The sequence below is a fragment of the Struthio camelus genome, chromosome 3 (genome assembly GCF_040807025.1).
Source record: "Struthio camelus isolate bStrCam1 chromosome 3, bStrCam1.hap1, whole genome shotgun sequence".
NCBI classification, from domain to species: Eukaryota; Metazoa; Chordata; class Aves; order Struthioniformes; family Struthionidae; genus Struthio; species Struthio camelus.
This window is the reverse complement of record NC_090944.1, coordinates 106,778,817-106,850,905: the sequence shown is the minus strand read 5'-3', so window position 1 is coordinate 106,850,905 and position 72,089 is coordinate 106,778,817. Positions and strand designations below refer to the sequence as shown.

Genomic DNA, 72,089 nt, shown 5'->3' with positions numbered 1-72,089 from the left:
GTTCCAGGTCTTTACCCTTCACCTTCCACCAGAGAAAATTTCCACATTCAGGCATTGGACACTGCTGCAATAAGCCACATGAACTGAAAGAGAGGAAGCTAGGGCAAGCCAGTGAGAGTGAAATGTCTGCCCTTACCCCTCTCCTTGCCACAATGAAGCCTATTTTCCCATTGTTAACCCTTTATCTTAGAGCAGCAAAGACAGCTCCACACCTCCTTCACACACACACACACACACACACACGCATGTGCATACTCACGTCACAGGACAGGCTTAGGAAAAAGTGAGATGATGACTTTATTTATTGCTGCAATTGCCCTAAACTGCAAAAAAATTGTGCAATTTTGGTTGATTTCCAAAGTTGGCAATAAGCTCAAAGGGGGGATCTAGGACCCCTGCTTCCCTAGCCATCAAATGGTTGCAATCATTCTCAGTCACTCTGACAAGGGATTGATTTATAGCAAAAGCTTTACCATAATTTTAAACTGATGCAGTCCGACCTTCCTTTGTATCTGGAAAGTTGATTCTTCAAAGACGACACTTCTCAGCTCTGCCTGGTACCTGAGCCTGGGCTGTGGATGGGGGAAGCTGTTTGCATGTATTCTGAGAACAGATACTTGCTATAGCAAGGGCTATTTTAACAGAACAATCTTCACTAGAAGTTCATTAAAACTTCCTTATGAATAGAGTTCATTATTATAGAGTTCACTAGTCGAGTTACTTGTCTCCATTATGTTCAAGGCTGTGCATGACAGCAGTGATGTCACAGATAGCACAAGGGCACAAACTCTTCTGGCTTTGCACTAAGATCAGGCCCACTCTTTACATAAGTGGTATGAACACATGCAACCAGTTTGAAACAAAGGATGGTTCAGTTTGGAAGTGGCCCCTCGAGATCATCTAGTCCCACCTAGCTGTTCAAAGTGGAGTCAGCTACAACAGGTTGTTCAGGGCCGTGTCCAGCTGGGTTTTGAATACCTCCAAGGTGGAGACTCCACAGATCGTCTGGGTAACCTCTTCCAGTGCTCAACCACCATCACAGTAAAAAAAAAAAAAAAAAAAAAAAAAAAGTGTTATGTGTAGATGGAATTTTCGGTATTCCAATTTGTGTCTATTGCCTCTCATCCTGTCACTGGGAAGCACTGAAAAGAGTCTGACTCTGGCTTCTTTACTCCCCCCATACCCCCACTCCCCATCAGGTGATTATACACATTAATAAGATCACCCTGAACCTTCTCTTCTCCAGGCTCAACAGTCCCAGCTTCCTCAGACCCTCCTCATACGACAGATGGTCCAGTCTCTTAATCATCCTTATGGGCCTTCGTTGGGCTTGCTCTAGTATGTCCATGTCTCTCTTTTACTGGGAAGCCCAGACCTTGACCCAGCACTCCAGATGTGGTCTCACCAGTGCTGAGTAGAGAGGAAGGATCACTTCCATCAGCCTGGTGGCAACACTCTGCCTAATGCAGTCCAGGATGTTATTGGCCTTCTTTGCCACAAAGCACTTAGCTGGCTCATAGTCAACTTGGTGCCTCCAAGGACCCCAAGGACCTTCTCTACAAAGCAGCTTCCCAGCTGATTGGCCCTATCCTGTACTGGTGTATAGGGTTATTCCTCCCGAGGGATAGCACTTGGCATTTTCTTGTGTTGAACATCGTAAGATTCCCTCTCTGCCTATATCTCCAGCTGGTCAAGGTCTCTTCGAATGACAGCACAATCCTCTGGCCATTCCTCTCAGTTCTGTATTGTCTGTAAACTTGCTAGGGATACATTCTGCTCCATCATCCAGGCCATTAATGAAGATGTTAAACTGTATTGGACCCAGTATAAACCCCTGGGGTACATCATTATTGACTGGCCTACAGCTGGACTTCATCCACTTACTGCAACCCTCTGAGCCTGGAAGTTCAGCCAGTTTTCAGCTAACCTCACTGCCACTTATGTAGTCTGTATATCGTCAGTTTGTCCGTGAGGATGTTATGGGAGACTGTGTCAAAAGTCTCACTAAATCTGAGATAAACAGCACTCACTGCTCTCCTCTTATCCAGCAAGCTAGTCATCTCATTGTAGAAGGCTACTAGGTTGGTTCAGCACCACTTCCCCTACATAAATCCATGCTGCCTACTCTCAATCACCTTCTTGTCCTTCATGTGTTTGGAAACGGTTTTCAGGATTATTTACTTAACCTTCCCAGGGACTGAGGTGAGGCTGACTGGCCTTTAGTTCTCCAAATTCTTTCTTGCCCTTCTTGAAGACAGCAGTGACATTTACTTTCTTCTCGTCCTCATAAAATTCCCCTGATTGTCATGATCATCCAAAGATAATTGAGTGGCCTCACAAGGACATTAGCCAGCTTTTCAGCACTCTTGGGTGCATCCCACTAGGTCTCATAGACTTGTGCGTGTCCAGTTTATTTAAATGTTCCCTAACCTGATCCTACTCTATTAAGTTTTTATTGCTCCAGACTTTCTCACTGGTCTCAGGAACCTGGGGTTGCTGAAGGCAACTCTTGCCAGTAAGAGCCCCCCACATGCAGCAAACTTCCCTAGATAAACAGGTCAGGTGGACCTGTGGGTGCCCTCTATCCCTGCTGCATGAAGTCTCCCACTGCTATCACTATCTGCTTCCTCCTGGTGCTGCTGTGTGGCTCAGGCCCAGCTGACTGGGATGCTTCATCAGAGAGAGCTCCCAGTCCCCTGTCTGCTGCGAGGGCACTGAACCTATTCTGTAGCTGGAGAGCTGCAAGGGGAGCAGGGGGTCTTCCCCCTGTTGCAAGAAATCACAAGCTTCCAGCCTTTGCCATCACTGGCAACTCAATAAACACAGTTGCTGCCTGCCCCTCCTTCAGTATAGTTGAGGGTTCAGGCTGTAGTACGTAGCTGCAAGGTCTTGGAGAAGATCCAGTTGATCTCTTTCTCATAATCTCTGATGCTGCACAGCCTATTGACCTCCTCCTGCAACTCCATTACTTGCCGAGACAGATTCTCCAGCAGTGCACATCTCCTGCAGGCAGCAACCCCATCTCCCCTGGCCCCAGCTTCAGCAAGAGACTATTGGCACCCGTGCAACCCCAGACCTGTGAAGTCTCCCTTGGGAGCTCAGTCTGAGTCAAGACCTCCAATGTGCCGGAGTAGTTGCTCCAGTGGGTGATGGGGCCACACCCTGCCCTGCGTCACTGCTATTGCAGAGCACTAGGCAGATTCTGGACCCCTCTATGCACCTTTCTGTGTGAAGTGCTGCATCTACTGGCTGCCTTCGTTAGCTACACTCTTGGTACATGCTAGCAAAAATGTGGCTTGCAGTTGAATTAACTATGTAAGTATTAACGTATATTTGACATTTCCTATTCTGCTATCTTTGTTTTAGGTTCCAATACATCATCATCAAAGTGATGTTAATACCCTACACTGAATATTACTTTCTGAGGCTAAATACTGTATATTGGATAGTATTATAAGCCTATTCAACAGCACGGGAAAATAAGGCATAAAAGCAGACAGCAGCCAGACAAGATCACAAAATGAATTATCTGCAAAGGAGATCAAGTACCCTGCCCCTTAACCCAGTGTCTAGATTGCATTTCCCTTTGATTTGCTCCAGCTTAGTAATTGTTTCTTGTCACCAAGGAAATGAGAGACTCCTCAGTACCCAGCATGCCCATAGTGCATCCCTATTATGGATGAATAGGAAAGGGAACTCATGTTCCCTATGCTCCAGTGCATGTCAGAAATTGAGAAGGAAAGGCAAGCTGTTGAGGAGAGAGAAAAAGTAAAGAAAATTGTCTATGAGTCTGAGCAATCCCTTCATACGAGGTTTCACTGTTGTTATCATTTCAGACTATCCAGTCAGCTCAGAGATTTATGAAGATTCTTTGGACAAGTAAATGTAAAGAACTTACTGATGTCCTGGCAGTGACGTTCTGAAGAGGGCCTTCTACAGATGCTATGTTCACCATCCCTATTACCAGTGTTAGCAGGTACCACTGAGGCCCCCTGTTGCGGGGGAAAAGAGATGTTAGTGTGACCCAGCTCTCAGTCAACATGACTGTGTAGCTTGGACAGGAATTTGTGCCATTTCTGTGGCCCTTCCAAGGAACCTGTGGCTCAGAGATCCGTGTCTTGAATCCTTATTCACATTTTACTCAGGCAAACCTCCCATAGTTTTTTGTGAAGAACGGACGCTTCAGGACTTAACATGGAAAAAGGAGAGGACAGGTGAATAACCTCCTCCATAAACAAACTGGCACGAGGCACTCTGAGTGGGGGAAAAATTACTCAGGAGAAGCAACAACTGTTTACTGCAGGTTGGACCTTTCCCTCTCACTTGCTCCCATTTAGGTAACCATTATAGGGATGCACATGTGTTTACAGTCTTTGCTGGGAGTAAACTCAAGAGTGTTGAGAATGATTTGGGTGCGTGCGGCGGGGAGATGAGTCTTTTCAGGAGATTGGGTTGGGCTGGGATGTTACAAAATGCTTCTGAAACTGAAAGGTCTTAGGCTACGGTGCTGCTTCTTTGAGGAAAGAGACGTCATTTAGATGTCATTGGGTCATTTAAACACAGGTGAGAAGTGTAGGACAGTAGGATAGATAACCCAAAAGTTATTCTTTTATTTATGATTTATGATTCTTTGATTGTGTCTACCTACATTTTCTGTAGTTTCTCATACTGTGTAGTTATGAGTCCATAGACAACATGAGGGAGGTGAGGCTACTTTTCTCCTCTATTTAAAACTAAAAGTTCAACCCAAGCAAAAAATCTTCCGTTAACATGAATGGCAGTATCTTGCAATAGGTCTCTGCGTCAACTGCGAGGAAGAAGAAACAGTCAAGATCTCTCTGCCTGGATATCAGCACCTCTCACATTAAAGTCCAGGAGGCTGGCACCTCTTCTTTCACCATGGCACATATGCCATCCTAGTTTCAGCTTTCTGCTTTGGGGAAATGACAGTGTAGTCAGAAAGCAGCTCTGGTTTTCTCCAGAAGGCTCAGTTTTCTTCGACACCTCCTAGTCAGGGTCAGGCATAACACTTGTGCTGATCTTATTCAGGCTGATAACTTTGGCAGCAGGCAAGGATAACATGTTCGTGCTGGTCTACTCAGATCTGACATCATCCCTGGGTAGAACTGGACAAAGTGGATTGAGGCATCTTCAGATCCTGTCAAGCAGAGATAGAGCTGTATTTAATTAGCTCAGTCTAATTCTAAGGGACCTTTGCCACGCTTTGTGTTCATTGAACACACATAGCTTGGTGATACAGTGCCGTTACTGTACTGTTGTCAGTGAGCTCTGTGTTTCTTTGGCTGTCTGGCTAACCATAGACCCCGTGGAAGCAATGAATAGCAACAATCATCATGGCCTTTTTTTTTTTTTTTTTCCTTTTCTTCACTGCAAGATTGCAACTTTCCCTATCTGAGATAAAAAAATGAATCTGTTTTCCATAACTTTCTCTGCTGCAGATGGGATCGCTTCTAACTTATACTGCTCTATCAAAGAATGTAAATTTTTTCTCATACAGGGGAGTTTTTCACATATATCAAATCAGTATCTTATAAACAGCACTAGCTTCTATCCACTCAGGGTGGAGGGGTAGTGAAAACAGCCTGTATTTTGCTTGCAAATATTCTACAGGGCTCTTAATTTTTCTTGAGACCACACCTTTTGCTTGTCTATCTTAAAGCACAGAAGATCAACTTCAAACATCTGATTACTTCCACAATGAGGAAGATGTTAGGAAGAGATTTTAAAAAGTCCCACCGTGGTGAACTTCATTTTCATAACAACCTGACAATGCTTAAATATACAGACCTCTGGCTTGTCTTGCAATTTCCTGATAAATGTGCTGCATTCTTTGAGGATGCTTCTGAATGGTGAAGCAAGTAAGTGCTTCTGTGCTAGTATGAGAATACCTTTAATTGTTTTCCTCTTAGTTTTATGTTAATTCATCTAGACCTAAGGGCAGGGAAGAGTTTATTTTGTATCCACTGCAAATAAACTAGTGCAATTAACTGCTGATATATGCAAACTGACCTTGAGAACTAATACATGGCTGCTTCTAATGTCAGGAATCTAGTTTAGAATAGGCAGTACAGTGATCTGGCCCTGGATCAATGAAGGAAATGTCTCGAGCAAATTGGGACCACAGAGGTCAGTCTTCTGCAAAACATAATTAAATTGGGCCTGAACTGGAAGACTCACACATGAAAGAATTGCACTGATCAAATGATTAGGTGATGACGGAAGAGGGGGAGCAGCAAAAAGGGAGAAGGCAGCAGCAAAGAGCGTATGAAACTGCAGCTTTAGAAATGGTGTCTGAGAAGCAGGAAACGTTTAGAGTTATAAACAAGGATATTTAGTCAAAAGCAGATTAAGTAAAAAAAAAAAATTAACATTTGAAACAAATACTAGGATGTATTGGCACATAATAGAAAGCAGAGCATGTGAGGAAATGAGGAACAACAAAGCGTGCAGAAAGACGACATTAGGATTGCAACAAGAAAATCCCTGGGTAATGGAGCCTGGTTTTTTTTTGCAATATAAATTTAAATGTAGTATATAGCAGCTAGCTGCTCTTATCTGATAAGACTGTCATTCTATGAGTAGTTGGTGGGCAGAAACTGCGAAGTGAAGCAGAATATATATTTGAAATATTTGGGGCTTATATGTTTTATTTTATCACATGTTTTCCCTTCATTTTAATTTTAAGAGACTTGTTCTCTTTTGCTGCCTCAGTGCCAGGGAAAGGTGCTGTATGGAGAGCCCTGGGGACTGAAGGCTTTTATTTCTTCAAAAATAAACACAGTAGGTGTAGCAGAAAAGTAGCTATCTTTATCGTGCCTTCCACTCACCTCCCTTCACCCTCACCTGGAAGACTTCCTATCTTTCCTGGGACAGAGTCCCACAGACGAGTTAGTGTTTGATGGGGAAATAGTAGTAACTCATATAGTTTCACCAACGCCGAACATTCAAAACCTTGAGCCAGGCCACATCAACTCATCAGCGTGACTGAAATGTAATGATGTGTTTGTATCATTGTTATTTCTGCAGTAATAGATTTGAGATGCTTTTTGTTTACCTTCCATCTTCTTTCATGGTGCTGTTTTCTGGTGTACTGATTTGCTCTGCTCAAGTTTTCTCCACAGACAGGAGAGTTAAAAACATATTCTATTATTTATGGACTTACTACCAGTGAAAGCTGAGACCCTTAGCTATGGGTAAGTCACCAAAGTAGAAAAACATGAGATATCTGGAAAGCAGGCGACGTTTCTTTCAGGGACTTCCGTACTGCAAGAATTTACAGTAGCAGGCTGGGTACTAAGGACTGAAATCACTTAAGCCTTGCACAGACATCCGTGGCCTCTGACTTCTGTTCACTGCCAGATTTGGACTGATAATGAACGAGTGACCTAGCTACGAAAGAGGCTGTAAAAGCTGCCCCTTATCCTTGATCTCTCTTTCTGTGCCATGATGATAGTCTTCCACACAGACTGCCTTTACACACATACAAAGTCCAGGTACTTTGCAAGCAACTGATCAGTAGAAGTCAGCAGGTAGATTTAGCTTTATCTTACGGGGGAGAAAGAAAAGTTAAGTAAATCTTACTCAAGGCTACATGTCAAGACAGTGGTAAGGTCATCCAGGAGTCAGTGCTAAGGCTGGATTTCTTACCCAGACCCGTAGGCACCACAGTCTCCCCTTTTAGCCTAATTACACCAACACTATATATGAGCCCAGATTTGTATGAATAAATTATTCTGTGACATATCTTATGCAAGGAAACATCGATGTGCGATTAAAAGGACCGGGAGTCAAAAGAGCTGGGTTTTTCAGGAGTAACTTGCTGAGTAATCTTAGGTAAGATTTTTGAGTCAGATTATGGCTCTTCTTACTGATTTCTAAAAATGGGGTAATAATAGTCTTTTTTGTAAAGTGCACTGAGAATCTGATATGAAAAAATAGGTATTATTATCAGTAGTCCAGATTTCATTTCTCTCTCCTGTCCAGTGACATAGCAGTTTTGAAATATGTAACTACAGCATAACCAGATATGACATGACTTCCAACTTTGAGAAAACACCAGCCACACGGTAGAAATAATGGAGGTCTTAAGTCCTCCAAAGAAACAGCAAATTATCCTACTTCATGAGAATCAGGAGGTGAGAGTGTTACGAAAGAGAAGATATAATAAGCAAATCTAGTTCCATCCAAACTGAGTGAAAGGCAAGAAAATATTTTGAAAAGTTTGCCAGGTTGAAGAAAGACCTTGGAGGCTGTGCAGCCCGTGTGCTGGGTCATGCAACTGGATAGTAGGGGTTTTGTGTTCCCTTCTCAGGTGTCTACCTACTTCTTACCATACCATAAGCAAACCATTAGGGGTATAGTCCCTGAAACAGGGGGCCTCTGTTACTGGATAACCATGTTAATATGCTTTGCAATCCTAATTTGGGGCATTAGCAAAAATGAATGCAATAGCTTTTGAGCGTGGTCTTTTCCTGCCTTATGCTTCAGTTTGTCTTGCCAATACTTCATGGCACCTCAGAAACTTTGCGTGTAACAGTTTGTGCCCAACTGAATTTATAATAAACAGAAAAAATCTTTTTGTATATATGTCTTGTTTTTCCTAACAGTGCCTCTTTGAGCGTAGGCTATACATGAAAGGAAAATTGGAGTACGCACGGCAAATAAAGAATACTGCCTAAGGGCTACCGGATAGAGTTTGTTTCTAGAGCTTAATGAAGGGTCAAAAAAAAAAAGCTCAGAGAAAGGACAGCATCTCAATTTTAATTATCCCTCCTTTCCTTTGCTGTGGAAGGAAACAGGAGTATATAGATGTTTTTATAAGGATTAGAGTAAGCCTAGGATAAAGAGCCACCTGAGGACCTGCTGTTATGGCTTAGAGCAGAGGGGAATTTGGATTCAAATGATGATAACAGGCCTTGCACTGGATATGCAGAAAGAGACAAAGTCTATTGGTGGACAGTGTTACACACCATAGAGAATGTGTCGGAGAGAGCTGCTCCTTCCTGCCTTTGCTGCCTCCGTATGTGTTCAAAATGAGTAAGAGCCAGAATAACTGGTAAGTTCTCTATTGTGCTGATGAGGCAAAATTCAGGACCGCTGTAAAGAAACAGATAAATAAATGAACTAGATGATAGCTAAAAATAGAAAAGGGGCTCAGCTTAGCTGACTCATGAGTCTGTAGATGAAATCGGATGGAGACTGGCACACAGCATTAAAAATAGAAGGCAAAGATATATGTTGGAGGTGTTAAATGAATAGAAAATGAACAACCTGCAAATGGTCTAGGGCGAGACGGGGAGGAGAATGCTATTTCCAAGTACCGCTATTGAAAATTATGTTCTGCACTTCCTGTGCATCTTTCCCTGGAGAATCACCACCCTACACAGATGTGGCTGAGCTGGAAAGCTCTAGGAAACCATTTTGGCCTGTTGATGCAATGCACCACTGTGCTTGAGGGAATGGATTATTTTGTCTGCTGGCCAGAAGCAGTCAGGTAACTGCTTGGCTGCTCTGGCACTGCTGTTACTGTCACAGCTTCTGGTCAGTTAGTTCAGGCAATTCACAGACAGTGCCTTCTATGGGGAAAAAAAGGGACGCTGCATGCAGCTGATGTAAAAACAGGCGCACACACAGGTATCAGCTGGTGTTAACTCAATCTGCCTGTCTCTTCAGCAAGTGTCTGCACTTGGTGAATTTTTCTAAACAGCCTCTTCAGTTTCTTTTTATATGCTTACGAATAACTGCATATCTGAATTGTGTGCCTATTCAAAAATGACTCAGTTAGCAAAACAGTTTTTTGTCCCAACAAATCAGGCAGTTAAAGCCTCTGTTATAATAACGTAAGTGCTGTCATTTTCACAGGCAAAATCACATTTGTCAACAAAATCTGACTGTGATTGTTAAGGTTGCAATGTGCCACTCATGAGTTCTAGCTAGAGCTAGGTAACTTTTTTGTCTGACCAGAAGTTTCACCCTCTGATATGTATCAGTTCATGTTGGCCAAACCTATTTGTGAAATTGTTCTGGTTTCAACAGGCCATTTTAGAAAAGATATGAAATGAAGCATTCGAAATATTTGTTTTTGGTGTTTCTGAAACATAATGCTTTCATTTTGAAATAGTGTTTTTAGTGCAGGTATTTACTTAAAATAGCATACTTTTTGATAACTGTGTAAAACAAACCTGTTGTTAATGCACCTAATCCACTCAACAGGACTGAAATAATTTAGTCACTGCAAACAACATTCAGGAATTAAGAGCTGAACCACAGACTTCTGGATAGATACAACTGAAACTGGCCCTAGCATTGGAGGTAAACATCATTCTACAGTATAAATTTCCACCTTCTGCAGCACAAGAGATTTTGGCTAATTACTAAATGAAATTTTAAGCCTGTATTTCCTTCGCTGTGTTTTTGGTGTTTTCCCAGAACGAAAGCCTTTTAGTCCAAGTTTCAAGCTGTGAGACATCAGATCAAGCAAAGTCTAGAAAGTAGGCGTAATGAAGTAGTGGCACCCTTTGGGTGTAAACTCTCCCATTCTCTTAGCTATATTTCTAATTAATTTTCAGGTTTTCATGGTGTGCTTGCAGAAACTGCAGCCTCCACTATAACAGCAGTGCAGCTATTCTCACAGAATTATTTTACTGTCTAGTGCTAAGAAACCAACTCAGACACCTGGATCTGCAATGTCCATTGCTATGAATTGCAATTGGGCATTCAGTATTTACAAGCCTGAGTGGGCTGGCTGGAGCACACTTTTCTGTGGAAACTAGTGGAGAGTCTGGCTTCCAAAAGAAGTGTGTGTCTGACTGATCTGCTTTTTAACTGCAGAGCCAGCCTACCTCTTATTAGACGCCAGAGAACCCCCCCCCCCCACACACACACAGGCAACACCACCTTAACAGCAGAGTGAACTCTTTTCTTACCCAAAAAGGCCTGAATTCTAGTTAAAGCTTTTTCAGCAGCTATTTCATGCTATTAATAATGTCTCTCTTCCATGTGGATTCTCTGATGTCCCACAACAGAAGGACTCAGTACGCATTACTTCCCTTGCAGCGCGCTAATAAGGTCTCTCTTCCCTGCTTTCATGAAACTTACCCTGTATTCTTCAAAATTGTGAGTAGCAAATATTCCTTAGGCCTCTGCACTTCAATTTATACCTAAGATGATGAAAATATCTGAAATGTATTGCGGAGAAGCACCACACAGGCAGGTGCGCAGAAGTACACAGTATGTGTTCACTAAGTTTTATTTTCTCAGCAAAAGAATCTCAAAAGCTTGAGTGATTTTGCACATTTCTCAAAACTAAATGGCTTCTAATGATGTCTGCATTTCAACAAAGTGCTAGTGGAAGTGAGGTAGGACCTTACGGACTTGTGCCTGTTTTCCTCCGGACTTAAGCTCCTTTCCTAGACTTCTTAGGAACTGGAGATGTGAGGGCTCTAGGATTGCTAAAGCAGCTAGACACACAGGTTGTTCAGCAGCCAGGAGTCTGTATCTTTTGCAGAGAAGCAACAAATATTTTATGATTCTCCTGCATCAAAACCACTGTGAAACACTAAAATCCTCATGCACACACACACGAGCACACCTGTACACTTTTCTATTAGCCCTCAAAATGCTTTCCAGATGCCGTTCATACATCACAATAAAGTAACTCTAGGAAGAAAGCGAATTTGCTCTATGTAAGTTAATAGGTCACCTAAGCAGCCCTTAGTAGTTACTTAACTATATCTAATTGAAACTCCATGCTGGTGTTTTTGACTGACCCTGAAATAGGTTTGATAAGAGTTGGGGTTACTACTGTCTTTCAAATATTACATATTTTAATCCTTCACAGGAGCACCCAAGGTTCTCTTTTTGACCTAAGTAATCTGAAGTGTGAAGAGGTGACTAATTGCAGGGGCTAACTGTGTTAGAATTGTGTAAATGGATTTGTTCTTCTAGGGTATATGGAAAGGTATAGATGGAAAAAATGTGATACCTCAGTAGGCTGGCAGACATGAAAGGAAGAAACCACTTGCCTGCATTAAAACTGTAAGGGTTCCCTGCCAGATACCATTAATGTCACAGTCCTGTATTCCAGCAGAAAAGCTGCTGTGAGGTCACAGCTTCTTCTATGAAAATCCTGCAGTGAATAGAGGTTTACGGTATGTAAACACATGTTCTACCAAGCTCATAGGCTGGTGCTGCAGGGATGCTCAGTTTGTAACTGAATTACATCTGACCTATCCCTGTCCTTGATTACCTACATTGATAATTTGGGCTTTTGATAAACGTACTGCTTTAGTCTTGGGGATGGTAAAGGAATTGGGTGAAGTTAGTGCTTTAAAGAAAAAAAAAGAGGACACACGACTACAGGCAGGGAAAAATCAGGCAAGAGTTACGAAAAAGAAAGAGCCATGCCCCTCCTGGGTTGAAGCTGAGCTTCCCAAAAATGCACACAAATACATGCAAGTTCTGGCAATGCAAGACTGAAAGAGAAAACCATCTTCCCATGTAAGGCAGACCCACCTAATAAAATATTGGGTTATTTCCTCAGGGATCTTTTGAATCACAGAGTAAGCCCTCTTGAAAATTGCTTTTTATGCTTTATCCTTACCTCTATTCTGAATCGAACTAAAACTAGTGTTTTGAACACTGCAGTCATAACAAAAACCTTCTTACATTTCAGACAATTGTATGAGTTAATTTAATTTGGAGGCATATATCTCTTTAGCATACCTCTGCATAAATACTTCCAAAAAAGGATTGGTTCCAGGCCTGGGGAACACAGGGCAGGTAGGACTTCCAACTGCTGGGAAAGGTGAAAATAAGAGAACGGCACTCAGATGAAATAAAATGCATAAATGAGCCCTATGATGGTATTGGGATAGTAAAATATGTATTGTTGCAACCTTGTTATGGCTGTAGTATTGAAGAGCAAGCTGTACAAAGGGCAATAAACGTATTATAACTCAACCCATACACAACACAGCACATTTTGTTTACGTTACTTCTTTTCTTTTATTGAGTTTCAGTTGGACTTTCTTTTTTCTTCTGTTACTGCGGAAACAATATTAGTCAAATTAATATGGGTGGAATTTGGCAAAGACACCCAGAAATACTTGGAAAAGTGTGTAAATGTCCCCTCTCCATGATTTATAAAACGTAAGATGGCTGGAGAGAGAAAGTGCTTCAGAAAGAAAGCGCTTCACATCTTAATGCTATTCATTATTTTCAATAACATCAGCTCCTAAAAAGGTCTACCTGAAATCTAAGGTGACCTTTATGCATGTATGCATGGTGGTAAGCAGCCTAATTCCCAAGGAATGCATAAATCTAGGCAAACACAAAAGAGAAAAGCTAAACAAAAGAAGTGTTAAGTATCCTCAATTTGGAGATGGGGATTTGAACCATTAAAGCCTTAAAACTGTGAGCACTTAGGTACATACTTGACTTTAAAGGCCTAAGCAGTCTCACAGATGCCTACAAAATGAGGAATGGCTTAACGCAGAACTCGTGTTCCAGCATTTGTGGCACTGAGGACTGAGATCCAGATGCAGAGAGACATTTGCATTCCTTACTGACACAGTAAACATTGCAAGTTAGGCATAAACTACCTGTATGGATCAGGGAGTATATGACCTAGGTAAGTTTCCACACAGTTTCTGGCAATGCAAGGATTAAGAAGAAATCTTTGTCCTGACATTACCTTATCCCCTCTTACATCCCGCAGATTGAACGACGTCAGAGAATATCCATGCAACTTCTTCCATTCTTTCATTCTTCTTCCTTCAAGCCTTGCAGTTATGGGGTAGATTTTGTAGTCACAGCGTTTCAGGGAGAACACAGATAACATTAGAAAAGATTAAGAAAAGGTAAAAGGGTAGCTCCTAGAAAAAAATCTCCCACTCTTCCTCAGCAGCAGTAAAGCTGAAGAAAAGTGTCCAAACTCATTCGCAGAGTCCCTAGAAGGTGGGTCCCAGAGCACTAGGAGATAGTACAACAGGACCTGCTATCCATCTATCTTTTTTTTTTTTTGGTCTATATACTGCAGCTGTACTTTATTTGTCTGACAGTTACCTTGTACTTGGTGCCATAGTAGGCAAAGGTTATTGGAATTTATATGCAAAGCTCAATGAATATAGAATTAAAAAATGCCTCAGAGACATTCCTGAAATGAGATGCCAAATCTCAGAAGTTGTATCTCATGAGCAAAATTTAAATACAAAACACTAGGGTTTATGACTCTTGCTCATATTAATTCATACCAATCCATGTTATAAGAGGACCAAAGGGGCTATTTTTCATCTTGGGCTGAGACAGGAACTCTGCCAGATATACTGACTTGCTGTGAGAAATCTACTTTAGCTGGCTGATAGATATCTTTTAAATGTAAATGAGAAGAGCGAGCTTATCACAAGGCTACCATTAACAGCCTGTAAAATGTTTAGCACTGCAGGTCACAAGAGATTTGGGAACAAGGTGAGCAAAACGGTCAGCAAAAACAGACCCTAAGCTTTGCACTTTTTCTGTCTGCTATGAAAGTTACCAGATCTGAAATCATAACAATTCTTACTGTGCAGCCAGTGCCTCTGAAACTAGCAATTGTCAGGACTCTGTGGAAGGGACTCTAGAAGATAGTAGTGTCTCCTGTATATTTAAGTCTTCTGTGGCCTAGGTATTTTGTTTTCCTCTTGGGTAAAAGAAGAACAACAGCTCCCCTGTGAAAGTCCCAAATGTTCTCTCCTCAAAGTCCCCTCCCCACCTCTGTTCTCTCCAGTGTCTTATTTGTAGCCTCTGGGGTTTGTTTCAGCGTTGCAATGTTGCTGTGTAGTGAACCGATCACCTAAGGACTACGTTACAGAGCAAGTTATGGTTCCAGGCTCAGAAGCTTGAAATACCGATGCTGGCAACAGATCACAACGGCTGGAGATTTCCACAGCAGATAAACAATATTTACATTAATACTTTCACACGTGTTCAACAATCGGAATGACAGCTGCCATATTTCCATCCTATCAAAGATGTTACTGATCTGTCCTCCTGCTGGTAGAAAGCATGTAGCGCTCTCTCTGTGCCTTCTTCACACACACAGGCAAGCGCACACAGGCAGATGATGAGCTTTCAAGCTGCCCACAGATGGTTTCCCCATCAGGGTTTACTTTGCCATTTAGTCTCCTGCTTCACAGCCTCTTCTCTGTGTTGCAGTGCCTATTTTCTGTAATTAACTTCTGTTCCTCCCCCCATTTTTTTTACAAATGCTTTTCACTGATGCTTAGAGTCAACTGTCTCCCCAAAGCACTGTGATATTTAACAGCATCCGGAAAAAATGTGGTTAGAGAATTGGGACACTTAAAGAAGACACTGCTCTCGTAAGTGTGCATTCACATTTTTGAATAGATATTCAGAGGGTGGGAATGTAGATGAGGGAGAAGCTGTGAAAGGGCTTATTACTAATTAACTGTCTCTATTTCTCCCCCTTTTTAGCTGCTTTTTGTTTATCATTTCAGCTGGTAGGGTAATACACTAAATTAAAGCTTCAGAATGCAAATATAATTAAGATTCAAAAATCCAATTGCCTGTTAGTAAACCACCAATTGATAATAATGTAAGGGATACATACAGCACTTTGCTAAGTATGCCACAGATTTGCATCAATAACAGTTGTTAGTCTCCAAATGTTTTATCCAGTAGCCTTCTATTTACTATCTAAGGTAAGATTACTCTTCTCAAGGCATCTTTTTAAAAACTATCTCACTTTCATCTTGTTTGCAGAATTCAGCACAGATGCTTCAATCCTTTCTTCTCCTATAGAATAGTAATAATGCTATATATTTACTAGCATGTCAACATTCAGAAAACCTTGCCATAAAAAACATACTATATATAGTTCAGCAGTCAACATCTTGCATTTCTATAGTTCCTTCTTTCTCAGTTGTGTTACACGCTTTATAGGGAGGATACAAAACCACCTTACACACAAGAGGAACCAGCGACCTTTGGGCCAGAGCCCCAGACACAGATGCCCTCATTTTCATTCCTTTAACAGAAAACTGGAGCAAGCTCTATTTAAAGAGTTAAAAAGATCTTACTAAGGTGATAGATTTCGTTTCGTCCTTGATGTGTATTGCTGGGGGATTAATAACTAACCTTTATATTTTCTTTTAATTATTATAAAACATCTGAGCAACTGTCATTTCAGCTGTGTGCTGAAGTGTAAATAATTGCATGGTAACTTTTTCATGAAATGTGTTTCTTATGTCATATGTTTGTTGAAGTTTGAGCGGCCTCATAATGCTAATTACTGGAGCTATTTATAAGATACTGTTTATATCCTGTCACATGTACAGCACTAACTTCCTCCAGAATAAATTTAAACAACAATGACTCTCTACCATCCACAACATACGTATGGCTTTATTGCAACCTCACATCTTAGCATGAGAACTGCATTACAAGCTCCTTTACAACGGATAGTGTAGCAGATGGATAGTGGTTACTCAGCAGTGGATGGAGAGTTGTTACTCAGCAGAAATGGTAGCAAGCTGTGGGGGTATGAAGAACTATTGTATGTGCACACCAAGAGCCATCCTCTGGGTCCTATCCTCAGGCAACTCAGCTCTGGTGTCTTGGAAGAGTGCCACTGTAAGGGAAACAGATGAAGCACGAAGGCGTCTCATTTCTTCTTGTGCAATGACGCTCCTGAAGCAGTATTGCCAAAAACCACTGAGCGTATGATCACCTGCGTGATTAAGAAGGGATAGGATGTATACCAAGTGTTAAGAACAGTGATGCAATGTTATGTGGCAGGAGTGATGCAAGTTAAACAGAGTGAAAATGGTTGTGCCAGAAATTATAGCCTGAATTGTGTCTGTAGGTTCTGCCACAAGTGAGAGGAATAGAGTAAACCACACTATCTTGGCAGAAGAGTCTAGGTAAAACTGTAGCTCTTTGTCCCAAAACTGTAGCTCTTTGTCTACCTGTCCCTTGCCTCAGAGAGAGAACGAGGGGTAGAAATGAACGATCTGCCATTTCTCAGTCCTCACCAAAAGAAGGGCCTAGGCGAGGGAGAGACGGGAAGAAAGCAGGTTTACCTATGTCCTGTGTGTCTAGGAGGAAGGCCAGCAAAACGATGTGAGAGGATGGTCCCGCCCCTGAGGCAGGGTTGCAAGTTCTTCCAGACACAGCTGTCTCTCTGAATCAGCCTGTAAATATATTTTGTTTATTCTCCAAGGACACACTCCTTGCAGCTCAAGCTGAAAAAGCATGTGAGAGTTGAGAAAAACATGGGGTAATAGGGCAAAGAGAAGTGAGCAGGATGTGATGGAAGCCCATGGATGCGGAGGAGAGCTCAGCTGTCACTGCAACAGGAAGGACTGCAGCATAAGAACTAGAGGGTGTTGGAAGGCTTGCCAGAAGCCAAAAGCAGCACGGGTTTCCCCCCACATGTCTTCTGTTTGGAGCTAGACAATGTCATCTTTCCAATAGGGTAGCTGAGCACAGCATAAATCCAGGTGATGATTGTGCAAGTGATTTCTGCTTCCTATGCTTCCTCTCATGAATTTCATTATGGGTGGGCAAGTGAACTGACTTGCCCTAGGACTGGTCAGATAATTATACGGTCATTACCAAGCACATTACTGAAGGGTAGATATGCAGTTATTTTTGTCCATAAAATCAGCTCTTTGAACCCTAAGATTAATTCCACATTATTATGCAGCAATATGTAATTACTGTAAGGCAGCTTTTACCCTCAAAGAAGCAGGCACTATTCCAAATGCAGGGTTTTAAGTAAGCCATGCACTCTGATGGCAGGATTTGTCATCTTCCAGATACCCGATGTAAAATTATAAAATGGTAACTAGAGAATAGGTAGTTACAAGAACTTATTACCAGGCATAAGTGCAAAGAATTCCTATCTCATTAAAATTTGGAACCAAAATCACATCTTTTTAAAGAAAGAAGTGTATTATGTGGGGAAAAGTTGCTATAACATTTAATCTTCCCATCCCAGAATGATGGATGCTTTAGGTAAGAGTCCTGAGAGGATGCACTGGGAAGTTTTTCTGGACGTAGATGTTACCTAGATCAGGAGGAACGGTAGCTATATCATAACTGCTAATATCGCTTGTAACTCTTTTCATTTCCTGCAGGTACTGTTGCATGATTTACCATGGAAAAATTGCTCTGCAGCATCCTGGTGTTTGGAATGGCTATCACAGTCAACGCTTGTCCCAAATATTGTGTCTGTCAGAACCTATCTGAGTCACTGGGGACTTTGTGTCCCTCTAAGGGTCTCCTATTTGTACCACTAGACATTGACCGAAGGACTGTCGAACTCCGCCTTGGGGGAAATTTTATTATCAATATCAGCCGACAGGATTTTGCCAATATGTCTGGACTTGTTGACCTCACTTTGTCCAGAAACACCATAAGTTACATACAGCCCTACTCTTTCACTGACTTAGAGAGCCTTCGGTCTTTACACTTGGACAGCAACAGGCTGCCTGACATTGGAGAGGATATTTTGAGAGGTTTAATCAACCTTCAGCATTTGATTTTAAACAACAACCAGCTAAGCAGCATCTCTGATGAAGCCTTTGAAGATTTCTTGCTGACATTGGAAGACTTAGACCTTTCCTACAACAACCTCCGAAGCATTCCCTGGGAATCTATAAGGAAGATGATAAACTTGCACCAGCTCAGTTTGGATCATAACCTGATAGATTATATTACAGAGGGGACGTTTGCAGATCTTCAGAAATTGGCTAGGTTGGATCTAACATCCAACAGACTTCAGAAGCTTCCCCCCGATCCTATATTTGCCAGGTCTCAAGTAATTCCATTAGCCGCTACCCCGTTTTTGCCACCTTTGTCTCTCAGCTTTGGGGGCAATCCACTGCACTGCAACTGCGAGCTATTGTGGTTAAGGCGACTTGACAGAGACGATGATATGGAAACTTGTGCTTCTCCTCCGGGTCTAAAGGGAAGATACTTCTGGTACATACGGGAAGAAGAATTTGTTTGTGAGCCACCTCTTATTACTCAACATACTCACAAGTTGCTGGTTTTAGAAGGGCAAACTGCCACACTGAAATGCAAAGCCATTGGGGATCCCATCCCCGTCATTCACTGGGTGGCCCCTGATGACCGTCTCATTGGGAATTCCTCAAGGACAGCTGTCTATGACAATGGCACCTTAGATATCCTCATCACCACGTCCAAGGATTACGGGACTTTCACATGCATAGCAGCCAACGCTGCTGGAGAGTCAACTGCAACGATTGAGCTCTCAATTGTTCAACTCCCTCACCTCAGCAATGGCACAAGCCGAGCAGCCCCACCAAAATCCAGGCTCTCGGACATCACCAGCTCCAGCAAGTCTAATCGAGGGGAAACAAAAGGTCCACCAGAAAGGGCTGTCTTGGTGTCAGATGTGACAACTACCTCAGCTTTGGTCAAGTGGACAGTGAGCAAGTCGGCCCCTCGGGTAAAAATGTATCAGCTGCAATATAATTGCTCGGATGATGAAGTCCTGATCTACAGGTAAATGCAATGGCTGGTTTGTCCTCTGATGACGGCAGAGAGAACAAAGTAGCATATTAAGTCCTTCCCTTTTAGTTATTGATTTGAATTTGAACTAAGGGGACTTTACTAAAAAATTACAGTTGTTTGATAAATTTGTGTTACATCTGTCAGTCTGTCAGTTGATGTTGGTCTGTCCATCGCTTTTCTGTCTGTTTCGAGTCATACATTACAATTCTATGTAGTATGCATTCTCTATCATCAACTATCTTTGTTAAGATTTCTCATTTAGAAAAAAATTACTACCGCAGTTGATGATACCTTCCTTACTAAGCTTAACAAAGTAAGCAAAACTTGACAGTCTAGAAGTTAGAAGTTCCCATTTCCTCCTCCTGTAGGTGGGATTGAAAGATGCTATTGAGAGAGGAAGCAACGTAGGAGGAAGTCTGTGCTGTCTACCCATAACACAGGCTGTAATTATTCTGTGGTTCAAGATTCAGGGTTTTTAGCACGAGATCTTTCATCTATTTCATTTATATGAAAGAGCTTGTTTCTTACTTCACTATCATCAGTTTTACACAACTCTGATTGCTGACAACGTTGGAGCATTTAATGCTTTATACCATATTAAATGCAAGAAGAGACAAATAATTTCAAAAGCAAGCTCTGAATATTCATTATGTTCCTCCAGTTCTACAACTTTTTTGACTTTTGTTGATGTAAAATAAGAATCATTCTGCAGCGAGACTAACTCATGAAAAAGAAAGAAGTAATAAATTTTAAGGATTAAATATGAGTAGGAAACTACTTAACGGAACAGGAAAATATAGTGTTATTGCTTTTTTCTTCTGTCTTGGAAAAATGACTGATGTACTAGGTTCATGCTAATGATGAATCCCTAGAAGCTACTCCTTCCTGCTTTCTTATTGCAGAGACAGCAATATTAGACATATTGAGCTAAAGTCTATCTTTGGATACACATGAACTACCAACAGAAGCCAGAATCTCAGGTCAGAATAGAACCAAACACATAAACCCCCATAGTGCTGCAAACATCTTGAGGCCAGTGAAGAAAAAACAAATCTGGTGGAGGAATACTGGGGTTTGCATTTTAACTCTACTTTAAGCATGAAATCCTGGCTAAAGCACAATCAAATACATGGCTTTCCATGACAGCCTTGTGGTTACTATCTGCCGGCCTGCGAACTACTGTACCCTTCCCCTATTGCCTGCAATGAGAGCTGAGGTGTTTGAAAGTCACAGTACTCACCCTCCAGCCCCCAGAACAGACGTTTCCATTTTTTTCTTCACCTTATCGTAGCTTTCTCAACCCTGACTAAGTCAAAAACAAGGCATGGTGAATGCTCATTTAACATTTTTCACTCACTTTCTCATACAGTGAAATCTAATTTAAAGCTGTTTTTAGAACTGAATGTTAAGCTGACATGGCCAAAATTTTGTGCCAGAAATACTTGTAATTCAGTTAGTTGAAGAGCAGAAATAATAAAGTGATTTATTTAGCTACTCCAAACTTTGTCAATCTTTGCCAAAAGACTATTGAGAAGCACGTACAGAGATTTTTTTTAAGGATATTTGTTTAAATACTGAATAAATCTGAGAAAATTCAGTTCTATTTATTCATTTCCATTGCTCAATTATAAAAATATGTTGAAATAATCAGATCAATTAGCAGGTTAAAATTATTTGCCTTGCTCTGGCTAATGTACTGTGATAGTGGTGCGTTAGCCTTGGGACTCACAATTATGTGGAGTCAAGTAGAATGAAAGAATAAGATAAAACTAAGTAATAGTAGAATATGAGGAACAGGGTGAATGGAAACATGCTACTGCCAATTTTTCCTGAGGCAAAGCTCTTGGCAAAAACTCAACAGAATTTAAGATCCTGAGCCCAGTAGAAGTCTGAAGAAAAGTACTTTGAAGGGTGCGCATAGTCATATGACGCCATATAGTGAATATGGCCCAGTGAACAGGAATATTCCTGCAACTGGAAATAGAAACTTGTGGAGGCTGTCGGGTGTTACAAGTAATTGGATATTGAGGGTAGGATGGCCAGGGTAAATACGACAAACAACACAAAAGAGAGGGCATACAATCTAGCAGCTGGGTGGAGTGAAAACTAGGTACTGTGAGCAGAAATGAGAAAGAGGAAGATGCTGCTTTGCCAGCCTCCTCTGGGGGAACAAGTGCCAGCTGAGGTCTCAGGCAACCCTAAATTCTTATCCTGTCCCCTCTACCTCCTCTCAGTGGGGCTTTGGCAACTTTACTTTACTTAGTGTCTCATTTTTCCAGAAGTACAACGAGGACACTGCTATTTACATAATTTTCCCATAGGCACTTTGTGAGGCTTCGTTGACGATATGTAGCTCTTTTCATTCACAGCTCTCAAAAGCACTTCACAAAAGAAAACAAATTTTGTTTCCCCACATTTTGCACCAGGGAAAAGTGAAGCATAGGATGATGAAGTGAATTGTCCGATGTCTGAGAGTTAATCAGTGGCGCTCACATGCATCAAAGCCAGCTCTTAGGACTTTCAGCCAGGGAACCACTCAGTCCCTTAGAGTTAATTAACTAAAGCTGTTTTGCTTTAATTGGTCAGATCCATGTCACTGCAATGAGCATGTAGATAAACCTAAGGGAACAGAATTCCTGCACTGCTTTGCACTATAAAATGCAGTGTATGTGCTAAACGGGCTGGGATACTGCTTAGCTACTGAAACGACGGGCACTTGGTATACGTTAAGATACGCTGGTATGCCTGGACTGAGGCACACTGGCTGTGCTCAGTTAGAAGGAATCCTGCTTTGCTCATAAGAAATGTTGCATGCAGAGAAAACAAAAGTTTGCTGCCTTCTCTGCTCAACTTTTTCATGAACATTGTGCTCATAGTGAAACAGCGAGAACAGCAGTCCTTCCCCGACACACAACCTTTTGTTAATGGTATGTCTCCTGATCATTACGTGTGACACCAGTCCCATTCCTGCTTACATCCCAGCTGTGGGATTCCTCTCACATGAGCTGTAGGTGGTGTGAAGGAGATCGCAATGGGGTGCAATGGCCCCACAAAAATTCAGAGGTCTGGGAAACAGTGATAGATGTTTCCTATCAGCTTGTCTGATTTCCCTGAGCTGAAATGGTGTAACAAACTGACATATATACCAATATATTGGTATATATTGACATACCAATGCCATCATTACTAGGGTTAATGGAAGGAGCACTGTTTCCGTCATCTGATCTTCCCTTGCCTTTGTTGTCTCAGGGCCATTGCTGAAGCTAACAGCAGGATTTTATCAGTTTTAGTGGATGCAGGATGCATGTTTCTGATAGTGATCTGATGATCACAGGTCTGGATCAGAATTTTGCTCTACATGGCTTCCTAGAGGGAGAAGCTGGAGGGAAGGGAGTGATAGCTTGTGCAAATGCCTCCAAGAGACATCTCAGTCTATGTCAGCTTGCAATGACAACTACTGTCGTTAATTTTGGCATGGAAGAAATAACGTGCGGGTGCTCAGAGACAACGTGCCGTATCTTATGTTTACCACGTTACTGGCGGAAGGAATGCTGCCTCTTTGGTGACAGCACAGAGTTTGTCTTTTGTGTCTGGACCTGCGCTTCTACAGAAAGTGTGCTGCAGCAGGGATCTTGTGCTGCAGCTCTTGCTGTCAGACAGGCTGGCAGGTGACACCATTGCTTTACTGTTCCATGCATGGTCCCAATGAGCTCTTTCTCTCTCGGATGTGTCCTTGGGCTGCTTTTGGTAATCCTGCTGTCAAGAGAATTACTCTGTTTCACCTGGAACGAGAACTAGAACTCCTCTCCTTAGGTAGACTTCTTCAAGCTTGTTTTCTTTCTTTCTTTCTTTTTTTTGACTACTTTACTTGGATTTTTTTTCTTATTTTGTATTTTTTCCCTTTTCTGATTTGTGTTGCTGTTTCCTTTGAACTTTCTTCCTCCATGACACTCTGGTTCCCACCGGTTCCTGCCGGCTCCGCAGTGGGCAAGAGCAAGCCTCTGTGCCCCAGAGCCACCACCAGCTGGCTAGCTGCTGAGTAGGCACGTTTAGGGAAGGGAGGAGCCGCGGGGCCAGGGGCATGGGAGGAGGCGCAGGAGGAGACGCAAAAGGAAAGAATTTTAGTCTCTTTGGGCCTAAGTTTCCCATGTGTAACTTGGGGGTGACAGCACTGCCTTACCTCACAGGGATAAAAACATGAGAAAATACTGCAGAAACAGGAGCCCACATAGATGAATAGGGAGACTGTGCCTTTGAAGTCACTGTGTGGTCTGCAGGAACAGGGATAGTCATGAATGATTAAGATAGAGCATTACATAACTGTAACACTTGAATTCAAGTAAGGCATCTGGGGACAGAGACTTTCCTATGTGTAGCGCACCCTGCATGGTGTGGGACCACATCTCAGTTTTGGCCATCAGGCGTTCATATAATATAGAAATTCACCACAATTTCAAAAGATGAATAAACCTGAGAGTGGTCTGTAGAACTTTCCTGCTCACACTGAGCCTGCTGGCTGTATTTTGAATTAAAGCAATAATGCAGCCACTTAAAAACGTGCATCTGAAGTGTGATACAGCCATTAGATTTATGAAAGATTTAGGCCTGTTTTATTTTGCAGTATTTCATACTAAGGGTGATAAAAAACAACTCTACAAATTAAGAGTTACTGTAGCACTATGTTCTCCCTAACTTATAAATTCAGCACTGGAAAAAATATATTTTATATATCTCTGAAAGCTTTTTTTTTCCATATATATTTTATGGAGCAGGTAGTTTAAACATTAAAATATGAATAAATGGCTCCACATCTCCAGCCTATTTAAACAATAATGCCATGGATTTGATTACTTAAACAATATAATAATGATTTACACAGCTCCTTTCACTGCCAGTGCTTTACAGACTGGCTGAACAGAGATCACTCCACCAACCACTGCTATCCGGTCACCTCTCAGTTAAGTATTAGCTGCATTTTGGCAGTCAGATGATAGTGCAAAAGTATTTTTTGAAAAAAGGAATAACATTCGCACTTACGGCTACTTTTAACAAGGTAGGGTGTAACTAACTGAACGTCAGCTTCCACAGCGTGGCGGGATAAATAAACGTGATTACATTATTTTCTCTTACTTGCTCTAGTTAGAGGTAGATAGCTTTGGTAATTTTAGAAAAGATAGAGGATTAATTTCTTCTGAAAGGCCTGATCATGTATCCTCACTCATGATTTGGAGAGTGGATCCATATAGATGAAGATACGTTGGTGAATGCCTTCCACTCTTATGTTTTTCTTCAGTTCCAAACCTGTGTCAAACTCTGTTAGGCATTAAACTGTCCTCTGTGGCTCATGGCTGGTGTGAAAACCAGTCCTCAGCCTCAGCAGGTGAATCTCAGCCATTCCAATTACACTGTATCCAGGATACAAGCCTTGATTTGGTGAAAGCGTTTTTATTTTTAAACACTGGATAAAACAACCATTGGTAGAAGACTTTCATATAAAGACTTTAATCATCATGAATTAATCATTTCTGTTTGACAGGTCGAGATAGTAACTGTATAAAAATAAAAATGTGAAGTCACATTCCTAAAGAAAAGCACAATTCCTATAAGCAGGACAGGAGAAAGTCTGAGACGGACATTTGGTCAGGTGAGCTTGAGGTCACCTGAGAGTAGTTTGTAGCAGTGGAGTGCTTTTCCTTCTAGGGGATCCTCAGCATTTGCAAGTTTGTTGAAGGGCCTCAGACATAATGAAGAAGCTGCTTCACAAAAGCATGTTTTCTGGGACTGAGGGGGTTTGGTTGCCTCTGCTGAAATAATTTTCATATAAGCCTTTTCTTTTCCTCTTCCTTGCCAGAAGAAGTACAGGGGTAGGATTTTTATTTGCTTTGTTTTGCTTTTTTTTTTAATCTCTCTGCTTCTACAGGAAGTCTTTGAGGAATAGAAAAGAAAATACAGTGGAAATGGCAAAAATTACATGGATTGCCAGATAGTGTAGTGGATGTACAAAATTAAGCAAGATTTAAAGAAAAGACTTCTAGTTTTGATTGTCACTAAAGTGGTCCTAGACTGCTGTGACAAACTGTCAGCATTATGCTACGCTCATACAAGAGCTGATACGAAAACCTTTGGTCAGAGGCAGTCCAGTCCATCATGAGCAGATGCCAACCATGGAAACACTACGTAGACCACTATTTTCTTGCTTGGTAACCACCACAGAAAGTCAAAATACTAAATGGCCATTTAACTTCACAGAAGACTTTTCTCTTTATATGAGTATAAGAAGCATGTGAGCATACATGAACGGCAGCTTATGTTACTGCTTCCCGCAAAACAGTTACCCCCAGACTGAACGTGCTGCTGCTGCAGTGGTACCCTTCAGAAATGAGTTGAGAAGAGGAAGGAAAGACTCCAAGCCGCAAGGACTGGCAGGACAGCACCTTCCTCTGGCTTCGCAGCGTTCCCATTTCCTTTAAAGTTTAACAACTGTCTACTAACGTTTAGTGAGGTATATGGAGAATCTGTATGTTACAGCTCTACCCCTGAGCACTGCCTCAGGAGCTAAATATAAAGGCAAAGAGGCTGATTCTCATCTCAGCACCTGTCATATTTCTCAGAAATAAGCCCACCACAGTCTGGGGTGCTGCACAGGTGGAAAAGGAATCAGAACTGGTTTCCAGTATAAGAGAGCAGTACTCCCATTTTATCTATGCTGCTAATTATTTATTTAGTTCATCAAAGGCTCAGCATTTTTACTTGAGGGGAATTCAGGATGAGCTAATGGTTGTCCATAACATCTGTCGCATCCCCTCTGTTAGCTGCTCTGAACCCAAGTGCCAGGAGCTGTCCCCGCCCATCATTGCAACAGAGAGTTACACATTTGATGCCAAAATGAACTATTAAAACAATGTTTTGATTAATCTCCGGGTGAGTCAACATTTTGATGTCTAAATGAAAAGTTTTAACATATTCAGGTTCATACCATTCATGAATATTAACAAGCCAGTACACAGCTGCACAGTTGCCACTATCCTTCCTATTTTAAATCCAGGACAAGTTTATAGCAGTTCATGTGCTGCTCTGTGTAAAAATTGTTGCCAAATGCTGACCGCTTAATAGTAACAATTTCTCATGTCATTCAGAGTCATGTAAAGTAATAATAGTTAGCTCTAATCTGATCTCATCAACGTGCATAAGTATCTGAAGGGGGGGGGTGTCAAGAGGATGAGGCCAGTCTCTTCTCCGTGGTGCCCAGTGACAGGGCAAGAGGCAACGGGCACAAACTGAAGCACAGGAAGTTCAGTCTGAACCTGAGGAAAAACTTCTTCACTGTGAGGGTGACAGACCACTGGAACAGGTTGCCCAGAGAGGTAGTGGAGTCTCCTTCCCTGGAGATATTCAAAATCGGTCTGCGTGCGATCCTGGGCAACATGCTCTAGGTGACCCTGCTTGAGCAGGGAGGTTGGACTAGATGATCTCCAGAGGTCCCTTCCAACCTCAACCACTCTGTGATTCTAATAGTTACAAGTGTTAACTAACTAAATGCTTGCTGAAGGCTTGACTTAAAGCCCACAGAAAATAAAAGAGTAACCACCTTTGGCTCTGACGAGCTTTGATTCAGCCTGAAAACCTTGTGTTTTAGAGCTTATCGTAATTCTCTAGAGAGGCAGATGGAGGAAGAAGGAGGGTAAATAAGCTTGCCCTAGGTAATTTGGTAAACCAGTGGAAGAAACAACACTGCCTACAGAATCACAGCTGGGAGTAGCGCTGTATTAGCTTTTAGAGCATTTCTGATAAGGCCCTTCATTACATTTCAAAGGTGATCATTTCCCCTCTTATGTCATTATTTGGGGAAAATACAGCATTCTCTGTGCTATTACTGTTGTGAACTGTGTGTTATAAATCCACTTGAAGTCGAGAAGACATCTTCAATAGTGCCAGTCTTGGTTAGAGGTTTCATTGTAAGAGGCAGCATGTTCCATGTTTAGCAGAAGTGTGGCCTCTTCTCAAAGGGGTCAACAGTGCAAACCATGAGGCTTGATTTTCTCCATGCTCTATATACGTAAGTTGTATTTAGGCACGCAGGATGCTCCACTTGATGTCTGAGTTTCACTTCTTCAGGTGATGCCAGAGATTCACCACTCTAATTCCTTCCTGGACTTGGATCACAGCTACAGACACCTAGGTCAATTTTATGAGTCATGGAAAAACCACCAGTAATGACAGAGTGTGGTGACGGCTCCCTAGCCTTTCTAAATCTACATCTGTGAACTTCCTCCCTCCCCTCATTTCACCCTACACTTTAACTGGGTCACCAGAAACCCAGGTAATCTGCTGCTGGTCAGATTAAGAAATCTCCTTCAAGACTGGTGACCCACTAGTAAAAGCAGTAGCAGAGCCCTTCCTGCTCAAAGAAGAGGATGGTTTATTTTTATCCACAAGTATTTTGCAAGAGAGTTAAAGACAAGAAAGTAAAAGCTTAAAAGCATATTGTATTCCTAAAATTTGCCTTTCCAGGTCAAGATTATTTTGTTTAACTCTGTTCCCACTCACTCACATGCAGGATCCAGGCAGTGGGCTAGGCAAGACAGGGTGCCTTGGCAGCTCCTGCATCCTGAACTGTCTGACCCACTACCTGCATGGCTCCCCTCTTAAACCACAGGAAGACTTTTTACCCCTTTCAAAGCTGTCTTTCTCTTTGATTTCCAAGATCCTAAGGACTTGGAGGAGGACAACTAAAAATGACCAGTTTAGGGGAGGTACTCCTTCAGAGAAGGCTTCACCTGCTCTTCCTGCAGCAGATTCCTTTTACTGTGTCTCAGGCACTGATCAGTTGACTTCTGACTGATGGCATTGTTCGCAGGACCGTGGAAGACCGTACGCATAACTTTTTGGGTAGGAATACTTTATCTATCAAACCCATGAGAGAGACAAAGATATCTAGCATTCATTAGACTGTCACAGGCACTGCCTCTGTTCCTCACATCTTCTACCTCAGAATAGGAAAAGATGCAGTGAAAACAATGGAGTCTGATGATGACAGGGATTTCTCAGCTTTCCATGAAGCTCACAAAAGGATAACCAAATAAAGCTCCAGGAGAGTCTGAAGCGTGTAGAGCCGCTCTGCACAAAAGAGAAAATTTACAAGGACAGGAAGCACAGGAAAGAGTGAAAACAAACGGGATCAGAAGCATCTTCACTGCCACTGTGACAATGAGAAAGTAGCCCGAGTACTATATTCTTGAACGATGTTCAAAAATACTTGTTTCCGAGAGACTTGTTGACTATCTGTCACCAAATGCTTTTAGTTTAGTCCCCTGGTGAGAGTAATGCGGCAGACAAGATTTTGGCCCCTATCCTCTGCCCCCAAGGAAAAGCTTGGAAATGGGACTGTGCAGAGCTAAGCAGTTACAGTCACTGCCTTGTGGTGCCATCTTTTTTCCAAGAGGGGAACACTGACCCTCCAAGTGAGGATGGGCTTCCAAGCAAACAAAAAGCAGAAAAAGAGGAGCAGCATTCTGCTGTTTCATCATTGATAATGAAGAGCAGATGCCACATGCAGTCCATGTGAGTTTTACTTAGAAGGAAGGAACATAAGAAACAATATACAGATTTCATGAAAAAGTGAAATAGAGATAAAATGTTGTGAGTAGTCATAACACTCCCCACATAAATCAAAACACTAAATGGTGTCTGCCAGCCAACAGAAGGCTGCCTCTTAACCAAAGGGCTATCCTCCCTATCTTGGGTATAATTAATTACAGGACCCTATCAGATGCTTATGGCAGTAGACACTAGACAAACCTAAATAAGAGACATGCCTTTCTTCAGTGAGCTTGTACCCTGAAGAGCTGAGGGGCATGTTATTGAGCATCCTTAGCCTATATCTACCTGACCAGATATCTTCAGAGCTTATTAGTTTGTAATGTTGAGCGTGTGCCTAATGCAGCAGCCCAAATGGAAGCAGCTTGCCTCTGACCAGCCTAGAGGTTAAACGGAAGAAAATGTCTTTGCTCTTGAGCCCACAGACGCCCAGGAGAAAGAATGGACAAGGAGGATGGCAGAGGGGAAAGAGTAGCCCAAAGTTACAAACACAGCCAAAGCCAGGTGCCTTAATTTACTGTCTTAGCTGCAGACTTACCTGTATAATTCCTTGTTCTGAATTTCCCAGTATACCCTACCTCTTGCGTACCAGACTTTCAGCTTGCATGTTCAGCTTATTTATAAAAAGACAATGCCTTTCTGTACAGTGATTGTGCTAGTTAACCGTAACATATGATAGCAATGAGACAGTTTATTTCCTTGGAGAAATGACTTAAAATTCATCATTTGAAAAGTTTACAACTGGAATAGACACAGCACTGTAAAAGTAAAGGAAGAGAACACACTAGACCAATTAAATGGTATAATAAGTCTTTATTAGATTTAGTTTTTATAAGCCTGGTTATTTTTGCATTTGTCAGATAGGCAGACTTTTTGAACAAAATATATGCACTCAGAGTGAGGAAACTTTTTTTCAGGGATCAGTACAAGGTGAATGCAACATTTATTTCTCGTTTAAACCTATTTTGTTGTTTAATTAAGATGGTGCTGGTGAGTAGCCTTTGTGCTAATGCTCTGATCAGGGAAGAGTGAAGGAGGAGGATTTCATACAAGCTGAGAAGCTTAAAACTTGAGGCAGTCCAGAAATCAGGTTCATATTCCGTGTAAGTTCTGAGTAGTTGTAGGTCTTCAACGAAAGCTTGTACTACAAGGAAGTCATTTGTTCTTTTTTTTCTTAAAAGGGCACAGTCAAAATGTAGCTCAAAGTTTCACCATTGGGTGAAGAAAGAAAATGTGAGGTAATGATATCTTTGAAAATATGATACAGGTTATTCCATTGTCATGTTACCCTTTCCTCTAAATGTATCATGTTTTACAGTTTAATAAGAGGGTAGTACAGGGAAGAATAATTTGTAATACAGCAAAGGACAAAGGGCCTCCAATCCTATTTGAGGATAACAGACTGATATTGGGATCTAAAGAAACCTTGAAAATATAATGCAATTGAGAAATGTCCATGCTTAAAATGAAATGTTCCAATTTTTGCAGATGGAGAAAAAGAAGTCCAGACAGCAGGCAAATTCTACACTATTGTAAGAGCCCTACGGATATCATTAGAGTCACGGTGCAATTATACTAGATCCCAGAGCTCTTGACAAGAATCCCACAAAGTGACGTTGCCCAGAAAGGAAATGGGATTTGGCTTCAGCCTTTGGCTGAGTGCTTTGCAGAGTGGAAACAAAATCAGCTGTGTGCTTTGACAACAAAGTAGGCTACATGGGACACCAGGCAAGAGAAAGAAATACCTCGCCTGGGATCCTCAGATGGGAAAGGGCTTTTATCCATTAGGGGTTACAGCTGTGAGTTAAGGTAGCCTGAACGTTCCTATATGCAACTCAGTAAGGCCATACCATAATCTCTCCTCTGCTCAGCTGCTACTGGTTTACAGATTAGTTTATCTGCAGAGATGAGCCGTTTGAGTCAGCCAGCACTAGGTGTGAACTTGTGCTGAATTTGCCCATCTGTCCTCCCTCCCTCTTTCTCCTGTGTGTTATTTGGAATTTCCCCAGATTTAAATTTTGTAATGTATTTATTACCTCACAATTTATTTCATTTTGACAAGAAAACAAATAAAAGAGCTGTTTGTCAACCCAAAACCTTTCTTCTTATTATTATTTATTTATTTGTTTAATCAGCTTGGATTGTGGAATCAGTTCAAATGTAGATATTCCAAAACATGCTCTGAATTCTTCTTAGTGTGGGGACTGCACGGGCAGTAGCTGCCCGACAGACATATGGGCAGATGACAGCACAGAGGCACTCCACCAGCAGCTCTGTCGCCTGGCAGATTGCCCCAAAGAGTCAGGCTTGATGAATCAGTCCTTCTGCTGGTGCGGAGAGGGAGGGGGAAGCCTACTTCTCTTCTCCTGAAGCTGGTTCCAGACTAAGAAAGATATATTGCGACAATCACAATGCTGTGAACCTCCCAAGACATTGCACTGCAAGCAGAGTTGGGATGGCAGCATCCAAGTGAGCTTGAATCTTGCTAATCTGAGCGTGTATAGGCAGAATTGCATCTTGGGTACTCTGAGGCCAGGATGGGTCATGAGCTCAGTGCCTGGTCTTCCCTCCACCGTGCATAGAGGGCAATGGCTTGGGAGTGCATGGGACAGGGGAGGAAAAATGAAGGTAGCTGGGTTGAAACCAGTTTGCCTCCCCACATTTCTCCCCTTTCACACCTGGAAGAGAGCCAGGTGTTCAGTGGCACTGCAGCAGAGAAGGGAGCCAAGGGTGCCCCTGCTTTTCTCCTCCATCCCTTGTTCCTTGCAGCCTCTTCTGGTTGTTGTCTTGGGTGCCATGTTGACAGTACCCCTGCTCTGTTAGTGGGTGGAAGGAGGAATAGCCACTGTCAACGAACCCTGGGCACCTCTTGCCCAGCACCTAAAGCCACCTTGGGTGGCTGTTGTCACCGAGGCTGCTCACCAAGGGGAAGGCAGAGGCAGAGCAGGGCAACAACCCCCTTGCATCCTCAGTGACACTAGCAATGCTGTGATGTCTCTGCTTGAACGGTATGGAAGTACCTTTAGACAGAAACTTAGCAACTGTGTCATTTGCTTAGGGAGATGAGGCACACTGAGGACTATATATATGTCTAGTAGATTACGTTCTATCTTATTTCTCAGGGGACGCTCAGCTCTTTTGGAGGTGAAGGAGTGTTTGCAAGGAGAATGAAGGGTAGTATAAACACTGGGAGCGGGATTCATGTCTGTGAGGAGCGCTACCAAAAGCCTGAGGGAATCTAACAGTCCCATTCCAGGGGCTCAGTACCACATCTTTGTACCACACTAGGCTGGAGTGGGATTCAGAGGTGGCTAGAACTTGTGCCATACAAACTCTTACTAATGGAAGTGTCTGAGGGTTTAGCTATTATTTTTGTTTCTGCTGAAACATAATATAGTTGTTTGTTTCACCTTTTCACTTTGTTTTCCCCATCCAGGCTCTCTCATAGTAGATAATTATATTGACTGTGGTTTAATTAGCTAATTATGCTAGAGCTGGAGTGTTTTTCAGAGTAAATCCTTTTATTTAGTTGTTCTTAAGCAGCTTCCGTTTGGGTTTTCTCCTAGAATGTTCTGCATATTCCATTATGTGGCAGCACAGGTGTTTATAAACGGTTTCATTGGGGTTTATGAATATGTTGGTTATCCAGGTAGAGTGAAAGGAATAGCACTCTGGAGGGCAGAGGTGAAATACTGCTGGAAGTAGTACAATGACACAAAACTTCATGCGAAAGCTAGTTGATGTTTTCGCTTCAGAATAAAAAAAAATATTAATACAAATATTAATACAAATATTAATACAAATTTCTTTCAAAAGAGTTATCTGAACTTTCATATTGACATCTTTAAAGGATACATTTTATCTAGAAAGTGCAAAGCTTGTTGGATTTTACCATTGCATCTCCAAACAAAAAGGTGTCCCTTCTCCTGAGCAGCCTTATTTCGTTGGTATATAACTCTTGCTCCTGTTGCTACCCTATTGTGGAGAAAGATTTAGCTCATCACTGAGCGGTGCCTGAGCTAGAGGTTACAAGTGAATGGAATCAAAGCTATGTCCTCATTATATACCTGGGCTGTCTTGAAAAAGTTGAAGAATACAAGGAACAGCACAGGGAATCAGGCAAGGACTGCTGTTTGATTAACACATCTAACACTAAGTTTATGTGGCTCTAACATGTGGAATTGTAATATAAATTTTTTCTAGTGATGCCTACCTCACACAAAGTGCTATACCTTCCTTGCAAAATCCATATCACCTTGTAGCGATGATGGCTAAGCATAATCCCCTGTTCATTACTATTCTATAGCTATCTATTCAAGGTCACTTGACGTTGTTCAGCTGTTGAACGTAATAATGGGCAAAGTCTTAGTAAGGCTGTTTTCCTGTCTCAGTACTTTCAGTGTGCCCATTTGGGCTTGTGTAGTTTCCTTCATTCTTTCTGGTCCCCCCTCAGATGCCACTAGGTCACAGTGAGAAGGCCAGGATGTTGTTAAAATGTCTGGGAACTTGCATTTAGTATGAGCATGGCCAGGATAGCGCTTTAGCTCACAGTGGCCAAGCTGTGACCTCATAGCTCCATGGGCTCACAAATAGTTTGAGAGTCACTGGCATAGCAGGATTAGGTCCTGAGACAAGCAGTCGAGTTGTGGTGAGATACAGGGTTCTGAGTGATCCTATAGTGGAACGTAGGAAGAAGTGAGCACTGCCCCATCACCCTGGGAGCCAGATATGTGCCCAGCACACCTGGCTTTCAATAAGGCAAAGGAGTTATTTGGGGGGAACCTTGACCATCCCCTGCCTCCCCTCCTCATCAGCCCTCAGAAATGTCTGGTATGAATCTTGTGACTCTCAGATATATGCAGGCTGTGGCTTGTTGAGTTAAGAAGACTGACAAACTCTGGTCTATCTGTCCTCTCCTAAAAAATGTCCAGCTTTGGTAGTCATCATTGAATCAATCTCCTCAAAGTGTACTGGCCCCCTCCCCTCATATCTCTTTTAAGACTGGATTAATGTGTTTGCTGAGCATCATGTGCATGAGTTACTGAAGCTATATATTCCTGTACGAGGTTGAAACTTGTCCTCTACCCCTCCTTATGTGATTTCAGTTCAGAAGCACTCCATGTTCTTAGGGAAGCAGAGGGAGCCTAGCCATAGAAGCCGAGTCCCATTCTTCTACTCATAGAAAGTTCTTGAGGATCTGATCAGGAAGACCCTTCAAATTAGAAATTTTTTCCTTGCTCCTACCATTTCATCTCTTCTGTGTAACCCTAATTAAGCTTATTGGTGACATGGAGAGGTATATTCCAAGGGCCTCTAGGAAGCTTTTCAGAGCAAGTCATATTTATTGGTTACGAAATGGAAGATGTTCTGTTATGGAAGATGTCCTCTTTGAAGCTGGTGCCTCAGCTTACCCAAAGCAAAACTATCTGTCATGTGATGGGACAGATCCACAAAGTAACTGATTTCCCTCACATTGAATACAGGAACAGATTTAGAAACTAATTAAAAGATTCATACTATTTGGTCTCACAATCACAGCGGTAGTGTGCAACATCTGTCTAGAACACCCTCCAGCCACCTGCCTCTGCAACAGCTATAAAGAAGAAAACCATATATCAACTCAGTTTTATTTTCTATTCCTGTTAAAATGGAACAAATCCTGGAATATCTGTCCCATGGGAAATTCCAATATTGCAACATCTGTTTCTGTCAAGAATCAGGCTAAAAAGTCTCCATAACAGTTGTTTTGTTTGCTTATGGAAATAAAACTTGAAAAATAATTCATTTGGAAACATACAAATGTTGCTATCAATCTCTTTGTGGATGTTAGAGCCTCAGGAGTGATAGCTCTGTCCCCACCATACATCATGCCCCTGGGGGGTTGTTCTCCTTCTGGAAGCAGAGGCAGAGCTTCCTAAATTTATGATGTTCACTTTGCTCTCTCCACTGACCACAGGACTCTTCCCATCCCTCCGTATTGTCCCTCCTTTCAGCATCCACAGTGGCGAGGCAATGGTAGAATGGTACGAGGAAGGCTTAGGGAATACAGTGAGAAATGGAGGCTGTCCGTGAGGGAAAGGGAAAGCAGTGGAGGTTGTGGTGGAGGAGCTGAGTGCGGTTCAGACCCAGGGCACCCACCACAGGTGCCAGGAAGAGGAAAAGTGATTTGGGTGCCCACAGGTCTAACTTTCATTTTCATTTTTCCTTACAGAAGCTAAGAAAAGCTTTGATTTAGGAGAAACTCCTATTTTAACACTAAGAATATGTATCATTCGAGGTATTCAACCAGCTTTGCCTGCAGAATACTGTGGTTTTGTGAGGTATATCTAATGTTAGTTCTTGTAAGAGCCTTGAAAGCCTGGACCAAGCTAATGCAAAATGTTTGTGCACTTTACACAAGCTAGCTCAGAGACAGGATGACTTGGAGTGAGTAATGAATCCCTCTGCTGGACAGAAACCGAACAGCTCTGCATTGTGCCAAGTGCTGCACCACAGCTCAAGGAGCCTAAGATCTCCTGCTACGATTCATGCCCTGGAAGCTGTCACATTTTTCAATCACTCTCTGACACTAGCAATACATTCTACACCTGTCCCATCGCAGTTGCAGCCTTTCTACTAAGGTTTGCATATAGATGAAAAGCAAAGCCCCTTCTTTTCCAGATGCTTGGCTTGATTTTGAGTGCACAGTGCGTTGTCCTTTGTGCAGTGCCCACATAACTAACCAGGTGACGTACATGCTATTTACCTAGGACGTTGCCTCTTATACGTTGTCTTAATGACTGCTCAAAAAAGCAAAGAGCTGCACAACATTTAGCTAAAGGCAGAGGAAAGAAGATGGAAAATGCAATACGAAAAGTTTCATATATATGAACACAAACAAAATATGCATGAAGACAGAGGGATCAATCTGAGAACGTAGAAATAGAAATTCTTTATCTTTCTCCCCTCCTTTCCCCTTCCCAAATAAAAGCTGAATGTAATATTGATTAACGTCACCTCTATTCTTTTCACTGATTTCCCCCACGTATTTTAGCTACAAATCAAGAGGCTGAGTAGAGTCTTTGCATAGAGCCTCTATTCAGCCAACAGACTGTCAGGATTGGGTCCCCTTTTTCCACTTGTGATCTAATGTGTTTTTATGACCAGACTGAGATGTCCTGAGCTTTCTTGCTATTCAGAATAATCAGGTTGGAAGTTTTGTGCGCTTTTCTGCTAATTAGTTTAATTATGTCACGCATGACTTCGGACATTTCTGTGCAGATCTTTTTTGTCTGAGACGTGTATGTTAGATAAGTCGTTTGGGATCATGTTTTATGATCTGACTGGAAAGCTTATCCTTGCTCTATCTTCTAGCCTCAGTATTTCCAGATGCCCTTTATCCTAATCATTCTTTTACTGAACACTGGCAGATGAATATGTACCTGTGACACGGTTTGTTAGTCTGCATGGGATGGTCCTGGTGTGTCTGTCATCTACATAATGGCAAATACAGTTGAGATAATCAAAAAGTGGAAGCAACCTACCATGAGGACCCAGAGAGAAGAAATGCAGTACTGCTTTCAAGGATGGGTTAACTAACAGTTCTCTAAGAATTTGATATTTGCTCTGCTCCAGCACTGGAATAACGTGAGGTGCTATCACTTGCTATATAGCGGGCCAGGAATAGAAGCAGAACAGTCTTTTTCAGTGGTTTCCAGTCCTATTTTGCATCCTCAGAAGCTATGGAGATTTCACCGACGTTCAGTCGGATTTGGATACGCACCAAATTTTGGAGAAAGTACTCAAAGCAGTATTTAAGCTTTGCTAAATTAGGCCATAGCCAAAATTCCTGCAAAATTATAAATATTTTTCACTCAAAATGTAAAGTAAAATGGGAAGATGGACCTGTTAGTGGCCAAGTGAGTAAACCAGTCCCTCTCGACTTCAGCCATGGGGAGGAGTAGGGGACAAATGCCTCCAAGGATGGAATCTAAATAGGAGCATCATTCAGGTTTCTGCCTCTCCCTTTGGAGGCCCCTGTCTGTTTGCTGCCCATACAGAAGACAGAGAGCGTACAGACCCCTCTGCTGCCTTTCCCCCCAACCCTGCTAGCACATTTACGGCTATCATGTCACCTGCAATAAACGCTCTGCAAGTGGAGCGTAGGGGCCATTTGTAGATGGTACATTAGCCTAAACACAATCCCACTCTCTCTCTGATACAGGAGTTTGTTCTACAGAGCTATGAGGAATAAAAACTTTTGGTGGCTAAAGTCAACAGATATAACTGAACGATGTGACTGATACACTGTTCCCACAGGCAGCGCTTTTGAAGGCAGGTTGGTGATATTTTTATACGGATGCTTTGGGGAGAAGTCCTGTGCTTCAGAATGTACTTCCCAGCACAATTACAAATGAATTTACTGTGCCAGATGCAGGTACTGCAGATAGTAAGTGATGTCTACCTGTCTGACATTTTTTTCTGCAAAGCGAACAATACCGAGCAGAGTGTGGAAAGTGACCATAACCAGCCTTAAATTACCGCTCTGATTTTTCCTCTTGGTGACCTGTTTTTTTCCCCCTCTCCTGTTACTTGCATATATTAATCTGAAAACTATAGCCTGACTTGTGAAGAAACTCCTAGAGAGTTGGCAATTTTTTGGTGGCTGGGGAGGATTTATGAATTTATCTCTTCCAGGGAAGTTCCATCATTCTCAAATGCTGAAGCTCTGAGTGAATTATGGCTCTGGGGAGAGTGAAATACAACTGTTAATCACTGACAGCCATGGGATGTCCTTTCCTCAGTAGGCAGCATATGCCATTGTCAATAGATCACAGAACCACTGTTAACCTTGAATGGAGAAAAGTAAAGCATAAAGGTCATCTTTATTTCATCTAAGCAGCAAAAGCTTTCAAAATACCTTATCATGAAAGCATTAAAAATCTACTGCACAAAACTGTTGGGCTCATTGATATTGGCTTCCCCCCACAGAATTCATGACCATCAAAGTGATGATAGAGACACTTTAGAATGAGTATTACTATAGAAACTTTAACATGTTAAATGCAAAAACACAGGTTTTATGTTGTCCTATGTTTATATGGTCCTGTGGGCTTCAGCTGAAGCTTCTATTCTATTATTTCAGTGTCTCTCTTAATATGGTAGTAACATATAGAAATATATCACAGCCATAGGTACATTTTAAGTGTCTGGCTACAAAATAAATGACATACGTCTGGGCACACCAGAACTGTCTTTAAATATCTGGGACACCCTTCTCTTTCCTCTTACACATTTAGTGGCTTAATCGTCCACTTTACCCAGGCGTCTTTGCATCCCCTTCGGTTGCAACCATTTGTCTTACCTCTTTGTCCCTTAAGTCATCTCTGGATATTCTTCTTCACGTTCACTTTGGCCTAGTACAGATTGCTTGTGTCCATTGAGGCTTTCTCAAGCCTATGCCTCAACTGTTTTAGGAGGTGCCACAGGCTATTTAGCCAGCCATCTTAGCTGTTAACAAGCCATCCATCACCCATGTCGCTGTCTTCCAAATCTCAGCTACCCCTGCCCTTCTCCCCCAAGTATGCAAGTCCATACTGCCCTCTGACTCTTCAGAAAGAAAAAATCCACTTTCTTGGCCTTGTTCCTACCCTGTCTCAAAGTCTGTTCTTAGTTTATTTGTCTGGCTTTATGCACAAGTGCATAAATCAGTCTTTATGTTTCTCAGCCTGGAGCTAAAAACTGCACATTTGAACTGGAAATGAGTTGCAAGATTTTTAACACTGGAATATTAACCAAGATGGTGCTACTGATGGAAGATGGTGCTACCGATTCCCTGAGGAATCCTTAAGATTGCATGTCTTTTTAAACCACCGTTCTGTGGCTCAGTATAAGAATCCCTGGATAAAACTTCCAAGCCTATGCTGGACGATGCTGCACTAAAGGTCAGACTAGATGTTCACAACCATCCATACTGCTCTTAACATTTCTGAACCAGCCACCTACAGAGGTAAAAAAGTAAAAGCAGTCAAACTGTCAATCAAATATTCCAGTCAAGTCAGTAGGTTCAGTTAAACTGAACTTCTCAGCGTACACCACGACTACAACTCTATGCATTAAAATTGCAATTGCTTTACCTTTTGTGAGCATGAATAACTATTACTTTAACTGACAGTTATGTCACAGCAGTCATAAGCTGAATGGATCTTCTCAGGCCTTATCAAAAATAGGTATTACATGGCCTTGCCTTCCTTGACAACTAAGCCGACTCTTTGTAATTGGCACTGTAGAAGGCTGTCAAGCTTTCAGTCAGTGTGTGTCTTTAAGTATCAGCCCTCCCCTTACAGCCCTGAAAGTAATGAATTAGTGAAAACAGCAGGCACATTGCAAAGACTGCCGATTTTATCCTACCAAACGCTGAGCAGTTTCCATGGGGAGCAGAAAGCACTTGGCAGGATCAAAGTCTCTCTATTGTTTTTTATTCACTGGATAAGCTATTAAGTTATGAACCATTAAGGCTCACCTAGCCTGCTTCTCTGGAATCTTTTCAATGAATTTTGTCTTAGCAAGATCCAGCTTGCATGGGATAGTTCTACTTGTATGTAAACTGAGAAGAGTGAATTGTGAATCAGAGTTGCAGCTCTGGGCTGCCACTGAGAGGGAAAAATATGAAAATGTGCACTTTCTTGCTTAGGGATGCTCTTTGCCAGCCAATCCCTTGGATGGTTGCATCCAAGGATCTTTTGAGCACTGCAGGCACATCTCTGCCTTGCAGCCTTCCCTCTGTGCCATTCGTCACTGTGGAAGGCGGCTGGTCTAGACCTGTCTTTTTAGGTGTGTTGTTGTCTGGGATGGTCAGTGGTCACTGGAGTCATTCATCAGTGTCTTTGCCTTTGCTGCTTCTGCTACTGTTATTGATATATCAGTGTCAAGATCTCAAGCACTGCAGTGCCAGCAGGGACTGCAGTAGAAAGACTGCAGTATCAGATTTAAAAAAAAAATAACCACAGGCTCAGTCCAGTGGCACAAGTTTGGTCAGGCTTAATGAGCCCAGGCATAGTCCTTAAACTCCTCTGCTTATAAATATTGGATTAAGAGTTATGGCATAGTGTGCTTGTGGCTAGGTGAACAGTTTCAATGCCAAAAGGCTCCCTAAGACTACTGTGTTCATCTCTGTGCCTCTGCTCTCATTTATACCATGGTGAAAACAATTGATATATTTGTCTTTTATCTGTATCATGTTTTATGGCCATACCGTCCTAAATATTTCCAATCCACCTTTATCTGAGTCATGCTGTATCTATAGCAATTTTTTTCTTCCTCCCGTCCTGAAAAGAATGCACACCTGAAATCAGCCATCATCAGCCTTGCAATTTCTGCTCAGGTAGGGGTTTCATGTATCACTCAGGTTTGCTAGCTAGACCTGCTTTGGTCATATCATAGTAAACTTTTATGTGGGAAACTGCACCGGCCATTGCTCTAGCAAGCCTTATGTCTGTGTTATCCAATGCACAGAAACACCCTATCAGCCAAATCCACTTGCTTGTCTGGTACCCAAGAACAGGTGTTTCCTCAACTTAGGGTAGCTGCCTTTGGATTTTTATAAAGGGTTTCCATTAGAAACTTTTCTAACTGGCTAATTTTGGATATTGGTTACAGCATTTTGAGGTCCTCAAATTATTTGCATAAAACTGCTCTGAATTCCTGTGAAATGATCCTTTTTTTTCATCGCCTAGGTCTCCCAGACTGTATTTATAGGTTCTTGAGGGAAACAAACCTCATAATTTAAGCTTGTTCTGGGAGCAAACACCATGCCTACATGTTATCTCTCAAGCTAAAAACAGCATAGAAATTCATAACTTTGAAAATCTCCATTTTGGGTGATTACAAGTTGCTCTCTTCAGAGATTAACATTTTCAGCACCATTTCACTAGGTACTTCTGTACTGAAAATCTCATTCTTATGGGAGATGACCCTGGACAAATCTGGGATGATGAATACAGAAAGGAGGATAATTTTTGTATGTTTGCTTTAGCAACTTGTATAACTAGTCCCTGGCAGTAGAATGGATCCAAGTTTCCTGAGCAATATGTAAAAGGCTGGCTGTAATTGGAGTGGGCTTTCCTCTCTCGAGGAACCATGAGCATGTTGGAATATAGTAGACATAAAATTTTGAACGTGAACGCTTTGAGAAAGAAAAAAGATTCTATCTCTTAGAATTCTCCGGTGTCGACTGTGTGATAAGGGATCCATATGGATATACTCCTACAAGATTACCCTTTTCTTAGGCTGTACCATATGCTCAGAGCAGCAAACACACTTCTCTTCATGCTGGAGGGAGGATGGAGTGATTCACTCCAGATCAAGTTAAAAAAAAATCCACATACTGGTGGACTCAGAAATATGTGTATGAGTGCTGTGGGGTTCTTTGGAGAATAAAATGTCCAGCTTCTGCAGACATGCACAGAGTACATAGGATAAAACAAGATTTTGGTAAGTTACTGTCCTATGGTAGGTCACTGTATATTTACACTATGGGGCTGGAAACTACGTTTGTGGCTATAAGAACCTTTCTGGTCCATTTGCCTTTTCTGTGGCACTGCAAAAAGTTGCCAGCATGGTCATTAAAAAGCAACTAATTTTCTGAAACATGATTTTGAAGTTTAGTCATGACAGAATAATTTTTTTTCTACTACCGAGGTGCTAAAACCAATTAAGCATCCTTTAATATTTCACTGCAATTTAATCACTGTGAGTCAGAATTATACCTTCATTAGGTGCATAGTTACATGAATTTAGAACTAGACTCTAACTTTGGCTTGTGGCTGATAGGCTAAAGTGGAAGAGAGAAACACATGTATTGCGGGGAATCATTTGGCTCATTCTGCAGTTTCTGTTGGCTGAGATAAGTTAATTATAACCCACCCATGAGGTACATCAGACAGCAGCTTCTCTAGGTTGTGTAAAAGGCAGTGGCTAGTAGAAGTTTACTGCAGTGCTTGAGTGCAGTGTTACTGCAGTGCTTAATCTCCATTTAATCCCTGAGTGCGACTCTTTCCTGCCACGAAACAACCATTGTTGGCAGTGTCACAATAGGTCCCATATTTTCAAAGTCAAGTCTAGGGAAAAAGAGTGTAGGGAAAGAGTGCAAATATACACCTGCAAAGACGACATGCACATGTCCAGCAACGGACTGCGCCCTAAATCTCTCTTCCACAAAGAATCTTGAACCCTAAAAGAGATACAAAGACTTAGCAGCGCTTGGTCATAAGATTTTTCTCACCTATGTAATTGGGTTGTGAAAGCATGAGGAATAAAACGGGCATGCACCCGTTTCTGAGCTACCTCCAAGGATGGTGGAAACAAGGGCTCAGTCATGATCAAAGGCTGGTGGGGGCAGACTGTGAGTAGCGAGAAGCCAGGGATCTTGGATTTCTATGGAATGATGTTTTCTTAGAGTATTTATTTTTCCTTCTCTGACAGGAGAGATGACAAACAAGTACGTATTCTCCAAGTGGGTAAAAGCTGTGGGTTTAGTATAGTTATGCATTTGATTTGTATTTTATTCCAGGCTCTCCTTTTTTAACTTTCAGTGTCATTTCTGCATGTCCTTCTTTCTTTTGCTCTCTGGAGTTACAGCAGGGAAGCTCAGAGAAGATTTTGCAGAGTGAGGAAGAGATAGCTTTGCAGCCTTTATACTTGAAACTCTGCAGAGGAGATCAGTCTGCCAGTCTTTTCCTTCATTACTTACTGCTTTGAAAGTTTTTCAAGCAAAAATAAGAATAAAAAAAATCATTCGTTTCTTTCAGTAGTGCAGAGAGTTCTTACATGTTTGATTCTGCAGTGTTTAAATATTTCTTCAATGTAATTATTCACAAAATGTTCTCCATTATCTATAATGACTTCAAAAGGATGCCTGTAACGTGCAGAAGCTGCTTTGACTTTCATTCTACTTGTGGACAACGAAATATTTGTGATTGCAAATACCTTAAGGCGTGATGACTAATAATCAGTCATGGTAAACAAGTAATAGATGTATCATATCTGGATGTAGGGATATTCACAGGCTGACCGCATGCCTAGCCTAGGTTGTGGTTGGTTTTCGTGCAAAAGGTCATTAACTTGCTGGTGAATTGTGCATTGTCTGAGTCCATTTGACCCTAAAACCATATTCAGCAAAACTATGTAACTTAAGCTCTCAGTGGATAAATCTCATGACCTAGGTAAAACTTTCATTAATTGGAGATGTTAAAAGGTGATCTAGTCTCTTCTTAACCTCATACCGTAAAACCTAGAGAGGTCCATTGTGGTTCTCTGAAGTAAAGGAGAGAAATCAAGTTTGGGCAGTTTTCTATTAGTAGTTTTCTATTAGTAACCTTCCCTTTAATATGTCACTGCTGAAAAGCAGGATTTTATTCCACTCTGACAGTTTCTACTTTCTGTGAGTGAGAGGGAACACAAGGAGGGCCAAATACATGTTTTCACAAGCATATGTTAGTAGCTGGAAGAAGAAAATTCAATTAATACTGCCTATGCTTTTTTCTCTGCAATAGGTTCACAATTGGGACCTGCTGCCTGGAATTCTGGAGTGCTTACCTTCACTTTTGGGCATTGCTGTTAGCCTATGAGATGACTCTTGACAGCTTTTTTCAGTTTTCTATATCTCATTTGTAGCATGTAAAGAACACTAGGGGATTACCTTCTAGTACACTTTGTTCATGTACTAGAAATCTGTGACATTTGTCTAAGACCCTTAAGCAGGGAAACATAATTCTAGGACAGAATCACAGAATTACAGAACAGTTGGGGTTGGCAGGGACCTCTGGAGATCATCTGGTCCAACCTCCCCTTCTCAAGTAGGGTCAGGTTGCCCAGAACAATGTCCAGTTGGGTTTTGAATTCGTCTCCAAGGATGGAGACTCCACAGCCCCTCTGGGCAACTTTTTCCAGTGTTCAACCACCCTCACAGTAAAGAAATGTTTTCTTGTGTTGAGTGGGAATTCCCTGTATTTCAGTTTGTGCGCATTGCCTCTCATCCAGTCACTGGGCACCACTGAGAAGAGTCTGACCCTATCCTCTTTTGTCCACCAGGACCACCAGGTCCTTTTCTGCTAAGCTGCTCCCCAGCCAGTTGGCCCCCAGCCTGTAGTGGTGCATGGGTTTATTCCTCCCCAGGTGCAGGACTTTGCAGTTCCCTGTGTTGAACTTCATGATGTTCCTCTCTGCCCATTTCTCCAGGCAGTCGAGGTCACTCTGGAAAGAATATTATACTACTATTGGAATCTACCATTGACTTCTTTTCCTCCTTCTGGGGTCATTATAAACGAAAGCCTGTTTTCTGACTTGGATGGATTTTAGCTTCCTTTTCAGTAATGTGTTTGTCACTCTTCATAGCATCCTTTCAGTCCACGCTCATCTTTGAAAAAGAAGTAGGATGTCTCTGGTTGCAGAGAAATGCTTTTACCTAATTTTGGCATCATGAACTAAAAGTATGTAACTATGTTCTGGTCTCTTTCAGAGAATTCCTAAATTCTATGTGTCTTCATGTCTTTCTAGCCTACCTAGTCCTTCTAGCCTTCCTTGTCTTTTGCGTATTGGTAAAACCCTGGAAGTTGCACAATGTCAAACCTCTCCGTTAAGAAATGTCTGTATTACATATGTTTTTCCACCATATCCTGCCCCTCACACTCTGCCCAGCAGACAATGCTTTTGATTCTTAGTGATTTGTACACCCTGTGTTCTCATTCTTCAAGTGAAAAGATATTCTTGTCCTAATGTTATTGTAAAAGTCATCCTGAACCATCTTAGTTCTTTTTACCTTGTGTATTGCTATGCATATTTGCAGCTTTTTGTTGCAAGAGATTTCCTCCCTGTTCTGACTCAAAAAGTGAAAGCTTGATGGTTGATATAAAAGGTTTATTATTTAAACTATCCTTTATTATTTTTCAGTAAGTTTTCCTAATTTACAAGAAGCAAGCAATTCTACTCTATCCCTTCTACATAGGAAAAAGATGTTTCTAATGTTTGCTGAGAGGCTAAAGAGCTGGATCCCAGTCTTTCAGTTTTCCTCCGATCTCTGCTTGCTTTTCAACCTTCCTGTGATGGTAAAAGTCTTTTCAAATACATCCCCTTTCATGTGTCTAAATTGTGGCTATGTTCTTCTCTGAATATGCATATACTCTGACAGTGTATTTGGTGAGCAGACAATTCTCCGGCTCATTTTTGGAGAACTGGCAAACGCGGTTCTCTAAGCCTCTCAACCAACACTAAAACTCATTTTTTCAGCTTCCTAGAGAGAGAGGTTTTCAGGATTCTGGGGCGTGACCATTCCTGGTCTCTTAAGTTTATCCACAAGTTAAGTTACTAAAGTGTTAGCAGGTCCCAAGGGAATTTTGGGGGAATGCTTACAGGACATATGATTGAACTATATAATAGCACATATATTGTGTCTTAAACTGATGTTAAGATATTTGTATATAAGCCAGTGTATCAGTTTATGCGCAGAGGTTCCATGGGTAGTGAGACCTCTAACTCATTCTGTAAGAGTTTTTCTGCTATTTGGAGTAGTTAAAATAATCTTGTTAGCTGTTCTGTTAGTTGGCACCAAGCTTCTCCGAGCAGTACAAAAAGACTTTGTAACAGAGTAGCCTGGAACAGTATGCGAGAGTTTACTTTCACCAGTCAATTACAAAACATGCCAGAACACCACTTCGAGCAGTGCCTGTGGTTTGTGACACTGCAGCACAATCTTCCAGATATAAAATTAGCCTATGTAGTAGGGCATGGAGTTCCCGCAGGCTACGTGAGTTGCAAGCTAGCACAAACTGCCCGCATAGTAAGCCTGGAAGAAATTGCTAGTAGTCAGCTAAAATCCTTTTCCTACTCACCTCAGCTCACACGAACTCTTACAGGAAAGGAGGGTCGGCAGCTGTCAACTGCTATGGGATCCCAGCCAGTTCTTCTTGATCCTGCCATTAGTTTTTGCATAGATTTCACTGCACTGAAGAAACTGGACATCTCTACTTGTAACCCGCAAGAAGGGACAGCGTGTCACTGACTGTCGCAGTCGTGTTCTGCTGGAAAAATAGCAGAATTCCTTTTGCAAGTGAATTTCCTGAGCTCTTAAATTTGCTCATTATTTCTAATGTTGTTTCTTTTGTAGGAACCTCTGCTACATGCTAGTAGTATGGTGGATGACCTTTTCTGATGTAACTGCTCAGCTCTGCATAAGTTTAAAATTACTTGGGTCAGAGAGAGAGAAAATAAGCACGACACTTCAGCCAAGCAGATGGGCTATTTGTCTGTAAAACCCTGGGAGCAGTGTGTCCCAGGTCACACACACTGCTCAAAGGCTTGAACACACCTTTCATGCATAACTTTTATCTGTTCCCATCCTTAGAAATTGTGTTGCTGTGACTATAAGTAGAATAGCTTACTGACTGTAGGTATTTTTTGATTAATCTCAGATTTACACTCTGGCTTTTCAAAATATTGCTGAGAATTACGATAGCTCTCTAAGTCTACATTAAAATGATACAGAGTGAATTTGTTCGTGTGGCTATGCATTGTTTCCGTAAATACTTCAGCTTCACATTTACTAACAGCAATACTGTGTGGGTTTTCATTTACACTGCTAATGAGCTTAAATATGTTTTAGCTGGATTTGAATCAGTGTGAAGATTTTTTTTCTGAGGCAGTTAGTATCCCAGATATAGTAAGGTGAAAGGTGTTCCATGTGCAGTTGAATAGCTTTGCCTGACTGAATGTAATTTATCATTTGTGCTGCTGAATGTTCATGGGGTATGTCTGTATTCCCTTTAGAGATAAAAGTTAATGTTTAGGGCACCAAATGCCTGCTGCTGTCATGTCCATGCAAAAGAAATGATAGCGTAGAGCAGGGAACTTGAAAGTCTCATTTTGTGGTGTCACACCAATATTAACCAAAATGAGGTTGCCCCAGTGCAGTAGCTTGCACCTGGAGAGCTGAACTGAGCACCATCCCTGATGCAGGGCATCACAGGGTGAGTTTGATGGGCTTCATTCACCCAGAAGTGCCTCATCAGCTCTGCCAGCTGGTGGATCCCTATTGTAGGCAAGAATCTAGATGGAAATAATAGGCAGAGGAGAATTACCTCTTAGAGTAATGTATAATGGAGAGGAGCAGAAAACCTTCTGCCACAGTGCGTCTTTCTCAGCCTTGTGCAATAATGTGCCCTAGAAGCGTATACTTCATTCAGTAGCCTGTTGCATGGCTTTAGTGCATCCCCTGTGTGCATCCCCTGTGGGCATCATCCTAATATACCTCAGCAGAAATTTATATCCTCTGAGGTAGTAGTTCAATGTTTCTTTTTTTTTTCCTGCTCTGTGGATATATTCATTATCAGTAACTCCCTGGCCCACCATTTCACAGCAGATTTATCAATTGTTTTTGGCTCTCTATTCTCTTTCCCACCCCCATACTTTTCTAAATGAGCACAAAAGAGCATAAGCAAATTAGGAAATAATAATGAGACAACACGTTTTGTGTGTTTCATTCGACAAGACAGATTCTCTGAAGGGCAGCTGGATGCATGAACGATGAGGAGATAAGATTCAGGAAAGCAGGAAGGAATTTAGGTTTAATAATGAATGTTCCATCAAAAGGTAAAATCATGATTGTATGCCATAAGGAAATAAAGCCTGATGAATTAAAAAATTCAGGAAAATATTAATGCTGGGTTGGGTTAGCGTTTACTGAACAAGCCTGACTACCTCCCACTATTATCTGACATTTCCTTATGTTGCTATGACTGACAAAGAAATTGTGCCATGTTGCTACTACTAAAAATCATCTTCTGGTTCCTAGGGCACCAGAAGAAGTCAGATACAGCTGTCCTCTTTTCCAGGTGCAGGTCACAGTAGCTCTCTGGCATTTTCAGATTCTCAGATTCAAAAATCTTGAATCAGATATGAAACAATTGTGAAATTTCACGTGGTAAAGTAGTTGGCACTTTGTATTTGTTTCCTAATTCCTGAGTCTTTAGGATGATTGAAGTTATATTTTCAAGGGTTTTTTTGTTGTTGTTGCAGTTTTAAGGATCATAAATTAATCTTCAGTGTTGGTTTACTTGATTTTTAATAACACTTGAGCCTCTCTTTTCATTCTGTGACGCCAGGGGCTTTCAGGGGGAAAAAAACCAACAAAAATAACAACAACACTACACATTATAAAACTTTCAAGGAAATCACAAAAGTTAGCATCACTGAAGAGTGCTAGCTGCACAGTCCAAATACATCAATTCCTTGCTTTTGCTCCTGGGCAGTACATCATATGTGACATTTTCAGTGCAATTTGGATCCTTCTAGTCGTCTTCTGATCTTTTTTACCCAGCCTTCTCAATATCTACCCACCATCTAAACTTTTCCTACTGTCCTAATTCATTTCACTCTCTTTCTGATTGTCTCATTTTCCACTCAAAGATCTCCTGCATTTCATTGCACTCAGCTGTGTATTGGTCTGCTTCTGTGATCTTGGTCACTGCAGCCTACTGATCTACTTCCATCATTTTGATGGTTACCATGTGCCTGTGTCCTTGCCTAATAGTGCCCTGCCAAAGGCTACTTTGAACCTGCTTGTCTTTTTCCTATTTTTCTGCTGCTCTGACGTTGCCAGTCCTCAGCTTTCGTCATCATCTTTTCTTGTTGCATCCACCTCATGTCGGACCAATCTTCCTTCTTTCCTTAGCTGTCCTTGAAATAACACCTCATTATTATCACTATTTTTCAGGAGATAGATCTGTGTGCCGCTAAGTTCCATCTACCAAAACTTAAGGATCTTTTATGTGATCTTTCTGCCAGTGATGGAGTCCATCCTCTGATTTCCCACTCTTTTTACCGACACTTTAGCCAGTTTCTGTGCGGTATATTACCTTAGATACTTCCTCCCTCTCCCATTCTCTACCATCCTACTTTAATCCCACTGGGACTGAAAGCAGGCACTTTACCTGAAAGGTGGAGAAAGTCTCTAGCAGACCCTACAGTGCTTTCAAGGAGGACTAGCTGGCATTTTATCATTCTTTAAGAATTACCTGTTGAGTTGGAAAAAAAGAAAAAAAAAGATGAAAAAATAGGCGATAAAGTTACTGATGAACTAAATTAACAATTTTGGCTTGAGATTTTTCCTGGAAAATCAAAATTCATCAGATTCCAGTATTAAACATTTCTGGATAAATTTTTAATTCTGAGAGCGCTGATGGTGGTATTTTGCACTTCTTATGTGAATACAACTGTGTGTTTGAGGTAGTTTAAGACTAGGAAGGTACAGTGAGATTGATATTAACACAGTAAGGGATTTCTATACAGAGAAGTTAGTGTGCTAAATAATCAGGACATGATTTTACAGAACCCTAGTTATCTGTCACTGCCATCCCTCTTCCCCTTCCTTTTCCCCCTCTCCATTACAGACTTGTAGTGCACGGTGACAATGTTCAGCACTAATAATGCGGACAGTTACTTCACATTGAGTGAACAGGCTACAGCTGTACTAGTAAATTAAAGACTGTGCAGAAACATTCCCACACACCAGAAGCCCACTGTCTATACTGCTGAAGTCTTGGTAAGGTTCCTGGCATGATCTTTCTAACCTGGTTCACAAGTTAGAATATTCCAAAGGCTGTTCTTGATGGACAGTTTCCTTAAGTCACTCTGAAGGCAAAGAGAATCGACTCGCAGAGACATGTGAGTCTCTTTCCCGGGCCTGTGTATGGCTGTACGTGTAGAATCTACATGAAGGATTTGGGTAAAGCAGCTTAGGCACAGCAAATTCATGATTTAGCAATCAGGCTTTTTTACAGATACAAGCACTTAATAAATTAGCATGACTTTCAGTTTGAAATGCTTTTCAGTTGAAAAGAAAATCATTGCAATATAATGTATGGCCCTGGATAATACAGAAAGGACTGTGAGAGAAGCCACATAGTCTAGTGGGTAAGCATAAAACTGAATCTGGGAAGATGCAAGTGCCTTCCCAAAGGAACTGCCTTGAAAGTTCCCAGTAAGTCCCCTCATTAAAGCAGCCAGTTTCAGGCTAAGACTAGATGATATCATACCGCTCATATGATGGAGAAAAGGAACAGAATTTCCCAGCCAATTAGCCTAATCTATCTTTTCTCTAATTTGTCAGTTTTGCATAACCATAATATTAACTAGCAGTTCACTCTCGCTAATTCCCAGTGCTACAAAGAAGAACAGAACCCATTTGTATATTACAGTCTAATCATAGTATCTACTAATTTCCTTCCATATACTACAGGCCTCTTTTGAAAGGAAATTGCTGGCATTATCCCCATTTTATAAATGAGGAGACTTACAGTACAGCAAAATGATTTCTCAGGAACTGAGAATTACTGATAAAGTAGAGTCTGATATCAGCGTAACTGATAAAGAAGGGAATAAAAGTCACGTCTCCTAAATTCTCAATCTAGTACACACCCTGCAAGCCTCAGTGAGCCCTTGCATCTAGGATTATAAGTGAAGTCTGCAACAAAACTTTTTCTCCTGCATTTCTAAATCGTTTATTTTCTAATTTTCTTTATATCGACACAAGCTTAAGTGAGTTATTACAAAATTGCTTTACGTATTTTGTATCTTCAAGGACACAACAAGGACTTTTTAGTGATGGGGGTAGAAAATAGAGTTGAATTCAAGAAGGATGCTAAAGCTTTGCTTCCTTTTTCAAAAATGGATCTTACAGTCTCACTTTGGTGCTTTCAGAAAATGAAACATAAATCTCCATGTATTGAAGGGAAAGTATTGTTTGTAAAAGCCCGAAAACTGTCACCTCACCCTCACAGCTCTTCATCACACATAAATTCCTACAGGATCATTTATTGCTGTTCCATTTCAGGCACTTCTGCTAGGCCCCAGTCCCAGGCTGTAGCTTCCCTCCTCCTTTAGTAAGTGATGTCATTCTGCCAAGAAATGAGAGGAGGGCCTTTTTTTTGCTAAATTGACAAGGTCAATTGTAGGACACTCATGTTCATTTCATTCCTTAGAGGCAAAATTTTAAAAGAAGTCAAACTATGTTCTTATATGAATGGTTTGCCTTAAGATATTTGATCTTCACTGATACTTTTCAGCAACTACCTTAAGAATCAGGTAGCTAAATCCCAGCATCAGCGTGGAGGAAAGCTGCTTGTTCTTCCTGCCCCGAGGAAAATAGCACAGAGGCAAAAGACAGAAATTACTGTGTCATATGTGTCTGGACCACAGTGAAGTTTCAGAATGGAAAGAATTAAGACTCATAAGGTTTTTCAAATGTATTGTTGTTCTAATTAGGTATTAAATACCCGCTTGTTAAGATTGCCTATCTATTTATAGAGGTAAGGTTGTTTTTATATCCTCCGCTGTGAAATGTCACTACACTTATGCTTGAGTACTTGTTCTCTTTTCCTTGGGTAATCCTTTCCAGTGCTTACAATTCTTGTGTTCCTTAAACTGCGCACATTAAAAGTTATCGTAATAATCTCAGATTAAAATTAAGCAAGTGTTTTTCTCATTGATTTTCTCATGCAGTTAGTCAGCCATTACTCTTTTTTTCCTAAATAAGCTTAATGTGTAATTGAGGTCTCTACTCCAGTTCTGTGATAAGAAGCAGTTCTGCAAGGTCACACTGCCTTGAAGAGGACCATATCAAGCTCCTTGCTTCAAGATACTGGTACAGTCCAATAGGTTTGGTATCTGAGGGCTAAGTGAGCACAATGATCTTCTGAGTTCAAAAGCTCTCAGCTTTCAAATTCTGCTTTTGATCTTCTCCAATGAACTAGACAATAGGTTCCTGCTACTTGAACTGAACTTTCTACGTTTAGCCCACGAGTCGACTGAACAAACTCTTGGGGGAGCTGACCAGCCAGTTTTAAAGATCCCTTTTGGTTTTGCCCTAACTCCTACTTATTGAGTCTAAACGGCAAGGCATGATCTTCACCGATTGATAGCGTTAAAAGTACAGAGCAGCTATGAAAAGACTCCCCCTGTGACGGAGCAAATCAAAGACTGAAGTGGCGTCTTGCGGGTACCTGCGTTGGGGATAATCAAAGAGCCATCAATATCCCAGAGTGAAAATGTATCTGCATTGATTTTAGGTGTGGGGAATGTTAAGAGTTATCATCCATCATAGCTGACTGGCAGTACGTTTGCGAAGGGTGTGTTCAAGCTGGGAGAGAGTCACAAAATACTCTTACAATTTGCAACTTCATCAAAACAAGATTGTCTTCCCTAGAAGCTAGAAAGCTGTTTCTGAGATTAGTTACTTAACTCCTAGTATGAATGCACTTGGTGCTTATGCCTATGCTCAGCTGTTCTTTTACAGTAACATTAATTTGAATATTTTATAAGAACATTTGAAGTTTATTTATAGAATCATCCAAAATTCTTTATTGTAGATGTATATAGAGAGTTGATTGCTTTTTCCGTATTGGTATTGCAACTGTGTTGTATTATAAACCTATTATTAGCCCCAGTACTACCACAGCTGTAGCTGCCAGGACTGACTGAGTTTAGAAATTATTCAGCTTCTTTTGAAGGCTAAGAGGAGCTTTTATGGCAAGTATCAAAACAATTACCTTGGCCAGACTTTAGGAGTGATCATTGCATCACTGCCATAATTTAAAAACGGACTGGCCTTACAGTACCACTCTCACTAATTGCCAGTCCTTGAAATATTCCAAGCAGTTACGTGTCCTTGAAAGCCTGTGTGTAATCTATATGTGAAGAAAACAAGTTGTAAATGATTGAAGTTATCAGTGTTTACTCTATATAAATTGACATGGTGCATTAGGTTGAACTATTGTATTTTTATATGCATAAGATATATGTAAAGCTATATACTAAGTAAACCCAGTTATTTGCTGCTTGCTTGGAGAGAATATAAGGGTCCCTCTGTGTTTCACTGGTGCAAAGCAAGAGGAACTATTCTGCTAGTGCTATAGCTCTGTCTTTTGAGAGTTACAACCAAAGCCCCAGGCTCCATTTTGCAGGGTCGACTGTTCTCTCTGCTAACAGTGGTACCTATTTTTAATGGGATTTCATAGTGAAAGAGTTTCTAAAGGACTTAAGCACTGCAGATCTTTTTTAAGCATGTGGCTCAGAGTGGTGGTGGAATGTGGAATATAGCATCAGGTAGTACAGCATGAGATATGAAGCAATCGGTAACACTGTTAATGACTGAGGTACATGTGGGAATTGATAGGATTCTGTTATTCCATATATTATCCTTGATGTGTGCATATGAAGTCCCCTTGGCAGGACGGGGACCATGTGAAGCCTATGCAAGGAAAGCAAGAAAGAAGAAAAACTTCCTCACTCCTCGGAGTGGTATAAAGCATGGGATGAGTGACCTGCAGGAAGCGATGGGGTCCTGCAGGTCCTTCACCTGCGGCCAGACTGAAGGGGTGTATAAGTGTGTGTGAACATACAAACGCGATGATGATCGGAAGCTCGTCTTTGCGGTGCCCTGATGTTGCTGCTTCTCTGTGCAGGCACATTTCATTCCGCTGCACAGAAGGGCCTCTGGAGTGCTGTAATTTTTGCTAGCTATGATGGCTACTTGAGGCTAAGAAAGCCAGGCACTCCCACTCAGACATTTTCCTCTAGCCAAGCCTTACCTTCCCCTTTGCACTCACACCAGTTTCCTCTATGGTGTAACTGCTTCAGGGGCTGCTTTGCTGCTGGTGCTAAAGATCTGCAGCTCTAAGTCACAATGGGCTCTTTTTTTTTTTTTATTTCAGCTTTTTTCCCTCACTCAAACCCATTATTATGCAGAGGTAAAGAGAAAAATGCACAGGATACCTCTCTAGTTACAGTCTTAGCCTCCCACCAGGCACTGAATCTGAGATTCTCCAATGTCCTGACTAGTCTGCTGCAGTTTTCACTAGTGTGAAGTGGGGGTAGACCATGTTCGTTACCATTTGCTAATTTTGAATGCTCGTGCTGCTCTAACCTCGCATGGGTACAAATAACCGCTTAAGCTCTGTGGCAACAAAAAACAGTATTCTTAAATGATGAAACTTGGAGCACAGCTTGGGCCTGTCTATTAGTTTATTGTAACTAGGTTTTGTTTCGAGGAGATTAAAAAAAAAGATCTTGTTTCCAAACCTACATCTTCCTGCCTCTTCTCTCACTTCCACAGCTCATAGTGCCAATGCCAGTATTTCTTTTTGACTGAAATGGAGGAAGGTGGTTCCAAGCAGAAATTTCTGGCAACGTAGATATCTGCATTTCTAAGAATCATTTTCCAGAGTGGGGAGTAGGAGGATGGGGAAAGGAGGTGAGGGAGCAGGGAAACAGAGAGAGGTGGCTGCCTGCCATGCATTTTCAGGGACTGTGCAGACTGAATGTAGCCCCCTGACTTGACAAGGTAAGCAATCTGCTGATGTTACAAAGTAAATGTTCAAGCACCCATGAAGCAATGTCATGGCTGCCAAATTCAGACTCAGCAAAGGTAAAGATGGTTTGCGTGCTCAGAAAGAACTGCTCATTGCAGGCAGGTATTTTTGTTCTGAGTTATTTGTTCAGGTTTAGGTATATTTAAGATTAGGATAGATGCAGGTGAGGAGGGAAAAAAAAGATTATTTTGGTGTCTTTTTTTCTTTCTCTTTTTTTTTTTCTCTCCTTTTATTGCATATTAGAGAGATGGCCGTGAAAACTTGGGCATTACTAAATGCTGGGATGCTGGACCCACAGGGACTGGGAAGTTTGAATGCATGTTTGAACTTCATAGCTCAGACTCGTCTCTGCCAGCACCCAGCGCAGTAAATGCCACGTTGTTCTTATGTCTGCCCTCCTCTCTATTCCGTCAGTGTCAAGAGTAACCTAGTTTATTCTCTCTCTCCCTTTTTTTTTTTAAAGGATGATTCCTGCTACAAACAAAGCCTTTGTGGTAAACAACCTTGTTTCTGGGACAGGCTATGACCTCTGTGTCCTGGCAATGTGGGATGACACGGCTACGACCCTTACTGCCACCAACATTGTGGGATGTGCCCAGTTCTTCACCAAAGAGGACTACCCTCAGTGCCAGTCCATGCACAGCCAGTTTCTGGGTGGGACCATGATTCTGATCATTGGAGGCATCATTGTGGCAACTTTATTGGTGTTCATCGTTATACTCATGGTCCGCTACAAGGTCTGCAACAATGCCCAGGGGAAGATGTCCAGCGTCAGCAACGTCTACTCACAGACAAATGGAGCGCAACCAGTTCAGAATGGAGTCCTGCCCCAAGTAAACCCCAAAGTGGTGGTGAGAAATGAACTTATGGAGTTTAACTGTGAGTCCGTGCGGAGCAGTATCTCTTCTTCTTCCAGCTCCGTAAATAGCCGCGACTGTGATGACTATAGCCTCCAAAGTGAACAGGGCACATTGTCCAGTAAATGGAGGCCCCCCTCCAGGTCAAAACACAATATTGACCGGCTAATGGGAGCTTTCGCCTCCCTGGAACTGAAATGTCAGAAAAAGGAGGACACGACAGACTCCAGAACTTCCACGGTGGCCCGCCACTCGGACAAAGAGCCGCTGCTGGGCCAGGCGGAGTCCAAATTTCGCAGCCTCCTCACGTTGCCTCTGGAGGGCAAAACTAAACGTAGCCATTCTTTTGACATGGGGGACTTTGCCACATCTCAGTGTTGCACCTACCCAAAAAAGATAACAAACATTTGGACAAAGAGGAGCCTCTCGGTGAACGGCATGCTTTTGCAGTACGATGACAATGACCTGACAACAGGGGCAAAAGGGACTTACGGGAGCTCAGAATGGGTAATGGAAAGCACAGTGTAAATATTAGTGTCTCCCTCTCTCTTCTCACCTCATGTGTGATAAAGCATGGTTTGCTGCAGGGCCATGCATTTGGAAAGAGAGGGGTGGGAACGTTCTCAGTCATAATGGCCAAAAAGATAGGTAAATAAATAAGTAATGGGAATAAAGAGGAAGAAAGTCGTGAAATGTGAATAGGCACGTATGGCACCTTTCATGTCTGGCCCCAACTAAACCATACGTGAATGTTACAAGGAATTTACTAGTTGTATTTAGCATTGCGTTCCAAAAATTTCTCAGCCTCTTGGTGAAGGAGCAAACGGGATTAAACAAGGAAGATAAAAAGGGGTTTAACAGTACAAAATTAATTTTGAAGAGTCTGGAGTTTTTTCCATCCTCTTCCTTTTCTTTTAACCTCAAAAATACACCTCTGTGGATATAAGACTGGTGCTAGGATATCTCTGGCTGTTAATGCAAGTGGCATTCTCAAAAGGGCAGACAGGGCATCCAGAGGGATAGATCAGGGGAAACGTTCAGTCTGATATCGTGGTGTTAACAGTGACAGCTGAGAAAATAATACCTGTTGTTGAGTGGGGTTTTGGCTGAGATTTGATGACGTCTTGTTTTGTTTGCCACTACTCATTTGGGGTTGTTTTTTTCCCCACAACAGAAAGCATATTTCCATGAGCTTTTTGTTTTGTTTTGTTTTGTTTTCAGTCTCTCATCAGTCCCCTTGATGAAAAGGAAGATATGTACAAAGGTCAAATTTCTGATGTGCTGTATAACCCACCTCCAACACAACCCCTTGGTATCCCAGGAAAAATGAAATCTAGGGGCTAATAAATTTAAAAAAAAAAAAACCTCTTTTTTCCATCTTTTTCATAGTCTCTGCTTGTCAATGCACAAGGCAGATTGCAGCAGCTATCGATAGCTGTAGGAGTTTAGCTATCAAAGATATGAAAAACAGTAATCAAGATTTCATATCTAAAAAAAAGAAAGAGAAAACAAAAGTGGCTCCCATGAACTCTCAGCATTACGAGTAGCAATTGCTTCTGGCAAAGGTGGGGCTGTTGCTTTCTGTTCAACAGACAAAGAAACAAATAAAACACACTTTCACTCTATCCTGACCCGAGCTCTTTTGTACGGTAGCCACAACAGGAGTTGACTGTATCAGCAGAATCACAAGAAACGCTAGTTTTGTGCATACTCGGGGGACTGAGTATGTTCCCAATCAGCCATGGGAAATTAGTTTAATTTGGATGTCTCAGAACATAGGGTCTCCCTTTTGTCCCCTGCATTACAGCCTGCTGCTCTTCAGTTCCCTGTATACTCCTAAGCCTCTGTCCCTCACCCTCACTAAGGTACTTGCTAACTAAGAACAGGAGCTCTTTAGGGTTTGCAGACTGATTCTCTGATTCCTTTTGGGAGAGCATTGCTGCAGTTTTGGGAATGCACAAGGCCCGCTCAACTGATTTCATTGTCCTCTGTGACTTTACTGTGATTTCCAACATTCTGGTGGCTACTGCAACTATCCTTACTTTGTTTATTTATTTGCTCGCTCCCAACAGTCAGCTGCTGGGAACCATTCTGAAATTGCACATTATTCCTATGATTTTGTAAAAGATGTGGAGAAAGGGTGCAAGGCACAGAGAAAATAACATGTGAAAAACTCTATGTATATTTTTTTTTAAAGGCGCAGAGATATGTTGTGACATGGCTGTGTACTTGATCTTGTATTTGTCATGTTTCCTACTTGGAGTTTTAGAAAGTTACATCCCTGTGATCAGAATATTTTTCCTTTATTTTCTTTTTTTTGCTACAAAATGTACAGTAAAGACATTCTTGGGGAAAAAGAAAACCACCTGCTTTTCCTTTATTTGCTGTTCTTTGGTCTGCTTTGAAACCTAAATAAGGAGCAGTAATTGTTTAAAAAATGATCATGAAAAGTTATATGCTTACTTTCTCTTTTCCTCAAACTATCATTATCTTCAGGATTTTAGGGATACAGTAGGAATCAAATAATACAACTCTTTGGAATGCATGAGAAAAGATCTTGCAACATATCATCTCTTTTTTTTAATAGCTATATTTATACATAGCTGTATCACTAATGTGTTTTAACAGTGATCCAAGCCCAGATCTGAAATCTGCTGAAATAAAAGAAAACTTTTTTTACTGACATTGTAGGTTTTTCGTTTACAGCCAATGTTTATATATTCGGAAGAGTTCCAGGCAAACTTTACAACGTCTATCTTTGAAAGTCTCTGGTTTTCTCATGCTTTTCAGGAGGAATGACACATTTAGTGCCAGAATATACATCACCCAACTGTCCAGATGGCAGCTTCTTATTAACTATCAATGACACGTACATTTGCATTATACTGAAGACTCTTAAAGAAGTTCTTGTAATGAGTTTTTTTTCCTTATTATGCTGCGGTATGGTTGGAATATTTTTTATTATGCTTCTGCTTCCCTTTGAACATGACATCTGGGTTGTTTTTAATTTAGCTGTTGAGCTCATCATCAACATTAGTAGCATATGCAGCCATGAATTTTCAGAAACAAAATCCAGTACCATCTTCTTTCTAAAAAAAGAAAAACATTTCTTTCACTTTCTCATACAAGATTACTCATATAAGATTACACATAAGTCAACAGATGTTTTAAAGTGATGGTAGTTGTCAAAGGACCCAGGTAAGAAAGTCCACAATCTAACAAACAGCTGCATTTATAACTGTTAATCATTATTTCAATTCATCTAGCTTTAATGAATGAGGCTCAATCCACATCAGCAAATCTGCAAGTAGCGAACAAAATGAAACCTACACCCAGCAAATACCTTCCATGCTCACAGCACTTGGGAGGATGAGGACTGAAGGACTCCTTCGGGAGGCCAGGAGCAGCAAGATGCATCAGAAAGTGACCAAAGTCCCTCCAGGCAGCCCTGAGCTAATGCTCCAGCATGCCAGCTCAGCACAGGGCTCCCAGGCTAGCAGAGACCTTCAGCTTTCCTCCAGCAGTTTGGGCTCTGCCCCATCCCTCTTTTTCACAGGGGCAGATGCCCCATGGTGCTCAAGGGGTGGGTTTGGAAGGACCCTACCTTACAGACTCCCAACCTTTAAAAAAAAATGCAGACCATGGCAAATGCCCCTATGGGCATAGGCCTGGGAGATGACTGGAGCTAGCCAGGGGGCCTGAGACAACAGTATCTGGAGCACCTGCTATCTCCTAGCCATCCTTTCAGCTCCTATCTACCACTGCCCTATAAGCCAAACAGACCTCTGCACTGCTGTAGGCAGCGCTGCCTTTTGGGTCAAACCTGGTATCAAAACCCTAATTGCTAACACATGAGTACAATCCCGTGGTCCTTTTCCAAATGCCCAGTCGTGACTAAGCTCTACTCTGCCTATATTCTGCTGTAGTTTTCATGTGTGCACCTCATTCAGCATCTCTGTATTTGACTATTTTCGTATAGTGCTGCTACACGGAATGGTTTCTTTCTTGTTCCACTTCTGAGGGCAACTGCATAGCAGTGGCTGGTGAAATGATACATAGATATCCATTTACCTGCATGTAATAAATATTTTCATACATTGCTGAGGAGCTGAGCTAGCTCCAATGCACTAGTCCCTCAATCCCACAACCCTGCGCTAAGAAATTTATGCAGGCCTCAAGTAGCAGTGCTGTCACATAAATTAATGTGGTAGTGTTGCATGCAGCTGCACCAACTGTACGTTAGATGTGAGTGTCATGTACTGTAGATAGTAGGGAGGATAATACAGATCAACAAGCGTCTTCTGAAAAAAGAGCTAGGACAATTAAAGATGCTGTAAAATTTAAAGTGAAGCCTGTGGAAATAATTAAAGACAACTATACATGGGTGTGTAACCTCTGTAAATTAATTTTTTTTTGACATCTTATGTAATAGCAGCACAAACTTTGTTTCTAAAAATACCCTCTGCCATTTACTTGAAAGAACAGGACATGACTCCACTATGGAATGCTGCACATCATAGTTAATTCTACTAAAAGAAACAATCCAAATCCCCCAGAATATCGTCCTGGAGACTACAAAACAAGATGATGAAATGGAATTGTCTAAAATTTGTCATAATGCAGCGCTCACTTGGTGACTGCTGGGAACCTACTGGTTGTGTATGAATATGAAAGTGTGTGTGTGTGTGTGTGTGTGTGTGTGCGCGCACGCGTGTGTGACTGGCAAAGCCACAGTATTACAAACCATGCTATTTGCTCACAATTTGTATCTTCCTTACTGAATTAGAATATGCTTCTGCTTTCAAATGTCTTTTCTGAGTTAGCCAGTCCTAGAAAACATCAGCTGATTTGCTTCCCACTTGTCTTTGGAGGACCATAGCATTTTACATCTCTCCAAACTCCACCCAGTACCTGGTTACCATTCAGATTAATTCATTCATAAAGCAATGCACAGCAACAAAGCAATGAAAGGTACCGCTGCACTGCACAATGCAAGACTGAAAGGTTATAGCATTCCCTTGGCTAAGTTCATTTACATCTCAGTCCATGGAACTGATTTATCCTGGAAAGAGAAGAAATTAATGTTTCAAAAGATTCCACTTGTTTCATTCTCACATTTCACCCAGCAGAAGGGTTGAAAGATAGCTGACCAAAAAGAGCCCCTGGAGGTGTGTGGACGAGTGCAATAAATGCAGTAATGATTTCAGCACTTTCAAACTGGGAAGCCAAAGAATAATTCCATCTAATAACACGAAAACCATCTTAGTCTTTGAATAGCTTAAGTGTCACATCTGTTTCCAATGCTATGTACTCAATAACCCACGGGTAATACATAACATATGCAGTACCCCCCTCCCATCTACTCCTTACAGCCTATTTTCCTGGAACCTGTTCTCAATGACTCTCTCTTCATTGTGTTCACTGTTTATAATTCATTACTTGGGCAATTCCGGATATGTAATAATATTCTGGATATAGAAATAACAAGTGGCATTATTAACATTTTACATATTTCATTTGTAAATTGTCCTAAACATAATGAGGGGCTCCCTCCACATTTGTTATATTTAGTTTCTTTTTAGGTCTTAGGCCTGATGAAAATTAAATTAAAGAGTACCTTAAAACTCTAGCTTTCACTATAGGGATTTTATTTTCTGTGATACGTTTGTCTGGTTCTAATTAATTACTCCTTAATCCTCAATGGTACAGCATTCCCTAGCATCAGCTGTCAAAAGGCCCTACTCTATGAAATAACGCCAGATACTTATTCACAGTATTACACCGCTAACAGATGGCAAATGCCACAGATAAAAATATATAGAGATATAGATATATCAGCTTGTGTTTGCATCTGTGTTCATGCACATATGTTTATGTGAGCACATGCACACATATATGTTATATTCTTTAACCTTATGGTTAGTTACGTAGAGCTTTTCTGGTATGGCAATAAAACATTCAAAAATTTTTATGAAACACTAATGGGAGAAAGAGAGAGAGCAGAAACCTCTCTTTCTTGGTAACTTTTCATACTCTTTGCTTCAGCCTGTTCCTTTCCCTAAGCCCACATCCAGTTTTTGCCCTTTCCACAGTGCCTGGAAGCTGACTAGGAAGCTATCAAGAGCACAGGAGAGAAGAGCTTCAAGCTCCAGTGCCCTTAGCCTAGAGCTGCCATTTACAAGGAATATCCATAGCTCGTATCTGGAATCAGTCCAGCTGCACTGTTGTGGGGGTGGTACATGTGCAGTCTGGTCACATACAGGAGCTGCAAGGAGATACGGCATGCACAATCTCCAGATTTTTACTGATAAATCTAATGAGGTCTTCACAGAGCATATGCAGTTTGCATATTTTTCATGGGCTTTGGATCTGGCCAGGGCTCAGTGACATTCCCTAAAAGTAGCACAAGGCACATCTGACACACTGTCCCTCCTCTCACAAATTACCCAGGCTGAGCTTCAAAGCATGGAGATCACTAAAACTGTCTCAAGATTTCTTTTTTTCATATAAGCAAATAAATTTTACATTCCTTTTCTTTTGCAAATAGCTGAAACATTTTGGCTGAAATTTTTCGAATAAGATTCAGCCACTGAAAACCAGAGCTCCAAGGGAACGTGCTGGGCAGCTTTATTAAGCCATGCTGGCGTGTTTGCTTATGATATTGTTTGGGCAATGATAAACTGAATGGATGTCTTTCATGATGCTTTTAACATAGGGTTCCTTTCAGCAGGACTAATTTATTTTAAAAGTATTAATATTCCCGTCCTCCTCTCTGCAATGAACAATGCAGAAATATTTTAAAACTGAGCATTTAATTATTGTCTATACATTTTATGAGTCAAATCATAAGATGGGTGTCTGCACAGAAAGAATAGATGCTATTGTTTCAGGGAAGCTGGGCCTCTTTGCCAGCATCATTGGTACATTGATGTGAAACGTAGGATCTGATGATGCACAGGCAGGGCTGCACGCTGTGAAACATCTACTTTTTACCCTACTGTAATAAAGCTGAAACAGAAATCCAGACAGAAGATATGTTAATCTTCCTTCCTTCGAACATGACTCAGAGGTGTGAAACTTTTAAATAGTTTGGCCATAGCCAATGTGTACCATAGCCAGAAAAATGGTACTCACTGGGCTGATGTGATCCAAGAGTTATTGCAGCAGAGGGTTGCATGGTGGGTCACTGCTGGAATTTGTGTTTATGCACAAAGGCTGGATTTGGTGAAGCAGGAGCTCCAGCACTGGATCACTGGCAGGTCACAGGCATGGACGGGTGGCTTGGCAATGTAGGAACATGCTAGGTCAGGCTAGTCAGGATCAATTGCTCTAGCCCAATACCCTGTGACAGATTCAACATCAGTTGTTGCACAAGAAGTACCTTCAGGAAAAATTCAGAGAGCCCGAAAGCCTGATGGACTATGAGTCCTTATCCTGTTCTCCATGAGGAAGTAGACAGTTTCTTCCAAAATTCATACCCTAGCAAGCAAAGCACAACTTAGAATTAAAACTGGGAAAAAAGGGGGTTCTGAGTGACTCTTTCTGTGTTATCTGCCTCTGACCTTGTCAAGCCTGACTTTGCAAAAAAGATAAGCGTTGTCGTTTGAGACTGAGTTGTCTAAGGAGCCTGGAAATGTAGCCTACGGATGAGTACGCACACACACGACAAGAACATTCCTCATCTGCAAGAGGCCACAGTGCACCTCCTGTGTGTCTCACTGTCGCTAAACACAGAGCAAAGTGTGCAGCAACAAGAACAGCAAAACCAGTAGCAAAGTCATCAGGTATGAGAATCTGTGCCATAAAACAAACAACCCCCTTCACCCTCATCACTTCTAATAGTGCCTTTCTCACATGACTTTGGGCAGAACAAAGGACCAGATATTCTCTCTTAACACTCAAATACCCATGGACATGCTTATAATATAAAATTTGTATAGAAGAAGGATCCCTTCTCCCAGGAGACCGCATTGTACAGTGCAATAGCAGGGTTGTGTAGTAATAATTGGAGATGAGAAGAGGAAACACAGGATTAATTTGATCTCGAATAACTGATGTTCATAGATTTAAGGTCAATATAATAAGATATCTTATTTCACCTCCTGTTTAATACAGACCGTAAGATGATGGCTTTCTAATGAAGAAACCCCAATGGGATTGTGGATCTTTGAAGTCTGTTGCAAGGCCAGTGCAAAGCTCAGCACGAGCATGAAAATGCAGTCAGTCCTGGGGTGATTAGTACAAATGCAGCTGCCAGAGAGCCTCCATTAGCTGCACAGTTCGGCTGGTACACAAACACATCTGAAATAACTACACAGACTCAAATGATTTAAATCGTCCTTAATACACTGAGTGTTGGCTAATGGTTAGCATTGCTTAGAAGTCATGAATACAGACGAGAGAAGTATGGGCTTTGTTGCAACTTCTGGGCTGCAGTTTGTGAATGTTGCTGGGTGCCTGAATCGCTGCGCCACCTCCAGCCTCGACTGAGCAGAGTCGGGGGGTCAGACCCACATGGTTTGGACTTGTGCCAGGAAAAACACTGAGTGTGAGCTCTAAAGACATTGAGGAACTTGTCCCTTTTTGATGAGGACAAGTCATAGGTGGCTCTGGGAGCTCTATCCATAAGGTGTCCCCACTTCTGCCATCTAGATCAGCCTGTAACAGGTCCAGTTTCTTCATGAGGGAAGGCTCGCACGACTCCAGCCTGGCCTTCTGGAACCCACCTCTTCCCTCCCCTCTGCATTTCTTCTCTCCTCCCTTCCCTGATTCTTCACTGATTGATCATTTGACTTTAGGCAAGAGGTTATTTTTAGCTGTAGTACACTTCAGCACAGCTGGTGCTATGAGGTAACAGCAAACCACCAGAGAACAGGCAGGCAGACTTTGGCTGATATACTTTCTGGCCATATTCCTTTCTTGATTAGTTACCCTTATGCAACTTTGTTGTTGACTACAGTGACTGATGATTACAATTACAGATGTTTGAATTATTCAGCATAACAAAATGATCAGATGAATTGAGCTCCTTTATCACGTAGAAACTGAGGATCCCAATTTCCTGAAAGGCATTTGTTATCTTCAAGTGTTCTCCCAAGAGGTGGTATGTACCTACATCAGTATCGGGGGATTTACTCACTCTTTACTCTTGATAAATAGTCCAGAGATGCCCATTTCAGGACAACTTCTTCAGAACAACCACAAAACTAGCTAACCGACCAAAAATATGCTGACTAAACCGACTTGTTTTGTCATTCTTCCAGCAGGAGACAAAGTATAAACCTTGTTTTTACAAGAACATCAAACCAGTGACCCAGTTTCCAAACAGCTAAAAGGTATTACTATGTCAGGTAAGTTAGATTCACTGCTAATGCCACTACATTTAAATTGTATCTGGCATTAATATGGATTACACCCGGTGAAGAGCTTCGAAATTAGTCTCTTGGACAGGTGACCTGGATCTCATTTTAGTGAGAAGAAGATGTACCCTTCAGAGGCCTCATCCTTTCCTGCCTATTTTTGAGAATCTGCTGTATCTATCTTATAAACTAATTAGGTTACATTTAATTTTTCTCTCTCTGTATAAATTCTTATCTATAAATATAATCAATGCAAGGTTGGGTGCTCCCATCATGCATACTACTAGGGGCCTGTAGATGGGCCTTACTGCTGCTCAGAATGAAATCCTCTACATTAGACCAAATCTCCTCTGAAATATACCAGGGGGTAAATCTTCAGTCATTCAGGAAAGGATTTATTATGGATTTATTTTGGATTTATACCCCAAGCACAGACTGGAGTGGGATCATTAAAGCTAAATAAGAAATAACTCTTGACAGCAATATTTATGTGTGCTTCCTGCACAGAACTTCACGCCTAAACACGGTGAACAGAGGTGGATTTGCATTCTTCAGGTCTCAACTGGCTTCACAACCTCCAGCATTATTTAGCCTGTGCTAGAGACCTATGTAAATTACAGCAGTTCTACAGGCTGCTACATTGCTTTTTTCAGGACATTTTTGTCTTCTACTATCCTCAGCAAACATAGCAGTATTTCCCGAAACAGCCTTTCCTGAAACAGCTGGACCAGTTTTTTCCTGTACTGGTAAAAGTCTCCTTTGGTTGTGTTGTTCACTGATATTTTTTTTATCAGCAGCTGAAGAGGAGATGAGGCTCTCTTTGCCACCTGTGTCAGTGAAAACTTAGCCAGATTCAAAATGCATTTGGTTCCAGTATGGCTTGTCTATCCCACGTTATTTTCAGTTTGTAAATATTCATGTCAGTTATTTTTCATTCATATGAATGCCTGGGGAATGGTCCTCCTACCACTACCTCCACTAGCATGCAGTTACTCCTGCATGAGTACAAGTATTCACCATTCTTGATTTGCTATTCATCATGTCTTCTTCATTTCTTGTCCTTGGAAAAAGTTATTCTCATCCAGCGAGGGAAGAGAAATGACAACATTTCATCTATCACAAAGAGCTATATGGGGAATGCAGTAACTGAAATGAACAATGTAAATACAGCTCCTAGAATAAAACACCTTTCTCCAAAATTATGTGCAAATGAGACTAAGACTTGCTAAAAATGGGATAGGTCAGAAGCAATTTATGAATGAAAATAAAATGAGAAGAAAATAAATTAAATTCACTGGTTGATTATTTGGAAAACATAATTCTAAAAGCTTTAATGGTGAGTTAAAATAGGAATAATGACTTTCCTGAGCTGCACAGGTTCTACTCCATACACGGTCAGGGCAAGAATATCAGCTCTGAGGCTAACAAAGTGTTATAACGTGCAGTATGTAGCCTAACATTGTATAATTTCTAAAAGACTTGTGAAATTCCTGAAAGAGGAATGTAATTAGCAGAGCTAGGATTAACTAATAATAATTGATCAAATTTGAATCTTAATTGGAAAGGCATTTCCCTGATGTCCCCTATGGAAAGGGAAAGGAAGGGAGTATGTTTAATTGAGCTTTGAAATTAAAAAAAAAAAAAAACACACTTGAGAGTGGATTTGCAGTCCAGGTCTAATGCTCAGTTTGTTCCTAGTCTCCAGATTATAGGAGATTATCACAGGTCAAACCCTTTTAACAGAAAATAACCTTCTAAATCCACCTCAGCATTGCCCTTATTAGGAATGAAGGAGAGAGGCTCCTTCCACCAGGAAAAAAAAGAAGGCCTTAATTCATAACTAGTCAGAAGAAAGGCGCTTGCTCCAGCACTGAACCAGGTTAGTTATGGCTCTGATTTACACAGCAGTATGTCCTCCTGGTGAAAGGGACACCTTTAAGTAGTAATGAACAGGTGTGCGTTGACGGAATAATAATCGTGGACTGGAAAGGTTACAGCAGAGAACGTGGTAAAGCTAAGTGCCTGCTTTAATTCCACTGGGTGCCATAATATCGGGAATCGGGAGGTGCACTTACAGTATAAAATAACATTAGTATGGCAATTAGGACTTAATGGTTTGTGGAGAGAAGGCTGCAAGACTTTATAAAAACATCCAGATTTGTCTGTATTCAAGTTTTTACTTCATTCTCATTTCTTCTGGCTGTATTGTCATCTCCCTCAAAGGCAGAGTTCTTTTAAAACATAGTAAAGAAATGCTAGAGGATTCAGGGCAGCTTCTCTGTTTGTATGTATGAGTATAATCTTGAGGACTCTCCTGCTAGTTTATCCCAACTGGAGAGTCTGGCCTAGGGTGCTGATGAAGAAGATCGCTGACCTGGAAAAACTCAATTGCTCCAGAGGGTAGAGAAAAATCGTTCACTAAAAGTATCTTGACTTCTTCTCCCATTCACTAAATTTTCCTCTCTCTTAAGCTGCATGGCGCTTAGGTTCCAGTTCCAAATTTAAAAACTCTTAGAGATGGCCTACAACACCTAGAAAAACACTACTCAAATAGCAGTAGTGAATCCAAACTGCACTAATTTTGTTAGGACCACATCGAGGCACCAGATGTGTAAGACTGCCCACATTTCTGTGAGCAAACCTGCACTTCTCATAGTCTCCTGGCTTCTTGGGGGTCCACGCTACTGTGACAGTGTTGTGGCAAGCCTCGACGGCTTGGCAGCACTGCGCTTGGCAGGAAACCCTGGAGGGAGAGCGGGCTGAAATTTTCCAGTGTATGGGGAATTGGAGGCAAGGGAAGAAGGCATTTGTTTTTTTTGTTTTTTTTTTTTTTTTGCAGTCAGCTACACATCACAACATTTTTAACTTCTATAAAAGTATATTTCTTCAGTAGTCTTCATATAGGATATGAATTCAGCATATAGAACAATTATTCTGCTATAGAATGTATAAATCCCAGGCAACGAAGCAAAAGGAAAATAGTAACGTCTCCATTTCTCACTGTCCATCTGTAGTCCTGACATCTTCTGAAGAACTGATTTACATGTACTCCTGAGATCACTGGTAGCAACAGGAATGCTCCAGTTGATTTCCACAGACATTTCCTCAAACTTATAGCAAGAACTGACAGAAATGAAGTATAACGTTGCCTCTCCATTGTTCTCTCTCCCCTTCTCTTGTCTCTTCATTTTGCCCACACACGTACAAATTTTCTATTTTGTTTTGTTTTGCTTTTTACATGTAGTAGATATGTATAAAAGAGTATATATTCTCTCTCTCTGCAACTAGACAGTTCTGTATTGATCCACATACTGGCAGTGCTACCATTTTATTAGTTCCAAGGGAGATGTCAAAACACTCCTTTGATGATGATGATTTGATGATGGTAATTAAAAAATGTCAGGAATAAAACCAACCTTGATAAATAAAAGTCTGCATACATTCATATGTACACATAAGTACATAAACAAACACACGCACATACGTATATAAAATAATAATGTCAGTCTCGAGTACCTGTTAAAGTATTTCTATGGCATTCTCATTTTTTATGTGCCATGCAAAATAAAATGACCAAGGCCACAGAAGGAGATAGTGACAGAGGTAAAAGATGAATGCAGTTCTTCACTAATTGCTGTATCTCTTCAGAGAGAAGACATATCGCTAAATATCAGGGACTGCATTCACCATTGCATCTTTTTCACCTGTAAGCTTCATTCACACTAAATGCATGTCTCATTTTAAAAGTGAAAAGAACTTGAGACCCTGACCCTAACAACCTTTTTCTACTTGTTTTCAATGGTAACTGGATCCTAAAAAGCTTCGGGGAGCAGGATCCTAGTTTTGCTGCAAGTCGAGGATGTCAGGTCAGCCTGAGGCAGGAAAGCAATGCAGCCAGCAGGGGCAGGAAAGGAATGCTTCCTGACTTCTGGCTGCAACCGTGGTGCCACGCGTTGGTCCCGTCACCTCTGCCTCTCGCATGTCCGTGTTACAACATGCTGGCAGTCAGCAATGTATCTGGCAGGCTCCCCACCGTTACTCCCAGCCCTCAGCAACCTCCATCCATGGCACAGCCAGGATGCCACAGGGAGGGAATGGGGACTTCTGCTGTTACGTTCAAGCCAAAAAGAAGTGACTTACTGAGTCCCTTTACTTGCCGTGGCTATTGCCCCGACAAAAAGGGGTGCCTTTCAGGACAACTGCCCTCTCACAGCTCTGCTGCTATCCCTCCTGCTCCACTATGAAGCATCTAACAAGTTATGCTGCTTTCGGCTTCTGTGTTTATACAGAGTTACCAATAAGACGCTGGCAGTGTATCACGCTTGTTTTACAAGGATTTTATATGATTTTCCAGACTGTAAGGGCAGGAAAATTAAACATAAGAGCAATAAGCACATTGTGTTGGTGTTAGGTCTCTAAGTTCATCCCTGCTTGATGAAATGGAATTTGAGTCTTGAATTACTGAGTTTATCCCTCTTTCAAATATATCTTTCAGCAGAGTCCTCTGCTCTTCATTCTGTCTGCTATGTGAGAAATGTAATCTCTTAAATAGATACGTACATACATATATACATAGAGTCAATATATTCCTTTAAGTGGATGCCTCTGAAGCAGGAGGGATTCACGTATTAAGTACAAAGGTATTGTACTTCTGACTTTGATCTCTGAATCAAAGAAAACAAAATAGGTTTGTCCAACACAAACCTTTAGCAAATTACTTCATGGGGGAGCTCTGAGGGTTGGCTCCTAGAGTAGAGAAATGTGGATTTGCTGAGTTTTGAGGAAGCTGAATGTGTTTTCTTGTTAACCCCTTAGGCACAAACTCCCTTTGCCATCTCTGGAACAGAAGTGGAACACAGCAACATTTAGGAATCCCATAGAGGGGGAACCTGGCAGAGGGGACAGAAGACACTCATCATTTCCCTTCTTCAGTCCATAACATCACACGAGTGGTTAGTTGCAGAGGAACAACAAATACAGTCTGAGGCCCACAGCCAGCACTGTGGCACACTAATGATAGAGGGTATTCATATATAGTTTGCATTTAATGCAGCACTAGCCATTCATGCAGAAATATAAAATTATCTTTGTCTCCAATATGAAAACGTTGAACTGATTACCTAGAGAACAGTTTCCCATGCTTTTGGTTGATGACTTCTGGTATCCTAACTACAGTCCCTCAGTATCAAATATAGAATATTTTGGCCCGCCTGAAAAGCAGCACCCGGTTCAGAAATCAAGACGCTTGCTATCCTAACAGGAAGGAATCCTTAATCAAATCTCATTCATATTTTCTCAACTTCCCACTGTGATCACATTCTTGTTGCAACACAGAGGGCATTTTACAAAGGTATCTAGGTCACTTAATCATGAAGATAAATAACCAGTGAGTTTTACAAAAGCATCCAAATTGTCGGTTCTAGTTGTGTTTCAAATCTCTAAATCTAGGAGGTGACCCATGAAGTAACTATTTGACACTTCAGATGTCTCCGTGTTCATGTGTGTCTGTCTCCTGCTCTCATTTTTCACAAGTTCTCAATGTAGAAATAGGATACTTAAAAAACTGTCTTGCCTCGCTACTCCTTGGCTACCGTTAGCATTCCTGTTCTGCTGGAATAAGGGATTTCTTTTCCTCTGAGGCAGAGATCATAAACACTTAAATTTTGTAGACTAGCTGACCTTACTCTGAACAACTCATTTCCAAAATCACAGTCCAGCCTGATTTCAGGTTCAAATCAGATTTTTTTGAACGTGATCATCCCATAATCTTCCACCTTGGACAAAGGGCATGCAAAACCAAGTGTAAAATCATGTATAAAAAAAGAACAACCAGTTTTTTTCAGGGGAAGGAGAGGTTACTTTAGTTGCTTCCAATGGGAAGTCACCTTGACATTCTTAGTATATTCTAATTTTACAAGCTGTTCTGTTACCAGATTGATAGAAATAGAATAAGTACCTGGGCTGAATCCACTAAATTATTAGGGCTGATTTCCAGCTGAAAATGTTTCAGTAAAGGGATTATACGTTTCATTTAGGTAAATAATGACAGTATCTGCAGTTACTCTTGCTGGAATATAAATTCTAAGGGCTGTCACTCCGCACATTTCAGGGCAACAAATGGGCCCAGTGTCAGTGATTTTTATCAGGACACTTGCTATATTTGGTGTCTTTCTTAAAGGCCCAACTGCTATACTGTTATTATTCTGACAGATTGTCAGCTTTCATTAAAAAAAAAAACAAAAAAACTATTTTGCCCTCCTGGCTGCGGCAGAAAGCCTCATGACAAAAGTTTGAAAATCAGAAGGTAATTCAAATGGCAAATTCATCGTTTTAATGCTGTAAGATTTTGTGATTCGTTTGGGGGAGGTGGGACTTGATTTTTGAAAGCTTGAGACTGCCTGTTCTGTTTACCAGCCTGGGTCAGAAAGAAATCACATCCTTTCTCTTTTCAGAACAAAGTCCGTGCAGCCTGTTGACTTCTATAGCATCGGACAGATTTGACAGCCAGCTATGGGACACTGAAATTAGAGATTTAAAGAGGCTTGCTAGGTCACTCAGTCCCTATCAGGGCCCAGTGGGCAGCCCATCAAAGTGTATTTTCCAAGGGGCTGTTGAATACAATTTCGAATGACCAAAACGGCAAGTAGGTCCGTCACTTCTCACTGTCAATCAAACTTCACTGCTCGGCATAGCATTGCAGGCTGCACCTGCAGGTCCTTACCTCAGTGGGGGCTCCAGCATCCCTGCACACTAAGCCGTTAAACGGATAGCACCTTTCCTCCATGATGAGGTCACGGGGTTTTAAAGGATAGAAGAAGGTTTAAGGTTTACTATCCTCTTCCAGAAGATTACAAATAATGAGATGAGTCAGGCCTGTGGAAAGATACCCTAGACTCATGCAAAAGGACAGCTCAGGGCAGCCTTCCACCCCTCCTGTATCACCGGTGGCTGGGGACCACCCTGCCAATAGCAAGAGGGCCCTGCATGAGGAGTGACTGGCTGATGTGGCAGGTGCTCCTCTGCATGGCTCTCAGAGCCATCTGCTCTGAATTAGCCTAGATTAAAGACATGGCATGGGCAAATCCCTTCTGGCTGCTTGTGTGACACAGGTTCATCCCAAGTGAAATATGACTTAGAGAAAAGGGCTGCCTTTCTTGCATATAAGGCAAAGGCAGTGAATGAGAAGATCTTCCAGGATAATGTAAAAGAAATGGCCCAAGATTCTGCCTGAACGGGAGAGGCCACTTTGGCAGTAGGTCTTGGCTTTGATAGCGCCAGTAAAGTGCACAAAACCCTAGCAGGCAGCAATGGCTCTATGT

At 41.5% G+C, this 72,089-nt stretch overlaps 1 protein-coding gene across 1 annotated transcript; it reads left to right on the top strand.

Moving 5' to 3' along the window:
* The first annotated feature begins 18,178 nt into the window (after nt 1–18,178).
* On the top strand, nt 18,179–59,752 carry LRFN2 (leucine rich repeat and fibronectin type III domain containing 2). Its single transcript, XM_009669122.2, has 2 exons — nt 18,179–19,551; nt 55,018–59,752. The coding sequence occupies exons 1-2, from the start codon at nt 18,179–18,181 to the stop codon at nt 55,937–55,939; spliced, it is 2,295 nt and encodes a 764-aa protein (XP_009667417.2). The 3' UTR covers nt 55,940–59,752.
* Nucleotides 59,753–72,089: the final 12,337 nt, after the last annotated feature.

Coding starts and splice junctions, on each gene's coding strand:
- LRFN2 (XM_009669122.2), top strand. CDS start 18,179: ATGGAAAAATTGCTCTGCAGCATCCTGGTGTTTGGAATGGCTATCACA. Junction 19,552..55,017: donor GATGAAGTCCTGATCTACAG/GTAAATGCAATG, acceptor TTTTTTTTAAAG/GATGATTCCTGCTACAAACA.